Genomic DNA, 69,045 nt, shown 5'->3' with positions numbered 1-69,045 from the left:
TGGCTCTGGTGTAGGCCGGCGGCTACAGCTCCGATTAGACCCCTGGCCTGGGAACCTCCATATGCCCCGGGAGCAGCCCAAGAAATGGCAAAAAGACAAAAAAAAAAAAAAAAAAAAAAAAAAAAAAAAAACTGCCTTCTGAGCGGGACCTTTAAGAACTTAGACGTGGTCTTGAGGGGCATTATCGACAACATGAAAAAAAAATGGTTTCTGTCATCATTCTTTTCAAAACTCCTGGTAGGAGCCTTTTCTTTCCATAGCTAGACTATCTCAGGGTGATAAAATGGGCTTTTGGACTTGCTGTCTTATCTTTGCCTAGAATGCTGAAAAGTATGCTTAGTGAAAGAGATTAGAGATCAATTTTCAGTATTTCCCTCAACTCCATTTTGGGTGGGACAGAGATCCCGACTACTAACGGCTTAAACAAGACAGCAATTGGAGTTCCCGTCGTGGCTCAGGGGTTAAGGAATCCGACTAGGAACCATGAGGTTGCGGGTTCCGTCCCTGCCCTTGCTCAGTGGGTTAAGGATCCAGTGTTGCCGTGAGCTGTGGTGTAGGTTGCAGTCTCGGCTCGGATCCCACGTTGCTGGGGCTCTGGTGTAGGCTGGTGGCTACAGCTCTGATTCTACCCCTAGCCTGGGAACCTCCATATGCTATGGGAGCGGTCCTAGAAATGGCAAAAAGACAAAAAACAAAACAAAACAAAACAAGACAGCAATTGATTTCTCTTCCATCTCATAGTCCAGAGACAAGTAATCCAGTGCTAGAAAGGTGGTGCCTGCATTAGCTTGTCCAGAAACGCAGGCTCCTTCTGTCTTATTTTCCTACCACCTTTAGCTCTTGCCCTCATTGTTGTGCTCCAGGGTAGCTCACCATGACGAGGTTCTAGGCAACAGACGGAGGAAAGTGGATGGAAAGGCATGTTCTACAAGGATCTGAAGGTCATACTTCAGCTCACATCCCATTGGCCAGAACATTGTCACATGACCACATCCAGCTGAAAAGAAGGATGGGAAATGTAGTTTTTATTCTGGGTGGTCATGAATCTAGCTAAAAACTGGGAATACATTGTATTGTTGGGGAGCCATAGCTGGCATTGCCAAATGCTGGGGAGCGATCAGGAAACAGATAGGAATTGGCTTTCAGGCACAACTTCTTTGTTGTGGAAGATGGAGGAGTGCCTTTCCTGGTGCTCCCTTAGCAGTGATTGCCAAACCATCTTTTCAGTGCATATTGTGACTCACAAAATGATCGCTTCAGCAAAGAATCTTTTTTTCCTGAAGAGTGGGTTGTAAGTGATGAACCTAAAAGCTATGGAACACTTTTCTCTAATATATGAATCGCTTTGCACATATGCTAATTGTGTTTGGACTCAGCACATCACTGATTTTAACTTCACACACATGGGTCCACATCTCTCTCTCTTTCTTTCTCTCTTTCTCCCTTTCTTCCTTTCTTCCTTTCTCTTTCTCTCTTTCTCTCTCTCTCTCTCTCTCTCTGTCTTTCTTTCTTTCTTATCACCTCGTAGCATATAGAGTTCCCCAGCCAGGGATCAGATCTGAGCCACGGTTGTGACCTACATGGCAGCCATGGCAACGCTAGATCCTTTAACCCACTGTGTTGGGCCAGGGATCGAACCTGCGTCCTAGTGCTCTGGATGCCGCCAATCCTATTGCGCCATAGCGAGAACTCGCCACATCTCTTTTGAAAAGAGAGATGAGATGAAGTTATTTCTTCAAGTCATTGATTATGCTGCTTGAGATTGATTCTAAGATCTCAAACAGCTGGTTCAAGTGTCAATATGATCACTGCGACAGTACAAACTTAATCTTAGAAGAGAAAAAATATGCAATTTTAATGAGGAGTATAAGATAGCAGGATTTATTAAAACCAAACGAATTTCTCATAATGCATATGCCATTGATACTGGGTGACCCCCGACACTGTCGTTTGAGAAAGGAAATTTGCCAAAAGCTGGTTCTGCCTGCTCTCCGAGAAAAATGTGTGTCATTCGTTACATAGCTGTTTTACAAGCTTCTTCTCAGATAGTGTTACTTGTATCTGTGTTTTACTAAGAGGAATGCGATTTTAAATGCTGCCAACGTCATTTTGTTTTTCTTCCTGCCTTTAGTGGGGGGGGGGACGTCCATTAATTTTGTCCTGGAAAGCTTTTTTGACTCTCGTTCTGGAAGAAAAAAGAAGACGAAGAAGGCCCTAATGGTTTACCAGAAAGGTCACTATGGTGCTTTGTTTGAAAATGATGTGAAAGCCTTAATGGCCTGATGTCATTATTTGACAAAGTTTCATAAGCCAGCACAGTGGGGATTAGAATGGGACCAAGAGCCCGGTGTCAGAATTCAACATCATACTCACGATCCCACACTTTCCTTTCTCGGCTCCTCGTGTGAAATCATCATACACGTCCGAGTTCTTAGATTTTTACGTATTTACGTCTTTCGGGAACTAGATTCTGGTTCACTCTTCACTTGTCCCACGCTGTTCTCAGTGGTCGTGTTTGGGTTACTCGTTTCATCACTCTTCCTCAGCTTTCATAAGCCCCTTTTGAACCCTTGACTTCCTGAGCGGAGGACTTTATGGATCACACATGAATAACGAAATCCCTACAAAATGATAATAAAAATATATCACCGAAGACAAGCTGCCAAGCAACCAAATCTAGACCTTCCTTGGATTAGGCGCCACGTGGAAGAATGTGACAATATGACAGACATGATGGGATGGCCGTGGAAAGCCTCATCAATTTCGCACGTCGACTTTAAGAGAAAAATGATTCCACTCTTTCTTCCCTGGAAACCTCCACCACCCGTGGACCCCTGATGGGGAACACCTAGGTTATATCTTCAAGGAACCTCAGTTTTGTGGGAGAGACACGGTCCTTGTCCTTGGGGAGCCCTAGGTCTGAACCAAGAGACATACTCTGAGGGAGACACAGTTTCCTTCCCCAGTGTGAAGGGGGAGCCAGGTCACATTTCAGACATGGAGACTGGTGATATCAAGGCTGGATTTCAGTGGACAGGGAGATCCCGGGAGGAAGGCATGAGGAGACACGAACTGTGGCGTTTTGTAGAGAGGAGGTCAGTGGGAAGGGTCCTGGGACAGAGCTGATGGGTCCCCTGGAAGTGGGCCCAGCTCAGACATGGATGTCCAGTCTGATAGTGGGTGCCCCAGTCCCTGCACCATTGTCCTTACAGTGGCTGGTAGCAGGGAAAGGACAGGGAAAGACGAAGGACAAAGGGATACACGCAGAGAGACAGGTATGGAGAGAATCAGCCAGAGATGCCAGAAGATCTGAGATAGACACAGACTAAGTGGGAGCAGGAGCTCCCGTTGTGGCTCAGTGGTTAAGGAACCCGACTCGTATCCAAGAGGACACAGGTTCAATCCCTGGCTTCCCCAGTGGGTTAAAGACCTAGCATTGCCCTGAGCTGTGGTGTACGTTGCAGAGGCGGCTCAGATTCAGCATTGCTGTGACTGTGGTGTAGGCTGGCAGCTGCAGCTCTGATTCGACTCCTAGCCTGGGATCCTCCGTGTGCTGCGAGTGTGGCCCTAAGGGAAAAAAAAAAAAAAAAAAAAGAATAGATGGGAGCAGAAGGTTAAAATGGAGTCAGAAGCAGAGAAATGTCCCTAAATGTCCCGGCCCTCACCGCCACTCTCCCCCAGCCCTGCCCCTCCATTCCCCCCCTCCCCTGCAGGCTTACCGCATTTGCATCTCCTTGCCTCCAAGCTCCCATCCAGGCTTTGGCATCACTTCACTATTTCCCCTCACTAAGTGACAAATGCAAACCGGAGCCAAGATCCACACATCTAGCTCCCTGGGAAGGAGGGAGCGCGAGAGCAGGCACAGCCCCCATCTACCATGTGGGTAGGGGCAGGGGCAGGTGGGGGAGCCAGGGAGCGCCTGAGCCTTGTCCACCTCTGTGTGTCTAGGCCCTGACACAGTGCAGGGCCCAACAGGGCAGTCAGGAGTGGCTGCTCACTGACTGAATGCGTAGTAGCCAGGATCCGAGGCTGGGCTGTAGCACAGTGCGGAGAGCCTGGATTCGAACCTCTTCTGCAACTGCCTCGCTGTGTGACCCTGCGCAAGTTCCTTGACCTCTCTGAGCCTCAGTTTCCTCAAATGTACAATGAGGAGAGGGATGTTAACAGAACCTACATCATAGGATTGTTGCAGCCCTTCAGTGAGCTACTGATTATCTGGCACAGAAAACGCCACATAACTCTTAGCCTGAATCACGGGGGTGCATCAGGGGTGGGATTTTCCTGTGTCTACTGCCTGCATTTGTGCTCGGTGGGGATGTGGCGTGTTCAAGGGGTGCTTCTGGGCTGGGTGACAGTGAGGAAGGCAGGTAGCATAGCGCATTGGGAAGGGGGCTGGCTCAGTGGCTAGGCCAGGCAGGTGTGGGATCTATTCACAGCTTCCCCAGGTCCCGACTGGGGTCCCCAGCAGGGGGCTGCCTCTTACCTACAGAATGGGGAAAAGACCTTCCTGGAGTAGGCGGGTTGTCAGTGAGGAAGAGTAAAGGGCCACTTGAAACACAACTGAGGGCTGTAATTCTTCCCAGTGTTTTCCATGGTCTGTTGTATATGACTACATGTATATTTCGTGGCCGTGTGGATTTGCAAGCAGGGGACACTTGAGGCAATGAACAGAAGCCTGATCTGGCTGTTGGAGGACGTGGGTTCCCCCTCAGTTCCAGGAAGGGAGTTGGGAGCAATGCCTTGACCCTTGGGTGAAGGATCCGGCTTTGCCGTCAGCTGCGGTGGAGTTTGCAGACGTGGCTCGGATCTGGCGTTGCTGTGGCTGTGGGGCTCAGGGGGTTAAGGATCTGAAGTTGCCATGAGGTCTGGTGTAGGTCACAGATGTGGCTTGGATCGGTTGGTGTTGATGTGGCTGTGGGGTAGGCCGGCAGCTGCAGCTGTGATTCAACCCCTAGCCTGGAAACTTCCATGTGCGTTGAGTGTGGCCCTAAAAAAGCAAGCAAGCAAGCAAGCAAACAAACAAACAAACAAACAGACAAACAAAAGCCTGTGCGCTCTGGAGCCAAACTGCTTGGGTTTGAAGCCCAGCTCAACCTCTTCTTAGCTTTGTGACTGCAGGCAATTGACTTGACTCTCTGCCTCTCTTTCCTTTCTTGAAAGTGGAGATAATAATAGCACTCACTTCAGAGGATTTGGGGAAGAGAACTTTAATTCAAACGTGTTGAGTGCTTATGGCCTAGCCTGGTACGGACACTTATTCCTGAGTCCGGCTGGGTCTGAGGGATGTGCTCTGCCGCCCAGTTCCCAGGCCCTTCCTGGCCAACAGATAGCTCATCCCCTGGAACTGACCTTTCTGAGCTCTGACCAGTCTCCCTCAGGCTGGTGTTCCTAGAAGGGTGCAGCCTGGGGCAACGCTCCAGTGCAAGCTGCTAAAATAATCACCCAGGAGTTCCCTTTGTGGCTCAGCGGTAACAGATCCATGAGGACACGGGTCCAATCCTTGGCCCCTCTCCATGAATTAAGGATCCGGCAATGCTGTGAGCTGTGGTGTAGGTTGTAGATGCGGTTCGGATCCTGCGTTGCTGTGGCTCTCGTGTAGGCCGGTAGCTATAGCGACCCCTAGCCTGGGCACTTCCATATGCCGCAGGTTCTGCCCTTAAAAAGCAAAAAACTGAAATGAAAATAATCACCCATCAAGGGAGGCCCCAGATGGACATTTTTGGTTTTTTGCTTTTTAGGGTCTGCACCCCTGGCATATGGAGGTTCCCAGGCTAGGGGTCAAATCAGAGCTACAGCCACCAAGCTACACCACAACCACAGCAACGACCTACACAGTCACAGCAACACAGGATCCCAGCCGCATCTGCAACCCTCACCACAGCTCACGGCAACACCAAATCCTTAACCCAGGGAGCAAGGCCAAGGATCGAACCCTACAACCTCATGGTTCCTAGTCGGATTCGTTGCCACTGCACCACGATGGAAACTCCAAAGTGAATGTTCCTGGGGTTCAGCTGCGGGGGGAAAAGAGGGAGCCTCTCTGATCTCCCCTCTCCTCCCCCCCCCCCCCCCCCCCCCCGCCATGGAAACTCAGGACAGTGACCTGACCTGAGGGGGAGGTGGGAGTGGCCCTTGGCAGGGTCAGAGATCTGAAATGCTGAGGGTCAACTCTCACCTCCCACGGTTCCTTCTTGCCCTGCCAATGACCTCAGGAGGAGAGAATGTTTGGGAGGCGAAGGCGGGGGCGGGGGGGGGGGGGATGGCAGCGAGAAAAGAAAGCGGCCGTCAGAGGCGATGCGGGGGGTCTGCCGCACCCACAGTAAGCAGAGGGGCCGTGTGCACGTGCAAATGCGGGTGTGAGCGTGCGAATGGGCGTGGGTGTGTGTGTGTGTGTGTGTGTGTGTGTGAGAGAGAGACAGAGAGAACACGTGAGGTGGTGGAGAGGGATGGGTGCCCAAGTGTCTAACTGGGAAGAGACAGAATCCTGGACCAGGCTCCCCGGTAGGGACTTTCTCTATCTGGACTCCGCTGAGGAGTCCAGCGGTCACTAAGCAAGGCGGGTCCTAGACCCTTGGTCTCCAGACATGCAATCCAGGGCTGAGGGGAAGCTGGGGGGAAAAGGGGGCAGCAGACACGTTTGGAGAGGAGAGGGGTGGGAGTTTTTCTAATTCCAGCCCTGCCCCTCCATCATCCAGCTGCTTCTTCAGGCTGCAAGAGGAGGAGGAAGGACAGGGCTGCCCCCCCCACCCGGAGAAGAAGGAGAGGAGGAGGGGCCAGAGGCAGGCTCGCAGGGTGCAGGGTTCTGTGGGAAGGGTCCAGGGATCAGCCCCCCTCTTTCCTGCAGATGTGGGTTCCCCCTTCCCCTCCCCCACCCCACCCTGTCATCCTCTCTCCAGCCTTGAACGTGGGGAGGGTCCTTCAGAAAGAGGCTGGGGCAGGTTCCCAGCTTTAGCAAAGCTGAGCCCCGAGACGGACGAGGGGAGCAGCCTAAGCCCACCGAAGTCCTGGCCTGCCCCTCCTCAGTTTCCCCACCTGGGAAGTGGGAGAATGGAAAGAAATGCTATTCGTGATGGGTGAGGTGGCATCCGGGGGGAGTACCTGAAGCCCCCCCTTCACTATGTTGGGGAGCAGTGCCTCCTTGCAGTCTTGCACAAGGCCTCCCACCCCCTCCTCCGGAGCCCCCTGCCTGGGAGGGGTGGCCTCGGCGGTGGTGGCCCTGAGTTTGGGTCCACAGCCTGGAGAGGAAGCTGCAGCCAGAGCAGACATTCCCGATGACTCACGGGCCCGGAACGCCTTGAGGCGAGGCGGCAGCAGCTGTGGGGACAGCCCCCAGTTCTGCAGGGGCAGCCGGAGAGATCTGGGGGGGCTGGGAGGCGCGGGGAAGGCGAAGGCAGAAGGTCAAGTGATGGCGCGCAGGGAGGCTCCGGCCTGGAGTGAGGGATGAAGGGACGGCCACTGAGGGGGGCCTGAGGGAGGGGAGACAATGTCCCTGCTGCCTTCCTGGCCGTGAATCCAACTCCCAACGCAGCGGGAGCCACGAAGGCTCCACGCAGCAGAAGATGCCTGCGCCCCCCCATTCCTCCCCGCTCCCCCTCCCCAGCCTTCAGAAAACCCCCCTTTCTTGAGACCCATTTGTGAAGAGGAAGATGTCCAGCCCTATCCCTTCCTGAGCCTGAGCATGACACCTCTGTCCTGAGGAAGCAGGGGATGGCTTCAATGACCTCCCTTGGTTCTTGCCCGCGCCAACCTGCTTCACTGCCAGGCTCCCCTCCATTTATGGGTGGCATGTGGGGGAGAGGACACTGAGGCCCAGAGGGGCCCCGGGGGCTCAGGGAACACAATGGCTCCCCCAAGTCTGCCTGACCTGGCAGAGTTCTGGCCACAGGGCGCCTGTGTCCTTCTGGTCTTTCTCTTCCCAGCAAAAGATGCAGCTAAAGCCTTCAGTCTACGTGGCAGGCAGAGGGGGGCCTCCAAGGCGGGGGGGTGGGGGGGGAAGCTGGGAATGAGGTCAGCGGGTTGGATGGGCCAGGCCGTGGCTGTGAAGGCAGCTGGGCTCCAGCAGTCAGGAAGGTAGGGGCCTCCGAGCCGGGCCACTCCCAGCCCCAGCCCGCCGTCCACCCGCCCACCACGGCCTCTCTCCCGTCTCCTCCCCTCCCTGCAGCCCACACTCCGCCCAGGCCAGATGGTTCGCATCAAGCCTCTTCCATGTGGCAGTTCCACCCTGCCCACCAGGCTCCCTTCCCCCCTCTGGCCACATGGCTCAGGGGAGACTTGGGGAGCAACTCTCTGGCCCTGTCCCCCCAGGTCTGGGTAGGATCCCTGTGTCATGTTGAGCCCTCATCCCCTGCTGCCTCCCTGGCCTCCCCAGCTCCCCAGTCCCCCCACCCCCACCCCCAACTCAGGATCTTGAAATACAACAGAGATCTTACCTCCAATTCCTGAATCTCAGCTGAGTGACTTTTTTTTTTTTTTTGGCCAGGGATCTGAACCCAAGCCAAATCCTTAACCACTAGGCCACCAGGGAACTCTAGCTGTGTGACTTTACGAGGGTCACTTCCCCTCTCTGAGCCTTGATTTTCTCCTCTGTGCCAAGAGGGGAGGACAGCGCAGACTGAGCTCAAAGTTTCCTCCCAACTGAACATATATTATTCTATGATATTCTCACCTTGAGACTATAAGCTTCTGGAATCTAGGAGAAGTTGAACCCCGACTTGGTGTGGGTCATCTGGTCTACCTCTTTGCCTGCTCCCAAACCACATTTTCTTATTGATCCGAAACCATAAATCCCCCCTACTTACCTTGCATCTCCCCCTCCCCCCAAGGGCCCCAGTCTTCTACCTTAGGTTTTTTGCTATTGAGGTATAAATTCTCCGGACAAGCCCTTAGCAAAACATCACTACCATACCTTACTCAAAGGCAGTCACTGGCTCTCTGTGGCTACCAAATTGATTACAAATTTCTCTCCTTGAATTCCAGGCCTCTAGAAGTTGGCCCCAGCCAATTTTTCCAGCTTTCTCTTCCACATTCCCTCTTTCCAAGGCACTCCTCAACCTCTCTGCATGTGTGTGTGTATGTATGTGTGTGTATGAGGCTTCCCGGGTTTGGCGAAGCCTTTCCTCCCATTCCAACCCTGCATTTCAAACACTCCCAGGACCAGCTCAAAAGCCACCTCCTCCAGGAGTTCCTGTTGTGGCTCAGTGGTGACAAACCCGACTAGTATCCATGAGGACGCAGGTTTGTCCCCTGGCCCTGCTTAGCGGGTTAAGGATCTGGTGTTGCCATAAGCTGCAGTATAGGCTGAAGATGTGTGGCTTGGATCTGGCATTGCTGTGGCTGTGGTGTAGGCTGGCAGCTGCAGCTCCGATTCAGCCCCTAGCCTAACTTTCATATGCCACAGATGCAGCCCTAAACACACACAGACACACAGACATACACACACACACACGCACCCACACAAGTAGCCTCCTCCACAAGACCTTTTTTTTTTTTCTTGTCTTTTTGCCTTTTCTAGGGCCGTACCCGAGGCATATGGAGGTTCCTAGGCTAGGGGTCTAATCAGAGCTGTAGCTGCCAAGCCTCCGCCACAGCCAGAGCAATGTGGGATCCGAGCCACGTCTGCAACCTATACCACAGCTCACAGCAACGCCGGATCCTTAACCCACTGAGCAAGGCCAGGAATCAAACCTGAAACCTCACGGTTCCTAGTCGGATTTGTTAACCACTGAGCCACGACGGGAACTCCCAAAGACCTCTCTTATCACCCACTGGCCTCCTCATTCTTGCATCTCTCTGGAGGCTCCCATTTACCTTGCTGGATGTGCCAGCAAGGTGGTCCATTTATAGACTGGGGAAATCAAGTTTAGCAAGATGAAGCGACTTACTGAAAATCACGCAGCCAGTGCTGCCTTGGGAGAGAGATAATTTTGTGTTTATTTTATTCCCTTCCTGACTCTGCACTTTCTTCAGGCAGGAGCTGTCGTTCCCAGAGCTCTCCCCAAAGCAGGGCTGGCCCCAGGAGGTCTGCAGTAACCATCCACGGAACAGAACTGATTAGGATGTCTGCAACAGGGCCCAGTCTCAGGATCTTAACCCATGGCCTATGGAATTGAAAGCCAGGGATCAAGGAGGTGCTGTCGTGGCTCAGCGGACATGAATCCAACTAGGAACCATGAGGTTATGGGTTCGATCCCTACCCTCGCTCAGTGGGTTAAGGATCCGGTGTTGCCCTGAGCTGTCGTGTACATCACAGACACAGCTCGGATCTGGCGTGGCTGTGGCTGTGGCGTAAGCCGGCAGCAACAGCTCTGATTAGACCCCTAGCCTGGGAACCTCCTCCATATGCCGCAGGTGCAGCCCTCAAAAGACAAAATACAAAAAATAAAATAAAATAAAATAAATGGCCAGGGATCAAGTCCAAGCCTCAGTTTTGGACTATACCACAGCTGTGGCAATGCCGAATCCTTAACCCACTGAGCCTGGCCGGGGAATCAAACCTATTCCCCCTGCAGAAACAACGCCAGAACAATGCCTTAACCTCTGTACCACAGTGGGAACTCCACCAACCCCAGGCTCTTCTTCCCTAAACAGCCTCCTCTCTTCCAGGGTACCACATCATCCAGTCTCTCTTGTCAGAAGACCAGGAGTCACCCCTGCTCTTCCTCACACTCCCTCATCCAATCCAATCCAACCCCAATGCCGGTAAATTCCGCCTCCCATGGAGTTCCCATCGTGGCTCAGTGGTTAACGAATCCGACTAGGAACCATGAGGTTGAGGGTTTGATCCCTGGCTTTGCTCAGTGGGTTAAGGATCCGGCGTTGCCATGAGCTGTGGTGTAGGTTGCAGACGCAGCTCGGATCCTGCGTTGCTGTGGCTCTGGCATAGGCCGGGGGTTACAGCTCTGATTAGACCCCTAGCCTGGGAACCTCCATATGCCGCGGGAGCAGCCCAAGAAATGGCAAAAAGACAAAAAAATAAAAAATAAAAAATTCCTCCTCCTAAAGTCTTCTTGAGTCCTCGTCCTCTTCTCTGTTCCCATCCCCTTCAACCTGGTCCAAGCTCTCATCAGCTCTCACCTTGGGCCACTTCCCATCACAGCCACCTTTCAGTACCTGCTCCATTGAGTGATCACGCTGCTCTTTGACAAACACAGGTCTGACCCTGACCCTCCCTGCTTCAGAATCTCTACTGGGGCCCCAAGTTGTAGGGAAAAGACCAAAACTCCTGATGTGGCTTCTTGAGCCTGCCTAGCCGTTGCGTCCTCTGTTCCGGCCACGTTATCCTTCTCCGAAATGTGTTGGCATCTAGCACTTGCCTGCTCCCTCCTGCCTGGAATGCCTGCCACTCAGAGCTCTGTGTTCCTTTCGTTCCTAACCTTTACCGATGCGATTACGTGTTTATTTACATGATATCATTCATGTGTGTCTCTGCCAGAGGTAAGCTCCATGAGGGCAGGCACTGAATGCCCAGTACCCCTTAAAGTGCTTGGCATATGAGGATAAAGGATTCTGGATCCTTCCTGTGTCCAAGCCAGACTCTGTCCCAAAGAGTGCTCTTCCCAGGGCTGGTACAATTGAGCAGAGGGGGAGTCTCCCCTGCTCACCGCCTTCCCACCCAGGAAACTCCAGAATCCCAGGTTTACTGCGAGGAAGAGCTGGTGGTTGACCTAGATGAGAAAGACATCAGGCATCTGTAACTGATGCTGATCTGTGCGGCGGGGCGGGGTGGGTGAGGGCAGAAGATGAGGCTCTGGACAGGTGTCTCTGGCTCACACAGGCAGCCTCCTCATGCTTTTATTTCTTTATTTATTTATTTTTGTCTTTTTGCCTTTTCTAGGGCTGCTTCCCGCGGCATGTGGAGGTTCCCAGGCTAGGGGTCTAACTGGAGCTGTAGCCGCCGGCCTAAGCCAGAATCACAGCAATTCGGGATCCAAGCCATGTCTGTGACCTACACCACAGCTCAGGGCAACGGTGGATCCTTAACCCACTGAGCGAGGCCAGGGATCGAACTCGCAACCTCATGGTTCCTAGTCGGATTCGTTAACCACTGGGCCACGTCGGGAACTCCCTCATGCTTTTTTTTTAAACCTAGCTTCAAAGAAACTTTTGCATCTAGCCCTTGAACGCTTCAACCAGACATCCAGTTGTGATTCAAGCTCTACCCACCCCCCACCCCTGCCTCCTAGGATGCTAAAGCTGTCTCCTTTGATAGAGTACATGCTTTGTAGGAGACGGCCACTGCCCCCCCACCCCCAAGGAAGGAATGGAACAGAGATGCCCAAAGAGAATCTGTCAGAAATAGAGGGAAGGGAGTTCCCATCATGGTGCAGTGGAAACAAATCCGACTAGGGACCATAAGATTTCGGGTTCAATCCCCGGCTTCACTCAGTGGGTAAAGGATCCAGCTTTGCTGTGAGCTGTGGTGTAGGTCGCAGATGAGGCTCGGATCTAGTGTTGCTGTGGCTGTGGTGTAGGCTGGTGGCTACAACTCCGATTAGACCCCTAGCCTGGGAACCTCCATATGCCATGGGTGTTGCCCTAAAAAGACAAAAAAGAAAAAGAAGGAAGGACGAGAGTTCTCTTGTGGTGCAGTGGGTTAAGGAGCCAGTGTTGTCACTACAGCAGATCAGGTCGCTGCTGTGGCACGGGTTTGGTCCCTGGCCTGGGAACTTCCACATGTCACAGACGTGGCCAAAAAAATTAAATAAATCTTGTGCAAAAAAAAAAAAAAAAAAAGGGAGAAGGAGTGTGTGGGTGGAGGGATGGGACAATGGACAGAGGCTGAGGAGAGAAAGAAAAAGAAAGAAAAGAACTCAGAAAAGGAAGACAAATACATGAGGAGGAAAAAGGTTCGGGGTGGTGGGAGAAAAAAGAGCAAAGAACAGTAGGGGGTGGGATAAAACAAGGGCAGAATTGAACCAAACCAGAAAGAAGGAAATCACTATTCAATTGATTCACTCGTTCAGCCCTTAACAAGAACCTACTCGGCCTTCGGACACTGCGAAGGCGACCGGTGCTCTGATAATGACCTTGATGGGCCCCTGGACAGCCTGGGGAGCTCATGCTTCAGCAGGAAAGATGGGGTTTGACTTGGGATCACCAGAGAGGAAGTGAGGACAGTAGCCCCCAAGCCTGACAGCACCCCATCTAGCAAGATTATTCTCCCTTGGGACCTGGCTCTGACCTGGGGGGTTTGCAGTGGCCCAGGACGTCCTCCTGTCACCTAAGGACCACGCCCCAGCCCTTCTCTCGCAGCCTGTCCCAGCCCCTCCCCTGGCTCCTTTGCCTCAATTTCCCCTTCTTGGACCGGAGGGGACCCAGAGAATGAGACAGAATGTGCACGACTAGAAATCAAGCCTTCTCTTTAAGCGTGAGGACTGATCTAGAAGAAAATGAAGGGAAGGCCAGAGGCTGGATGTGGATATTTGAGATCGGGAAAATGGAAAACGGCAAATGGGACCCAGAAAAGGAGCTGCAGAGAAGGAAGCCTGGAGAAAGAAGCGGAGTCCCCCGGGAGCGAAAGACGAGGGAGGGGAAGACGATGAGACCTCGCCACACTCTCCTCCCTTTCGGAGCTAAACTCCTCCTCCGAGTTGTCTGCACTCTGACCCCTTTTCCCGGCCTCCCGCGCCCTCCCCAGCCCACTCTGGCCTGGCTTCCTCAGCCATCCCTCCACCAAAACAGCCCACACGCAGGGCGCCCATCGCTGCCACGTTACTTAATCCAGGGACCTTTCTACTCTGTCTCATAGTAATTCTCTCTGCAACAGAGAACTCTCCCTCCTTCCCCCCCTGCAAACACGACATCCTCCATTCCTTCCTTCTTTTTCTATTTTTATTTTTTTTATTACTCAGATGAATTTATCCCATCTGTAGTTGTATAATGATCATCACAATCCAATCTCACAGGATTTCCATCCCATCACCCAAGCACATCCCCCCACCCCCCCCAAATCCATTGCTTCCTTCTTGCCCTCCTACTTCTCCCACTCTGGTCCCCTGTCTCCTGTACAGGCTCCTCCCTCCCTGCCTTCCCCAACCCTTAAACCCCGAAGGTCTTCAAGACTCAGTCCTTGGAGTTCCCGTCGTGGCTCAGTGGTTAATGAATTCGACCAGAAACCATGAGGTTGCGGGTTCGATCCCTGACCTTTCTCAGTGGGTTAAGGATCTGGCGTTGCCGTGAGCTGTGGTGTAGGTTGCAGACGCAGCTTGGATCCCACGTTGCTGTGGCTCTGGCATAGGCTGGCAGCTACAGCTCCGATTAGACCCCTAGCCTGGGAATCCCCATGTGTCGAGGGTGCGGCCCTAGAAAAGACAAAAAGAAAAAAAAAAAAAAAAAAGGGCTCAGTCCTAACCCTTCATCTCTCCTCCTTCCATGCTTTCTCCATCCACACCATCATGGGGGCAGGGGGCACATGCGTCTCTCCTCTAGATTCCAGACCCAGGTCCCTAAGGATGCCCACCGTGTTTCTGATCGGATGTCTCTTAGGCACCTACCATTCCCCATGGACAAACTTAACTCATCGTCTTCCCTCTAAACCTGGGAAGGATGAAGAGATGGAGGGAAGTTTCAGGCCAAAGAACTTGGGTTGTGGCTGAGGCATAGAAAGAGCAGAGCTGTGCCTGGAAGCTAAGGAACTTAGCTAAGGATGTGCGATGCTGAGGAAAGGGAAGAAGAGAGAACCGCCCCGCCCCCCAACTGCTGGGGTCTGTCCCCAGACTCTGCCCCCAGGGATCCTCAACAGGAAACCTGCAGGGCTCCAAGATGGGGACACATGAAGATCAAAGTCTTTACTGCCACCTCATTTTTAGACCCCCCCCTTCTCTCTCCTCAACCCCTCCCCTGGGACCCTCTCTCCATCACCGGTTTGGGGCCGCCCGGGTGGGGGCAGAAGAACATTCTGGAGGGTCAGATCAGAGAAGGAGGGCAACAGAACCTCAGCAGGGGACCAGAGAGCTGGAAAGGGCTGACCCACCTGCCCACCAGGTGCACCAACACCTGGGCTGCCTCCTCTTCCTCACCCCGCACCATGGAGTCCAGACAGAGGTGTGAGGGGCTGGGGGAGGAGGGGGTGCACAAGCGCGTTGAGGGAGGGCACTTGGGGAAATTTGGAGAAGGAGCAAACTCAGAGCTCAGCACTTTCTTCCTTCTGTTTTTCTTCTTGAGGAATTTTTTTTCCCTAAGTGCTGATGACTTTACCATTTCTTGGGGGTGGTGGTGGTGGGGGGGGGGAACAGGAGATTTGGGCTTTCGCCCCCCCCACTCCAAATGCCAGACAAAGTCTTACATTCCACCAGAAGCCAGAGTTTCAGACTTTCCTAAAGATGAGGTGGCGTCTCCTCCCCTCTCCAGCCTCAGCTCCCTCCCTCCTTTCTCCATTTCCCCCCCCCCACCGCCCCCCACCGCCCCGGTCTCAAGCCTTCAGTTCTGGCCAAGGAGGCCCAACCAGGCTGGGAGGAGACCCCAAGTACATTCTTCCTCTCACTGTCATGCTGCAGAAATTAAAGACACATCTCTGGGCTGGGCGCCCGCCAAGCGTTTCAAGTCAAAAAGTGGCAGAGGAAGCCCTGAACCTCAGCTTTCTGCCACGTGTAAAGGATGCTTGGAAACCTTCTGCCCAGAGCCCCTTGGGATGGAGCTGGACACTGGGAGCGGGGCGGGCGGGGGGGCGGTGGCTGTCACCCCCTCACTACCCACAAAGCCCACTTTCCAATCCCAGGGTTCCCTAAATACTCTTCAGAACCCCAGTGATGGAGCAAGTCCTGATTCTCACCTCTGAGTCCTAATCACGCCTTTAAGGTGACGGAAGGACAGCCTGCAAAGGGAGCATGTGGGAAGGGGGCTGTAGGCAGGAGTCCTGGCTGCAATAACTCAGCAAGCGGGGAGGTGGGCAGGTCACACCACCCCTCACCCAAGCAGGTGACTCTCCGCCCCAGACTGCCACTCTAAAGGGGTGCCCACCACCCTGAGGGTCAGGTCCCTGGTCTCCTGTGGGGGGGGGAGAGGGGGTGCTCCTTGCCCCTGACCCTCGCTGGAGGGTGCAGGAACTGCCATCTCAGCACCTCAGCCCCCAGTACTGTCCTGCAGTAGCTGGCACTAGGCGGGGGCAGATCTTGAGCCACAAGTTGCTGCCACATGGTGGGGATAATTGACGAAGGCCCGTCCCTCCATTGCTGTCTCCAGCCCTGCCTCTCTGGAAACTCTATATTTTCTCTTTAATTATAGCCCCTGCAGTCTCCCTCTGCGGCCCCACCCGCCCCGCTCATCCCGGCTGCCCACGGCCAGCCGGCCAGCCGACGTGGCTCCCTCCCCTTCTGTTCTCTTGGTCTTTTTTTCCCTTTGCCTTCGTTGCACAAAACCAGCTGGGGGAGGGCGTGGAGAGGGGCGGGGGGAGGCAATGGAATCTTGGATGGTTTGGGGGAGGCGGGACTCCCCGCTTCCACGTTGCAGCTCTGGAGTGATGGGGGTGGGGAGCTGCGCAAGAAGGATTGGAGTTGACATTGCAAAGGGACCCTCTTTGCCTTTTCTTGGGCCCTCAGCTTTCGGCAGGACCAGGGGCCTGGATAGACGGAGGCTAGGGTAGAGCCCTCTTGGGAGGCTGGGACCTGGAGAAGGGCTGACACCAGCTTCTAGGGGCCTCTCCTCCAAATATAGCCTGGTGGGGTCTCCACCACCTTTCGGGGTGCACATGATTCTCTCCTGGCTCCAGGGCCAAAGAGCAAGGCCTGGGGTTTCCAGAAAAGAAGGGAAGCAGTGGGAAACATCCTTTAAAAGAAGGACACTCACCTGCAATTCCATTTTGAACTCCCCAAGGCAAGTCTCCCCCAGAAACACCCAAAATTCCCCAATCCTGAGTCGGGGTACAGACAGAGACAGAGCTTTATGCAGCCCCCAGGACCCCCCTCTCTCTGGTCCAGGGCTCTCCAGCAGACTCCTCCCCACTTAACCATGGCCATAGCCATGACAGACCCCAACACAAGACTCTTTTCTAAGTGGCCAGTGACCTCAAGCCCTTGCCACCTGGGGTGGGAGAACCCTCGCAATGCCCCGCCCCCACCCCGCAGTGCCTTCACTCAACACCAAAGCTTTCATCTGGAGAGCCCACGTAGTCAAATGTCTCACCCAGGGCCTCAGCCTCCCCACCCCATCTCTCTCAATCAGGCTGGGGCTTCGGGGGGGAGAGCATCTGAGTCCACCTTGGAGACGTGGCAGAAGAACTGACAGCCTCAAAATAAAAATCCTCTCATCCGCACCCACCCCCAAATATCTGATTCTTAATGTCTATCAATGAGTCTCTAACTCGTTCCTCAAATAACCCTAAGTTCTCTACCCCCGCCACACCAGAAGACACCCCCCAGAACGCACATCTTTTAAATTCTCTGGTTCTCCTGCTTTAGAGGGGTCCATAGCTGGCCTCCTCGGGCCGATCGCCTGGCTGTTGCCAAGGATATCGGGCGGGTAAAGGAGGACCCTCTCCCAATCACCCCCAATTCTTCCATCTTTGGAAGGCTCCCTACCCAGCTCCCCAACTCCAGTTCCCCCCAGATTGCGCATCCCCGGAAGAAAGCTGAAGAGGCGCCCCTTCCCACTCTTTAGCCCACAGTATATTGAGGACCGAGCCGCACCCCAGCGGCAGCATCTCTGGCCCAGGCTGCGCTGGGGGGCTGGGGAGGCAGAGCTGTGGAAGGGGGGTGGCGTGCGGTGGACTCCTTTCCCTTCCCTTCCCTCCTCCTCCCCCTCTCCCTTCCGACTCCCAAATTGGGGGCCGGGCCAGGCAACTCTGATTGGCTGGGGGACGGGCAGCCGGCTCCCCCTCTCCCAGGGGCAGGGTTCCTCCCCGCTCGCCCTCGGGATGGTATAAAAGGGGCCCGGGCCAGTGGTCGGAGCAGACGGGAGTTTCTCCTCGGGGTCGGAGCAGGAGGCACGCGGAGTGTGAGGCCACGCATGAGCGGACGCTAACCCCCACCCCAGCCGCAAAGAGTCTACATGTCTAGGGTCTAGACATGTTCAGCTTTGTGGACCTCCGGCTCCTGCTCCTCTTAGCGGCCACCGCCCTCCTGACGCACGGCCAAGAGGAGGGCCAAGAAGAAGGCCAACAAGGCCAAGAAGAAGACAGTAAGTCTCAAACTTTTGGGGGTCCAAGGCTACTTGGTATCTTGTCCCGCGTTGGGTTCTGGGGGGGTCCACGACGTAAGCTGAGACTCGGGATGCTCCAGAGGCTCAAGGATGAAAGGGAGATGGTGAGGGCTCTTCCTCGGCGCCCTGGGGGGTAGAAAGGAGCGCACTCTGGGCGGGGGTGTAGATGACCTCCCCCCCAGCAGTGGGAGGAGGAGATGCAGCACGGCGCGAGTTGGCTCAGGAGGAGTCCCGAGCGCACACTGTGAAGTACAGCGGGGAAAATTGGTTCTGGGCGCCGGGTACGCGTAAAGTACGTCGAGGATGGGGTGGGGGCGCCGAGTCGGGAATTTGGAGCCCAAGATGTAAAAGTGGTCGGGAAGGCTAGGGGATGATTCATAAGAAAAGATTGTTTGCCCTCTCTGCAGGCTAGACAGTGTTCCTGGGGCCACAGAAGTGCTGGGCTGAGGGGGGAGGGGGCGCTGAGAGTGGGCGGGTTGCAGGCTGAGAAACTTTGGCGCCGGCTTTGAGGGGCAGGGTCCTTGCGCCCTCTGCTGAGCTATACTGGCACTGAGCCTCCCTGGCCAGCGCTTCTCCGCGCAGGAGTCGAAGCGGGAAAATGGGGTTGTTGCCTGGTGTGGACCCCACCTCTAGACTTTGAAAATAAAGTTGGGGACGGGGTAGCTCCAGTCTCTAAAAGAAGTGGCCGGTCGGGGGAAATTGCTTAGGGTGGCCCGCCACCTAGTGGCCGCCTGGGTGGACGCTCCGCGGTGGGCGTGATTAACATCATTTACGGACTTTTTGGATCTTTGGTTAACTAACTTCTTTGGCGGACTTTTGGGTTCTTTGGCTAAGGAGTGACCCCGGGCACTGGCTGGCTTTGGGAAACGGGATTTGTCCTTGGGAGAGGCTGTTAGAGATATCTGGGAAGTGGAGGTTAGGGCGTATCCTGCTCTTTTTTAAGTCTCTGGTACATTTTAAGTTTCTGGGCGGGATCCCACGCCCGTTAGCTCCTCCCCATCCTCCTAGCCCCGCCCACACCATCCCACCTGCCCCGGGAATGAGACGGAATCCTGCCTGGACCTCCCATCTCTCCTCCCAGCCCCTCCTCCGGTCTCCACCCAAACCACTCCCCACAAGCCTGCCCTCCGGACCAGGCGCCTCCGGTTCTCTCTCTTTCCCACTCCCCCACTCCCCGCTCCCCCACCCGATGGCTTTTTATTTCACTTGGCTTCCGCGCCAATGCGCTGAGGTTGGAGTTGGAAGCAACTCCAGCCTAAAGCTTTGTTTAAATTCCTGAGAACTGGAAAGAGTTATAGCCGACCTGGCCCGGCGCCTCAGCCCTGTCACTGGTGCTGATGAGAAGCAGATGAGCTTTTAAGGATTTGGGGAAAGGAAAAACAAAAGGACCGGGGGGGGGGGGGGAGGAAGAAAAAAAGAAAAAATAAATAAAGGGAAGAGAGAGAGGCCAGAAATAGAAAATCTAAATGTGCCTCTCGGACCGAGGGGAAGCGATGGTGGGATTGAGGGACCTGGAGCCCCAAGGTGGGGGACTCGCAGCGCCGCTGACGGCCCCCATCTTCCCCCAGTCCCACCAGTCACCTGCGTACAGAACGGCCTCAGGTACCATGACCGAGACGTGTGGAAACCCGTGCCCTGCCAGATCTGTGTCTGCGACAACGGCAATGTGTTGTGCGATGACGTGATCTGCGACGAAATCAAGAACTGTCCCAGCGCCAGAGTCCCTGCGGGCGAGTGCTGCCCCGTCTGCCCCGAAGGCGAGGGTATAGCTCGGGACCTGGGGCTGGGATTAGGGGGGGGGGGCGCTCCCTTGCCCCGTGCAGAGGAGAGCTCTATTGCCGGGAGCACCTGGCGCAAGCCCTGCTTCTAAGCCGCGTCTCTTCCCTCCCTAGTGTCACCCACCGACCAGGAAACCACGGGAGTCGAGGTAATCCTCTGCCCTCGACTTGTGCGCCCCCGCCCCGGGACTCTTCACAGTTGGCTTTCTCTAACCCGACGTCTTTTGTTTCTTCTCCCCCAACCCGATAGGGACCCAAGGGAGACACTGGCCCCCGAGGCCCCAGGGTAAGCAATGCTCTGTCTCGCCTGTTGGGGGCTGGGGGTGGGCGTGGCTTCTGGCCTGCGCTCACCTGGCCCGCCCCTCCCACTGCAGGGACCCTCTGGCCCCCCTGGCCGAGACGGCATCCCTGGACAACCTGGACTTCCTGGACCCCCCGGACCTCCTGGACCCCCCGGACCCCCTGGCCTCGGAGGAGTAAGTGGGAGAGTCCAGGCGTTCCTGGAAGGCCTTGGGGGCTGCGCCCCACTCCCCACCCCCATCAGTGTTTTTGTTTGTTGTTTTGGGGGAGGCAGGGGGCATACATTTGGATAATTTCAGGCTTCTAGGAAAAAAGAGAGAGAAAAGTTGCAAGAACACTGCAAAGAACTCACATATCCTTCAGTTTGTCACATGTGTGCTTTGTCAGTCCCTGTCAATTTATACATATAATTATATGTACAATGTATGTATACATGTAATGTACATACACATTATCCGGGTTTTTGTTTTCTGAACCATTGGAAAGTTGCTGGTATCATGTCTCTTTGCTCCTCAACACCTTAGCATGTAGTTCCTGAGAACAAGAACATTCTCTTACATGGCTCTTGCACAAGGATTGCATTTTGGAAATTTAACATTGGGACCATACCATTATCTAAAATGCAGTCTGTATTCAAACTTTAACCAATGTTCCCAAAAATATTTTTCATAGCATTTTTTCACCCTTGATCCAGGTTCCAATCCAAGGTCAGGAATTGCATTGAATTGTCAGGTCTCTTTTGTTTCCTTTCATCTAGAACATTCCTCCGACTTTCTTTGTCTTTCCTGTCCCTGAGATTTTTTGAGGAGGCCAACCTGTTTTGTAGACTGTCCCCCCCGTTTGGGTTTGTTGGGTGTGCCTTCGTGATTAGATGTGAGTGATGGATTTGGGGCAGGAGTCATGCTGTCTTGCGAAGTACGCGTCCCATCAGGGGGCATGAGGTGTCAGTTTGTCCCAGTACTGGTGATAGCTTCCGCCTTCGACGCACTGTCCTGACCCTGCTTTCTCATGCGCTCTCTCTTCTAGAACTTTGCTCCCCAGTTGTCTTATGGCTATGATGAGAAGTCAGCAGGAATTTCCGTGCCCGGCCCCATGGTGAGTCACCAGCTGGGGACGTTGATGATAGAAGAAGAGCAGGTGGGGGATCCGGACAGGATGAGCCAGTGAAGGCATTTGGGGTGACGTGGTTAACTTAGGAGGTCTTTGGGACCTCAGAATCCAGAAAGGATGCAGGGCAAATGGGTAGTCTCAACAAGAACCATGGGAGATAACCTTTCCTACAGAGGTGTCATTATGGCCTCCCTTTCTTTCCCTTCTGTAGGGTCCTTCTGGTCCTCGTGGTCTCCCTGGCCCCCCTGGCGCACCTGTGAGTATCCAGGATGTCCACACCACCTTGGGCTTTGGTCTTTTGGAGGGAGGATTGGCATAAGGGCAGGGAAGGTGCTCAGAGATTTCTTGGTGAGATGGGGCACAGATTGGTAGGGACCTACCCTTCTAACCCTACCCCTTTCTCCTTGTCCTTCAGGGTCCCCAAGGTTTCCAAGGCCCCCCTGGTGAGCCTGGCGAGCCTGGCGCCTCCGTAAGTGCCCCTTGACTTGTACCCTCTGTGGAAATCCACACTCCCTCCACACGTATGTGGATTCTCCTATTGAGGGGCCACCATCTGTGGTCTTTCTTACCCCCTCCTTCCAATCCCAGCCTTCTCCTTTTTTCTTTATCCTGGTCATTCTAACGTCCTTTCTTCCTGTCTCCTCTAGGGTCCCATGGGTCCCCGTGGTCCTCCTGGCCCCCCTGGCAAGAACGGAGATGATGTAAGTAGCCCTGGCGAGGGGATACCACGTGACCCCCCCCTCCCACCTCCCTGGGTTAGGTCCCTGTAATCTCCACCGCTGTGCCCTCATCACCTTTAGGGGTGATACCCAGAGAAAGGAGAGCGTGTTCTCCCTGACACATGGGAACGTCCTTGAACAAAGAGCCTCCTGGGATGTTTCCCCACCTTCCTCACCAGCGTGGCTGTCCCTCCCCTCACCCCAGCCACCTAAAAGCAGTCTCCGACCCCATCCCTTTGGGGTGAGCAATTTCCCTAGGCTTGACCACCCTGGGCACCTCAGATTTTCACCCCGTGTGGTGAGATTAAGATGCTGGTGACAAAAAGAAACAGAAATTCCTTTGGAGAGATGCAGAGTTCACCAAAGAGGGTGCTTCGTGGTAGATTTAAACTGAGATGAGATTCCGGGCCCCAAGGCCTGACCCTCAACCTGACCCCAAGAAGACCTGGGTCTTCCACACTTTTCCAACTCAGGGAGCATGAGCGTGATGGCTTTTTTTTTTCTCTCTCTCTCTCTCTCAGGGTGAAGCTGGAAAGCCTGGTCGCCCTGGTGAGCGTGGGCCTCCTGGACCTCAGGTGAGCAGGATGGTGTGGCTGGCCGCCAAGCTTTGCTGCACTTGGCCTTCATTTGGGAGCTATGTCCACAGGGGTGTCCTCTAATGGCCTTGCCTTTGTCTTTCTTTCCTGTTCTCTGCAGGGTGCTCGGGGATTGCCCGGAACAGCTGGCCTCCCTGGAATGAAGGGACACAGAGTGAGTGACCTTTGCATCATCCAAGTTCCCAAAGTCTCTGCATCCCACCATTCCAGCCCTTTCCCCAGAGCATCCTGGTGTGTGTCTTGGGGCGGGGGGGGGGGGGTGTGCGGTGGCAGCTACCCAAGTTCCAAGACCCAGCGAGCAGACCCCCCAAAGAATGTCCCTCCGTTGGGAGAAAAATCCCAATAAAGGGGTGGCGTGAGATCTTGGGCCAGGGGAGCTTTGGTCTCGCTCAGACACAGGGGGATAGCTGTGAAGACCTCCCCAGGTCTGGGTGGGTGTCAAGGTGGTCCACTGTCTCCACAAGGTCTCACCTTGGCCCTCTTTCCTGTCCTAGGGTTTCAGTGGTTTGGATGGTGCCAAGGGAGATGCTGGTCCTGCTGGTCCCAAGGTAAGAGGCGGTGGGAATGTTGTATCCTCTGCCTCCGCCGCAGTCCCTCTGCGAATGAATTGCTAACCCTCTTCTTGGCTCTTTAGGGTGAGCCTGGTAGCCCTGGTGAAAATGGAGCTCCTGGTCAGATGGTGAGTGGGTCCAGTTCTCGAAGGAAGAGCGGGAGCCGGGGGAAGGGACAAGATGGGGGCTTGGGGGATAGGGATGTGTCTCCCATCTAACTTGGCCTCTCTTGGTTTCGTGGTCAGGGCCCCCGTGGTCTGCCTGGTGAGCGAGGTCGCCCTGGACCCCCTGGCCCTGCTGTAAGTACTCCTGGCCCCTTGGGGGATCTCGGCGTTCTGGAAGGGGTTCCCTGCCAGCTAAAGGGACTGGCCAGCCCTCAGTGAATGTACCTGAGACTTCTCCCCTCTCTCCTGCAGGGTGCTCGTGGAAATGATGGTGCTACTGGTGCTGCTGGACCCCCTGTGAGTACAGCTCCTGGACTTCGGTGCCTGGGAATGGGGAGGTGCCTGGGAATGGGGAGGGGTCTCAGTGTCAGCTCTTGGGTCTGGGACACAGGGCAGGTCTGAACCCCAGGACCTCTTCTGTCCCAGGATGTGACCTGTAGCTGCCATCTTCCTTCTTGTTAACACCTCTCTTTCATTCACAGGGTCCCACTGGCCCCGCTGGTCCTCCTGGCTTCCCTGGTGCTGTTGGTGCTAAGGTGAGACCCCCTTCTCTGAGCACAGCTCCCATAGGCTAAGGGGTGGGTGTTCTCCCTGCTCCCCAAACCAGAGGGACCCAGAGTGGCAAAAGAGAAGCCCATCCCCAACACTTTTGTCCCGGGGTCCCCTTCTCTGATCTTGGAGTCCCGAGTCTTGGCCTCCTGTCCTGGCTCTCCACCCCCTGCCATCTGGAGGTGAGATTGGGTTCCCAGGGTGGCTCCTGACATGTCCTTTCTTCCAATCCAGGGTGAAGCTGGTCCCCAAGGAGCCCGAGGCTCTGAAGGTCCCCAGGGTGTGCGTGGTGAGCCTGGCCCCCCTGGCCCTGCTGGTGCTGCTGGCCCTGCTGTAAGTGTTACCTCCTCCGTGTCTCTGTGCCCCTCCCCAACTCGGAGTCCTGGACGGTCACTCACCCACCTCCCTCTGTACCACAGGGAAACCCTGGTGCTGATGGACAGCCTGGTGGCAAAGGTGCCAACGTAAGTATCCTGAAGGTTTCCGAGCTGCCCCCAGTACCCCCGCTTCCACCCACCCTGTGCCCGCCACTCCTGGGCTCAACGTGTGCTGCCTCCCACAGGGCGCTCCTGGTATTGCTGGTGCTCCTGGCTTCCCTGGTGCCCGAGGCCCCTCTGGACCCCAGGGTCCCAGCGGCCCCCCTGGTCCCAAGGGTAACAGCGTAAGTACCACTCTCGCCCTCTGTGCTGGCTCGTCTGGGGAGTGTGAAGATCCAGCCCAGCTGAACATCCCCGACCCTCCACTCATCCTCTTCTCTCCCCACGCAGGGTGAACCTGGTGCTCCCGGCAGCAAAGGAGACACTGGCGCCAAGGGAGAGCCCGTAAGTCCCCCAGCTCCATCTCTCTGCCCCAGGAGCCCCTGGCAGGGAGGTCCAGGGAGGCATAGGAGCCCCTGATGCTGTGTGTGGGGGGGTGCCCAGCCTCCAGCCAACTCTGGAGCAGGTACCAGGATGGCGCCTCACCACAGGCTGCCCCCTCTCCTCTGCCCTCTCCAGGGTCCCACTGGTGTTCAAGGCCCCCCTGGCCCTGCTGGAGAAGAAGGAAAGCGAGGAGCCCGAGGTGAACCTGGACCTGCTGGCCTGCCTGGACCCCCTGGCGAGCGTGTAAGTGCCCCCTTCTCTGCCCCGGTGCCAGCCCGGTGCCTGGGTGTGTGAGCTCACTGGCCTTCTCTCCTCCCACAGGGTGGACCTGGTAGCCGTGGTTTCCCTGGCGCCGATGGTGTTGCTGGTCCCAAGGTAATGTCTCTTCATGGCTGGGAGACTGACCTTGAACGTGCTCTTCCAGATGTAGTCAGCCCCTCCCCCTCCCAGCGCCCGATTGCACGTGCCCATCCGGGGCCTACAGACCTCTCTCCTCACTCTCAGCCTCACCTTGACCTTCCCACCATCACCAATGCCCCCGAAAGCACCCCCACCACCCAGGAGGAAGACGATGCTGCCCCATGCCGGACTTGAGAGCCTCAGTGTTGCTTTGACTCCCCCCATCAGGGTCCCGCTGGTGAACGTGGTTCTCCTGGCCCTGCTGGTCCCAAAGGTTCTCCTGGTGAAGCTGGTCGCCCCGGTGAAGCTGGTCTGCCTGGTGCCAAGGTGAGACAGCAGACCTTTGCCTGGCTTGGCCCAGGATCCTGCCCATCCTCTGTGGGCTCTGGGATGACATGCCGCTGGAGCAGGACCTCAGATCTGCCGTCTAGAGCATCCCTGCTCCCCCTCACCTCCATTCTCCCCCTCCCCCTCTCCCACCTGCCTTCTCCCTCCCTCACTCACGCCTCTCTGCTTCCCTCTTAGGGTCTGACTGGAAGCCCTGGCAGCCCTGGTCCTGATGGCAAAACTGGCCCCCCTGTAAGTATCACCACCAGCGTCCCCTCCACCCCCCCCCCCCCCGAGTGGGCTCTCTGCCACTCTCCTGACCTCTCACCCTCTGTCCTCACCTCTGCTTTTGTGCCTTCCATCCTCAGGGTCCCGCCGGTCAAGATGGTCGCCCTGGACCCCCAGGCCCTCCTGGTGCCCGTGGTCAGGCTGGTGTGATGGGTTTCCCTGGACCTAAAGGTGCTGCTGTGAGTATTCAGTGAGATGTGTCATGGGGCAGACACACGTGGGATGGGGGTGGGGGTGGGGGGAAGAGTCCTGGTTCTGGACCCAGCTCTGCCCCTGACCTGCTGTGTGGCCTCGGGCCACTCACTGCCCCTCTCTGGGCCTCAGTCTCCCTATCCATCAGATGAAAGACCTCTGCTAGCTCTATTCCTGAAAATGAGTACTGTTGCCCCCCCAGCCGCCCCCCCCACACATGGCTATAGGATGGGCCTTTTCCATGATAGTCACCCCCAAATCTTGTGGGTTCTTTGAGGTTCAAAAGGAGATATCAGAGCAGACGAAAGCCCTCTGCAGCTCAGCTCCCCAAAGGGGTACCATGGAGAGAAGAAACGGGACAGGGTTGGGAGAGGAGCCCAAGAGGCAGGTGCCCAGGGAGGCGAGGGTTCAGGGAGAGGCCAAAAGATGGAGCAGCAGGAAGCCAGCAAAGGCCTTCCTCAGGGGCCAGAACTGAGAGATAAAAAAGCTCCATAAAGATTCCACTCAAGAGTTCCCCTTGTGGCACAGCGGAAACAAATCCGACTAGGAACCATGAGGTTGCGGGTTCAATCCCTGGCCTCGCTCAGTGGGTTAAGGATCCCGCGCTGCTGTGGCCATCGTGTAGGCTGGCAGCAACAGCTCCGATTAGCCCCCTAGCCTGGGAACCTCCATATGCCGTGGGTGTGGCCCTAAAAAGATAAAAGACAAAATAAGTATAAAAATAAGTACATAAATAAAAGATTCCACTCAAAGTAAAACAGGAGGGACCCAGGACGCCCTGGCTTTCCAGCCCCTCTCAACCCTAACTCTCTTTCCCCACAGGGAGAGCCTGGCAAAGCTGGAGAGCGAGGTGTTCCCGGACCCCCTGGCGCAGTTGTAAGTACCTCCTTCTGGTTCCTGTTCCCTTTCTGCTTGTGCCCACATCCCATCCCTGCATCCTGCAGGAGGGATGCAGGATGCTGCAGCCCATCCCCAGGGCGTCAGGACCCCGGCCCCAGGCTGCTCACCTTGCCACCCTGACCCCTTTATCCACTCTCTCCCCACAGGGTCCTGCTGGCAAAGATGGAGAAGCTGGAGCTCAGGGACCCCCCGGACCTGCTGTGAGTGTCCCTCACAGGGAGGCCTGGGGAGGGGGCACTATGGACCAGGAAAGGGGGAGTGGTCCCCTGCCCCCCTTCTCCTGGGCCTTCCCATGACCACCACGTCCCCTCTGTCCCCTCCGTGCAGGGCCCCGCTGGTGAGAGAGGAGAACAAGGCCCCGCTGGCTCCCCTGGATTCCAGGTGAGGCCTCACGGGCTGTCAGGTGTCGGGAGAGGGGCGTGAACGACAACTCTTCCAGATTCTAATTCCTCTCCTCCCTCCTCCATTTCCCACCTACAGGGTCTCCCTGGCCCTGCTGGTCCTCCTGGTGAAGCAGGCAAACCCGGTGAACAGGTAAGAGGTAGCTGAAGAGATGGGGAGCGCAGGGAATACACAGGGAGAGTCTAGCCTTTCTAGCTGAGCAGATCACCAACAGCTAGAGGGATCAAAGTTAGACACGAGGAAGGACTTCCCGTCATGAAGGGAGCTGTGCCTCTGCGTGACAGGTGCATGATAGATGCACGAAAGAGCTGCGTGGCTGCTGCTCTGGAGGACTTCTTTGTAGAGCTACTGGAATACTCAGATGCCCTCAACCCCAAGTTTGGGGAGAGGGATAATCCCAGTTCAGGGCTGAGAAGGGCTTGGCCTCTGACCAGAGACCCCGAGGGCTAGCCCCCCGGGAGGACAGGAGTGCTTTCTAGTGGGGAGGACCAAGGTCCTCACTCTTTGCCCCCCTCTCCCCCTCAGGGTGTTCCTGGAGATCTCGGTGCCCCCGGCCCCTCTGGAGCAAGAGTAAGTAGAGCCTCTTCTGCTTCCACCACGACGCCCCGCCCCTGGCTCTGGCTCTGGCTCTGGAGCTGCCATCACGTGCCCTGTCCTTCCCTTCCCAGGGCGAGAGAGGTTTCCCCGGCGAGCGTGGTGTGCAAGGTCCCCCCGGTCCTGCAGGTCCCCGTGGAGCCAACGGTGCCCCTGGCAATGATGGTGCTAAGGTGAGCGCAGCATGGGGACCAGATCTCCCCCTTCCCGGGGTGGGGGATGCCTGGCTGTGACCAAAGCCAGCCTGATGCTGGGGCGGGCTGTTGGGGGGGATCAGACTGGGGTGGGGTCCATGTGCTGCCTGAACTTCTGGGCTGCGCACCTTTCTTTTTAGCTGCTGCCTGTCTTTGGCCTCAGAACAAAGGCTGGGAGAAATTAAGAGGGGATGCAACACTGTGACCCACTTCTGGAACTCACTCTAGTCTCTTCGATTGTCCTCTAGGGTGATGCTGGTGCCCCTGGAGCCCCTGGTAGCCAGGGCGCCCCTGGCCTTCAGGGAATGCCTGGCGAACGAGGTGCAGCTGGTCTCCCAGGTCCTAAGGGTGACAGAGTAAGTCGAACTCCCCCTCCCCTGGGCCCTGGGTGCTTCCCATCTCTGCTTCAGATCCTTTGGCATCTCTCTCTCTCCCGTCCCTGGGGTCCCGGTCCTTAATCCTCCCTTCCTCTCTGGCCTCTTGGCTGATGAACCCTCTACCTGCAGTCCCTTCTTCCCTTCTCACAGGCTACCATGGCAACCAGAGATGGGGTGGGGGGGTGCCCTGTTCATTCCTTGACACAGGCAGGGGCTTCTTACCCTAGCCGCCCCCCACCGCCCCGGAATCCCTACACAGACATCTTTCCCCTGAAAGATCTTGAGTCTTTGGCACAGGTCGGGGCAGAGCAGACACAAACACTTGGGGAGAATGCTCTTGATCGCCTCCCTGCCCCGCGCTGCCAGGCTCAGGCCTTCTTCCGCCTTTAGGGAGATGCTGGTCCCAAAGGTGCTGATGGTGCTCCTGGCAAAGATGGCGTCCGTGGTCTGACTGGCCCCATTGGTCCTCCCGGCCCCGCTGGTGCCCCTGGTGACAAGGTGAGGGGGCCACCTTTCCACCTTCTTCCCTAACACACAGCTTCCCCAGCAAGCCTGAGCACGGCTCTGCAGGGGAGCAGCTCCTGCGATTCCAAGCTGGTGACTCAGAGATGGGGAGCTGGACGGGGTGGGGGGCTCTCCTGGGAGTCATCTGCCAGGAAGATTCAGCATGGTCCCCTGACTCGGGGCCTCTTGTCCCTCCCTCTCAGGGTGAAACTGGTCCTAGCGGTCCTGCTGGTCCCACTGGAGCTCGTGGTGCCCCCGTAAGTACAGAAGACCCCATTAAGGCCCCATACTCGGCCCTTCTCTCCCTTCGTACCAACCCCTGGCCCTCTTTCTGTCCCTCCTCCACCTTGGTTCCCACGGGCTCTTGTCCCCACGGGGGGTGCTCCTCAGGCCCTCCTCCCCCCACCCTCCAGTCCACCCTCTCCCCGCTTCCCCCAAGTCACAGCATCTCTCCCTTTGCCTCCTCCTAGGGTGACCGTGGTGAGCCTGGTCCCCCCGGCCCTGCTGGCTTCGCTGGCCCCCCTGTAAGTACCAAGATCCCCTTCCTCTTCCATCTCCAGCCAGGCCACGGGGCCCTGGGTGACTGGATGAGGCCCGTTGGCCTAATTCGGAGGGGGAGGGTGGAGGAGGGGTTGTCCTCCGTTGAGGCATCTTCCTGCCTGGAGTTCTGGTCCTTCCGCAGCCACCTCTCTGGGCTGGCACCGCCCTCCCCTCCACTCACACCACTCCCTCCTCCCCCAGGGTGCTGATGGCCAACCTGGTGCTAAAGGCGAACCTGGTGATGCTGGTGCTAAAGGCGATGCTGGTCCCCCCGGCCCTGCTGGACCCACTGGCCCCCCTGGCCCCATTGTGAGTATCTCCCCCTCTGGGCCCCACGCTGCTGGCAGACTGGATCCAGGACTGGCCTTGACGCCTCTGTGCTCTCCTGCAGGGTAGCGTTGGTGCTCCCGGACCCAAAGGTGCTCGTGGCAGCGCTGGTCCTCCTGTGAGTAGCTGGCTCTGACTCTCTGCTGAGGTTCTCCCCGACCAGTGATTGGAGGTAGGGGCAGCCGGGGCCCGGTGAAGGGGCCTTTCTCCCTCTGATTGCATCTCTGTTCTCTTCTCCAGGGTGCTACTGGTTTCCCTGGTGCTGCTGGCCGAGTCGGTCCCCCCGGCCCCTCTGTAAGTATCTATGGCGGAGACCCCGCTGGTCTGGGGTGGCCTGAGACACAGGCTGTCAGGGGTGCGTGCGCCCAATGAGGCCTTGGTGATGCTCCAGAATCTGCCAGACTCTGACAGCCCCTCTCCTCCCCATCCAGGGAAATGCTGGACCCCCTGGCCCTCCTGGTCCTGCTGGCAAAGAAGGCAGCAAAGGTCCCCGTGGTGAGACTGGCCCCGCTGGGCGTCCCGGTGAAGCCGGTCCCCCTGGCCCCCCTGGCCCCGCTGGTGAGAAAGGATCCCCTGGTGCTGACGGACCTGCTGTAAGTGCACGTCTCAGAGGGGTCTAGACTGGGGACATGGTCTCTGGCCGCTGGAAGTCACCTCACCCCCATCTGCTCCCCACAGGGTGCTCCCGGTACTCCTGGACCTCAGGGTATTGCTGGACAGCGTGGTGTGGTCGGCCTGCCCGGTCAACGAGGAGAAAGAGGCTTCCCTGGTCTTCCCGGCCCATCTGTGAGTGTCCCCTCACCTTGGGAACCCTGGGAAGAACCGTTATAGGACTCGGAGGGGGGCAGGATGTAGGAGGTGGGGTCAGCGAGGACAGATGTGGCCGATGATCTGGGGGGACCCAGGGCCCTGTCCCAGCGCATCTCTGGCCTGACTCCTTTTCCTCCCTTAGGGTGAACCCGGCAAACAAGGTCCTTCTGGACCAAGCGGCGAACGTGGCCCCCCTGGTCCCATGGGCCCCCCTGGATTGGCTGGACCCCCTGGCGAGTCTGGACGTGAGGTGAGCGGCTGCCAGCCCCATGCCAGTGGCCTCAGCGTGCCCACTTTGGTCTTTGCCTGAGCCTCCCTCCCCGTGGCTGTCACTCACCTCCCTCCTCCTTCTGCAGGGAGCCCCTGGCGCTGAAGGATCCCCTGGACGAGACGGTGCTCCTGGCCCCAAGGTAAGACGGCCACACCCCTGGGGCCACACCCCCCACCTGTGGCTCCACCTGGCTCCTTCAGCTACGGCTGACTCAACTCGGGCTTCCCTTCTCTCCCCACTCAGGGTGACCGTGGTGAGAGCGGCCCTGCTGGACCCCCTGGTGCTCCTGGTGCTCCTGGTGCCCCCGGCCCCGTTGGCCCTGCTGGCAAGAGCGGCGATCGTGGTGAGACTGTAAGTAGCTAGGTCTGGCTGGCTGCTTCTGGCCAGGCTGGGCACTCTCCAGGCCTGCCAAGGGGTCTACAGCTGGACACCCGACTTCACCTGGGCAGGGGAGGGGCGGAGGTCCTGCAAGATGCCTGGGCCCTTGGCCTCCTTGGAAAAAAAATTGAGCCCCAGGCGAGTTCTGTGGAGCAGCGGGTTCAGGATCCAGCATGGTCACGGCACTGGCACGGGTCGCTGCTGTGGAGTGGGTTCGACCCCTGGCCCAGGCACTGCCACCCACGGCAGGCATGGTTGCAAAAAGAATTGAGCCCCTTTTCAGCCTCGAGGCCCCTCCCCCAGACAGCACCCTGTCTCCCCTGAAGGATGGGGTTTGTCCCCAGCTGCTTGCCTCGGCTTACATGAAGCCGGACTTTACTGGAAAATTCATCTAGGACTTGGGAGAGATAGATACGGTGGGAAAAGATGTGAAGAAAGAGGCATCTGGCCACCGAGGGGTGGTCTCACCTGCAGTTCAGGCTGTACCAGCCCTTCGCAGGGCTCTCTCTGACCAGGATCTAACATTCTCTCTGTTCTCTCCAGGGTCCTGCTGGTCCTGCTGGTCCCGTTGGCCCCGTTGGTGCCCGTGGCCCTGCTGTAAGTGCCGTAGTCCGGCCCTCGTGTCCTCAGAACCCGTGTCCAGATGTGGACTGCACCCCATTCAGTGCTGTTGGACCTCCCACCTGACAGCCTGTCCCTCTCTCTCTTCCAGGGACCCCAAGGCCCCCGTGGTGACAAGGGTGAGACAGGCGAACAGGGCGACAGAGGCATTAAGGGTCACCGTGGCTTCTCTGGTCTCCAGGGTCCCCCTGGCCCTCCCGTAAGTATGCTCAGCCCTCCCCAGCCCCCGGCTGCCACTGCATCTTCTTTCCTCATCCCTCCAAGCCCTGCTGTGTGATGGGGGGAGGCCGCGTCGCCTCCGTTTCCCTCTCTGGGCAGTCCTTCCCTTCCCTGGGCAGGGACCGGGGTCTGAAGAATAATGGGCCCTTCCAAGTAACTTCTGCGAGGATGAGGGGTGCACAGAGAGAGGGTGTGGGAAGGATCTCAGCCTATGGACCAACCTGGGGCTAGAATAACGAGGTGGCTGCGTGGGGAGGTGGTTGGCCTCCCGTGACCCACACTCCGCCTGAACTGCCTTTGCCTCTTTCCTTCAGGGCTCTCCTGGTGAGCAAGGTCCCTCCGGAGCTTCTGGTCCCGCTGGTCCCCGAGTGAGTCATGCCTTCTCTGTATCTGCTCTTCCTGGATGCTGAGCCTAGGCTCACCACAGGGCCCTTGGCCTGGGACACGGGTGTCCCCCGCCTCTCTGGAGAAGGGTCTCGGGCAGGGGATGAAAGAAGGGAAGAGGGGTCCTGGAAGACCTTACGAAGCCCTCGACCTCCCCCTCCTTGCTCCTTCCCGATCTAGAGTTTCCTGGCCTGGCTGTGGCAATGAGCCACGATGCGGCTGAGGAGCCAGGAGCAGGCAGAGCGGGTGGTGGGCTTCTCTGCCAGAGCCAGGGTGGGCCTGTGCTTTCTGGCAGGCTTTCTCCAACCAGCTTCCTTCCTCCAGGGTCCCCCTGGCTCTGCTGGTGCTCCTGGCAAAGATGGACTCAACGGTCTCCCCGGCCCCATCGGTCCCCCTGGGCCTCGTGGTCGCACTGGTGATGCTGGCCCTGTTGTACGTAGCCACACCTTTACCCGGTCTGCCTGTGGCCCTCCCGCCCTGGAAGCACCGAACCCCAGTAATCCGCCCTCTCCTCCCTCTCTGCACAGGGTCCTCCCGGCCCTCCTGGACCCCCCGGTCCCCCTGGTCCTCCCAGCGGCGGTTTCGACTTCAGCTTCTTGCCCCAGCCACCTCAAGAGAAGGCTCACGATGGTGGCCGCTACTACCGGGCCGATGATGCCAATGTGGTCCGCGACCGTGACCTCGAGGTGGACACCACCCTCAAGAGCCTGAGCCAGCAGATCGAGAACATCCGGAGCCCCGAAGGCAGCCGCAAGAACCCCGCCCGCACCTGCCGCGACCTCAAGATGTGCCACTCCGACTGGAAGAGCGGTGAGGGCCGGCCCGGCTGTCCCTCCTCCTCCTCAGCCACATAGAGGGCTGAGCCCAGAGGGGCCCATGTCCCGTACCTCCCCTGACGCCATCTCGCCCTGCCCCGCCGCAGGAGAATACTGGATTGACCCCAACCAAGGCTGCAACCTGGACGCCATCAAAGTCTTCTGCAACATGGAGACAGGCGAGACCTGCGTGTACCCCACTCAGCCCAGCGTGCCCCAGAAGAACTGGTACATCAGCAAGAACCCCAAGGACAAGAGGCACGTCTGGTACGGCGAGAGCATGACCGACGGATTCCAGGTGCGTGAGCTGGAGCCACTCTTCCAAGATGGGCTGGCCCAGGGCTCCACAGGGGGGTTGATCCTGGGTAACCCAGACCTCTGCTACGTGTGACGGGCTGGGAGGCAGGACCCCGGAGTCCTCGAGACTGGCTGGGACACAGGGTACCTGTAGGCAAGGGGTGCCCCTCTGGACGGGGGGTTCCCTGGGGTATCTTCAGTGGGACGTCAGGGAGGGAGGCCAGGGACCAGAGGCTCCGGCACGGTCGGTCCCTCACTCCTCGCTCTCCCACCCCCCCCAGTTCGAGTACGGCGGCGAGGGCTCCGATCCTGCTGACGTGGCCATCCAGCTGACCTTCCTGCGCCTGATGTCCACTGAGGCTTCCCAGAACATCACCTACCACTGCAAGAACAGCGTGGCCTACATGGACCAGCAGACTGGCAACCTCAAGAAGGCCCTGCTCCTCCAGGGCTCCAACGAGATCGAGATCCGGGCCGAGGGCAACAGCCGCTTCACCTACAGCGTGATCTACGACGGCTGCACGGTGAGTCCAGCAGGGCCCCCATTCATCGGGCTCTGGCTTCCCAGGCAAGCCCAGTGCCCCCCACCCGCTCACTCCCGCTGGGTGACACCCCTCTCCCATTGTCTCCCCTTCACCCCAGAGTCACACCGGAGCCTGGGGCAAGACAGTGATCGAATACAAAACCACCAAGACCTCCCGCCTGCCCATCATCGATGTGGCCCCCTTGGACGTTGGCGCCCCCGACCAAGAATTCGGCATCGACCTTAGCCCTGTCTGCTTCCTGTAAACTCCCTCCGCCCCAATCTGGCTCCCTCCCACCCAACCCAATTGCCCCTGACCCTGGAAACAAACAAACACCCCAAACGGAAACCCCCCCAAAAGCCAAAAAATGGGAGACAATTTCACATGGACTTTGGAAAATATTTTTTTCCTTTGCATTCATCTCTCAAACTTAGTTTTTAAATCTTTGACCAACTGAACATGACCAAAAACCAAAAGTGCATTTCAAACCTTACCAAAAAAAAAAAAAAAAAAAAGAATAAATAAATAACTTTTTAAAAAAGGAAGCTTGGTCCACTTGCTTGAAGACCCATGTGGGGGTAAGTCCTTTTCTGCCCGTTGGGCTTATGACACCCCAACTCTGCCCTTTCTGCTCCTTTCTCCATGCCTTCCTGGGGCCTCCCCTCCACTGCTCCCCAAATCTGAGTCTCCCCCAAAGACACAGAAAACAATGCATTGTCTGCCCAGCAACCAAAGGCAATGCTGAAACACCCAGTGGCCCCCCCACCCCCAGCCCACCCCTCTCACCCAGCACCCCCAAACCCTGGGGGCACCTGGAGTTCACGGACTGCCAAGGAAGCCTTTACCATCTGGCGTCCCCGTCGCCCTGGCAACATACCCCTCTTTGTTTTGGAGGGGAGCATGCCAGGGAGACCACTGGCCCTTCACCACCGGGTTCGGAGGAAAGTCAGGAGGGGCCAAGACAGAGCAGAAACCTCGGATTTGGGACCCAAACGGGCCAGAGCCCCGTGCAACCTGGCTGGGTGGGAGAGACTGACCGCTCTGTTCCTTGCCTAATTGTGTTGCTGAAAGACTACCTCGTTCTTGTCTTTGTGTGTCACCGGGGCAACTGCGTGGGGGCGGGGGTGGGGGCGGGGTGGCAGGGGCTCCTCATTTTATACCAAAGGTGCTACCAATGTGATGGAGGCGGGGTGGGGGGGGAATCATTGGTGCTACATGGAAGTGGAGACGCACCCCGCCCCCTCAGGCCAGCAAATGTTCCTTTTTTGTTTCAAAGTCTTTTTTTTATTCTTTGTTTTTTTTTTTTTTTTTTTCCTTGTGGATGGGGACTCATGTGAATTTTCTAAAGGTGCTATTTAAACGGGGGGCACGAGTGCCGGCTTTGGACAGGGCCGCTCGCTCTCCACCCTTTCTTCTTCCCCCTCGGCCGCCTCTCACCCCCTGAGGCCTCTCTCCCCCCACGACCTCCTCTCTCTCCTCTGAAACCCTCTCCTCCTCAGCTGCATCCCACCCTCGTGGCCTCTCTCTCTCTCTGTCTGTCCTGTGTCCTCTCTCACTGGGTTTCAGAGCACAGATGCCCAAAGCACAAAAGCAGTTTTCCCCTGGGGTGGGAGGAAGCAAGAGACTTTGTACCTATTTTGTATGTGTATAATAATTTGAGATGTTTTTAATTATTTTGATTGCTGGAATAAAGCATGTGGAAATGACCCAAACCAATCTTGCACTGGCCTCCTGATTTCCTTCCTTGGAGACGGAGGGAGGGGGAGACCTGGGGGAGGGCGCTTGGGGGGGGGGTGGGCTCTCTTCTTTCTGCGCTCCCCCCCCCCACCTCCAACACCTTGACGACCCCTCCTGCTTCCGCTTGCCTTTCTCAGGCTTTAACACTTTCTCCTCGCCCTCTCAGCATGCGCATGCGCGTGCCTCTACCTCCCCCGCACATCCTGGCCTGCCCACCCTGAATGTCCTGGCCCAGCGATGCCACCAACTCTCTCGCTCCGTCCACGGCTGGGGAGGGGGGCACTCTGCAGGGTTGGGGGGCACTGGGAGGCTGGGTTGGGTGAGGGAGGGGTGCCTGGGCCCCCACCCCCCAGCAAGTTCTCTCCCTAGGCGAACTGGAGGGTCGTCTGGCCTCTTGAGCCTTGTTGCTGGCTCTGAGCTCTACCAAGAGAGTGACCAGCAGGACCGCACCATCAGTGGTTGCTGAGACTGCGTGGGGGCCCAAAGAGACCTGGAGAAAGGAATGCTTCCTGCTCCTTCTTCTGGGCCCCCAGGAGAGCCTTCCCAGGGCCTTGGAGAGGTGCTGTCCAGGGACTAACCCAGTGCTCTAGGAAGGCTGCAGGCCCTGACCAGCTGGGCAGGTCCTGGGTCCCTCCTGGCCTTCTAAGTTCCCCAAACATGAGACCTCTGGGTGTGGGGTGGCCTGGGGAGGTCATTTTGCCCAGGCCCTACCTCCTGCCCATTCCTAACCCTTTTTAAAAATCTGTGCGTCCTCTTCTTCCTTCTTCTCCCTCCCTTCCCTTTTCGCTCACCCTCTGCTGCTGGCCTGAGAGCCAGAGGCCCCCAGGGGGAAGGCGACTGGTCTTCTCCCCAGTCTCAGGGAAGGGAGACAGAGAATCCAGGAAGCCAGAACTCAGCAGACGAAGCACCCAGGGACCTAGAGATGGGTTGAAAAGTTGACAGCTGTCCCACCTGCCTCCCAAGGTCTCAGGGCCTAAACCTCCAAGGCAGGAAAGGCCCCTGTCCCTCCCTGGGGTCCATAGAAAGAGGGACAAGTCTGCACGGACCATTTGCTGTAATATTAACACCTTGGCTGTCATTAGGTAGTCTTGGCTGTTAATTATGTCCTGTGATAATGTATTATTAGCACGCCGACCACATAGGGTAGGGAACTGCAGCTAGTAAACAAAAGTTTGTTCCTATGCAAATTACCCAAAGTTAGCAGGTGATCCTTGGATCAGTGCATTGATGGGTGATGTCTGCCTGACACCGTCTTTGGTGACTCTCATCCGCCCAGGACCTCCTGCTCCCCGGGCCCTTGGCTGGCTTGGCCCCATCCCCCTCCGCCCCCATGGGGGATCCAGAAGCATCCTGAGCCTGGCATCCAAGGCTTTACCTGGCCGCTACTCATTTGTTCCTTCTATCGCCTCCCCTGCCCACACCAGTCACACTGGCAAATTCAACACGCTCCTCACCTTCCAGGCCTTTCTTATATTTCAAAGGTCTCATTGTTTTCTCATGCTCCTGCCCAAGGCAGGGCTGAGTTTGCCTTTGAGTTTGCAAAGCTCTCCGTGCCTTCGGGATTCACCTCAGCCTTAAGACCAGATATTGTTGCCATTTATATGCTGTCCTGTTTTCACCCTGTTCTTCTGTCCAGACCAAGCGGGGCTGGCTCAGGCCAGAGGCTAAGTGCTGTGCAATGCAGGGCTGGGCGCAGGGTTCAGGTGGAGAAATGGAGGAGACCAAAGAGAAAGAACATGAGGTCGAGGGGCAGCTCTTCTGGGTGAGAGTGTGGAGGTGTGAGCTCCACTGTGAACAAGAGCCGGCACAGATCAGCCTCCTGGTGGGAGCAGCCAGCGATGGAAGGCTCTAGGCCTGTGCTTGCTGCAATAATAAAAGCGTCTCTATCTGTGCTGAGGAGGATTTGACAGCAGATAGTGCAACCGAAGAACTCCTTTTTTTTTTTTGCTTTTTAGGGCCACACCCATAGCATTATGGAAGTTCCCAGGCTACGGGTCGAATCGGAGCTGTAGCTGCCAGCCTATGCCACAGCCACAGCAATGCCAGATCTGAGCCACATCTTTACCCTACAGCACAGCTCATGGCAACACCAGGTCCTTAACCCACCAAGTGGGCCTGGGGATTGAACTTGTGTCCTCATGGATACTAGTCAGCTTTGTTACCACTGAGCCACAACAGGAACTCCTGAAGCGTTTTTTGTTGTGTTGTTTTGTTTTGGGTTTTTCTTTTTGCTTTTTTAGGGGTGCACCTGTAGCATATGGAAGTTCCCAGGCGAGGGGTCACATCAGAGCTGTAGCTGCTGGCCTATACAATAGCCGCTCCTGCTACCTCCACTTCAGCTCACAGGCTCACGGTAATCCGAACCCACATCCTCATGGAAACTAGTCAGGTTCATTACTGCTGAGCCACAGCAGGAACTCCCGAGAACTCCATTTTTAATTTCACTGTGATGAGTTTTAATAGCTGCACGTGGCTAGTGGCTACAGTACTGGGTAGCACGGCCCTAGGCAAAGGACGGACTAAGCCCCTTGCTCCACGTGTACAAATCTACCCATGGGTACGTGGGTGCTCGTGCCGTGAGGGCACACCTGGTGACGCCTCGGCTCAGGGCTGTGGTGGTGGCAGAGTCTGGCTGTGCCGCCCTGCCTGGGTCATGTGATTTGGGGCCAGATTGTGGTTCCACCGTGTGTGTAGGACAGGAGGGGAGGGGGACAAAGGGACCATTGTATCACCTTCCCAACCCCAGCCCTCCTCCTCGCTGACATCACAGCTGCCCTAAATACAGCCGCCCAGACCCTCTGCCCACACGGAGGCACAGCACCACCCTGCTGCTCTGCGGGCTCGCCTTGGCTTCTCTGGGACGGAATGATGGATCAAGCTCCTGCAGTTGATTTTTCAGCCAAATCCAGACCGAAAATTCTAGAAAGAGACGAGGCTTCTTTTGCATCTTTTACTTTTGCTGCGCGCTCTCTCTCAGAATCCTGGGTCCGTGTTGTGGCTCAAGACCTTCTCCTGTCAAGATTTTCTGTAACTGCAATCTGGCGGATTCTCTCTCGCGCTGTCTCTCTTTCAGCTCCTGAACCCTCGCCTCCCAGGTGCCTCCAAGACTATCCTAGACAGAGCTGGGTGCAGTGGAGAGGCTGAGTGGGGGAGCCTCAGGCCAGGGCGCATGACGCAGGGCTGGGTGGAGCTGAGTGTAGGGCGGCTGCAGCAAGCACAGGGCTCTCAAAGCCAAGACCCACAGGGGAAGGCGGAGGGAGGTGGATCCCCCACCCACCCCCAGCCGGCCCCGTGTGAATGAGAACTACCCATCCACCCGGGAGCAAAGGGATCCATGCTCCAAGGGACCTTGCATCCCCTGTGGGTGTGTGGGGATGGGCAAGGGTCTGTGGATGCAGGAAGAGCTTTCACACACATCTGGTGACCCAAAAGATGCTGTGTGCCCTGTGACAAGTTCTGTGGGTCCAGGGGATTGGGACATGTGTGCGGAGGTGTGAGAGAGGGCACAAGAGCGTCTGTCTGTGTGATGGAGCATGATTGGGAACGGTAGAGCAAGGAGCAAAGGAGAATGGGGAGAGGCTGGGCCTGCGGGGAGGGCTCCATCCTTAAGTCTAGCGCTGGCTGTGTCTCTGCATTCCCTTCCTGGTGCGTGCTCCAGAGGGTACCACATGGGACCAAGAGATATCCATGGACCAGAAGGCCCAGACCCTGGAAGAAGGCTGGCCCTAGTCTCGGAGGGTAATCAGGCCCTCAGGGGCTCGGAGAGTCCAACTCTTTGCAGAGGATGTGCACGGCCAGGCCTGGAGGGAGGTGAGTTTGGTGCACGTGGGCACTGGAGAGAGTGGGATTTTCTCGACCCAAGACGGTGGAGGAGGCGTTCCCGTTGTGGCGCAGTGGTTAACGAATCCGACTGGGAACCTTGAGGTGGCAGGTTTGATCCCTGGCCTTGCTCCATGGGTTAAGGATCCAGAGTTGCCGTGAGCTGTGGTGTAGGTTGCAGACGCGGCTCGGATCTGGCGTTGCTGTGGCTCTGGCATAGGCCGGTGGCTTCGGCTCCCATTAGACTCCTAGCCTGGGAACCTCCATATGCCGCAGGAGCGGCCCTAGAAAAAGCAAAAAGACAAAAAAAAAAAAAAAAAAAAAAAAAAAGACTGTGGAGGAAAAGGAAGATGGTGAGGGGTGGGGACATTTTAGAACAAGGAGGGCACCTATTCCAGAATGAGGTGACCTCACATCTTCTGAGGCATGAGGCAAAACCCTCGGGCTCCTCAAGGCTTCTGAAAACTCTGATGCATGCAGGTGTTCTGGAAAGGGGCTGAATTCTGGGTTTGGGTAGATTTGAAGTGGAGATAGAGGAAGGACCACGAAACCAGTGCTGCGCAGTAAAAACATGAAATGAGCCGTATGTGTAATTTTTCATTTTCTAGCAGCTATAGTAAAAAAATGAAAAGAGGAGTTCCCGTCATGGCTCAGCAGTTAATGAGCCTGACTGGCAACCATGAGGATGCAGGTTCGATCCCTGGCCTTGCTCAGTGGGTTGAGGATCCGGCATTGCCGTGAACTGTGGTGTAGCTCACAGATGAGGCTCGGATCCAGCATTTCTGTGGCCCTGGCATAGGCTGGTAGCTACAGCTCCGATTGGACCCCTAGCCTGGGAACCTCCATATGCCGCTGGTGCGGCTCTAAAAAAAAAAAAAAAAAAAAGAGGGAGTTCCCATCGTGGCTCAGTGGTAATGAACCTGCCTAGCATCTGTGAGGATGCAGGTTTGATCCCTGGCCTTGCTCAGTGGGCTAAGCCTCCAGCATTGCTGTCAGCTGTGGTGTAGGTTGCAGAGGGAGCTAGGATCTGGCATTGCTGTGGCTGTGGTGTAGGTCAGCAGCTGCAGCTCCTATGTGACCCCTAGCGTGGGAATTTCCACGTGCCTCTGGTACGGCCCTAAAATGACAAAAAAAAAAAAAAAAAAAAAAAGAAAGAAAGAAACGGGGGGTGTTAACTTTAATAAGATATTTTATTTAACCCAGTGCATCCCCCAGTATTACTATTTCATCCGTACCTTTGCAGCACCTCAGTTTTTATTTTTTTCTGTTTTGTGAATTAGTTTATTTTTTAATTTCTTAAAGCATTATTGAAGTATGGTTGATTTACGGTGTTGTGGTCCTTTCTACTGCACAACGAAGTGATTCTGTTTCATCTAGACCTACATCCATTCTTTCTCAGAATCTTTCCCCACATAGATGATTACAGGATATTGGGTAGAGTTCCCTGCGCTATAAGCAGGTTCTCTTTCTTTGGCCAATCATTCCACATACCTCAGTGTGCACATGCCGGTCCCAAACCCTGAGTCCATCCCTCCCCCTCAGCTGTCCCCTTGGGTAACCACAAGTTTGTTTTCAAAGTCTGAGCACACTTCACATGCTCAGTGGCCGCAGGTGGCCAGCAGCTGCCTTACCGGGCCGAGCAGGATTGAAGAGCAGATGCGGGCCAAGGGGCAGGCAAGCATCCACGTCCACCCCAGTCCACAGGGAGAACTTGCGCTCTTCACAGAATGGAAATTGTGCCCATTTAATCGAGAGCTTAGAGGACCAGGACATGCCATGGACCTTGCGTTTTGGGGTGACCATGAGAGTGCTTGTGTGTAATAAATTCTCCATTCTTTTTTTTTTTTTTTTTGCTTGTTTGGGCCACACCCATGGCATATGGAAGTCCCAAGGCTAAGGGTCGAATCGGAGCTACAGCTGCCGGCCCACAGCACAGCCACAGCCATGTGGGATCCGAGCCGAGTCTGCAACCTATACCACAGCTCACGGTAACTTTGGATCCTTGACCCACTGAGCGAGGCCAGGGATCGAACCCTCCACCTCACGGCTACCAGTCGGATTCATTTCCGCTATGCCACAATGGGAACTCCCTAAATTCCTTGTTCTTGGCAGCTGCCACGCACTTGCTTGTTGCTTCCAAATTCTCCCCCGAACCCCCAAACAGTTATAATTAGTGTCTATGAGTAACCAGCAGGGCCGTGATTGGAGACCTGCTCGCTACCTCCAAATCCCAAATCCCAGCAGATACACAAGGGAGCTTTCTATAACATAGATGTAGGTGTGTGTGCATGTGTGTGTGTGTCTCATGAATACAGGAGAAGCGTGCATGGGGTGGGGGTGGGGGTGGGGTCAGAGGCCAGCCAGAGCGGGGCTCTGTGTCCCCAAGTCCATTTGAGAGGTGGTGAGGAAACATCCAGTCAGGCTGTGCACGAGGGCTGCATTTGGCATGCAGGTGGAGACACCAGGTCGGGTGGGCTGTGGCTCTGGAGGGGACCGGTGAGTGAGGTCAAGTCTCAGGGTGGAGGGGGTGGCAGAGGCTATTTGTCCTTGGCAGTGGGGTGGGGGTGGGGTGTGTGCCAGGTGGAATCTTGCTCCCGTCAGTGAGGGTGCCTGTGCCCTCCCTACGTGCTGCCAGGCGGCTAGGCACGTGTCTGTGCCCAGGCACAGCCTGTCATCCCCCAAAGTCACGCCATGCCCCCCCCCACCCTCCGCCCCGCCCCTTGTCTGGGCCACTTCCTCCCGGGCCGGCAGCCAGGCTCCCGTGTGCTCCCAGCAGCTGAGCTGCCAGGCTCCCAAGGCCAAGGGCAGCAGCAGAGGGAAATGTGGGACTGGCCTCCCACTCTCTCACCCCAGGAGGAGCACAGAGGGCTCAGGCGGAAGCAGGAGACAGGGAGAGGGTGGCCCCCTCCTCTCGGGGGCGCAGGGCTGGAGGAGAGCCACCCTAGACGGCAGGCTGACCCGCGGAGCCTCTGGTCTGAGCAGATTCAAGGCAACGCCAGGTTTCAGCCAGATGAGGCCTCACTCCCCCAGAAGGGAGGACATTTCGAGTGAGAAGTCAGAGGCACCCTCTTGTCAGGGAGCCCCTGCACTTGGGTGGTGTTACAGAAAGAGCACCTCAGGGAGTTCCCTTCGTGGCTCAGCAGGAATGAACTCTACTAGTATCCATGAGGATTCATTCGGGTTCGATCCCTAGCCTTGCTCCGTGGGTTAAGGATCCAGCATTGCCATGAGCTGTGGTGTAGGTCACAGATGCGGCTTGAATCCCAAGTTGCTGTGACTGTGGGGTAGGCCGGCAGCTATAGTTCTGATTCGACCCCTAGCCTGGGCACCTCCATAGGCCACAAGTGCAGCCCTAAAAAGTGGGGTGGGGGGAAACACTTCAGGAATTCCTGTTGTGGCTCATTGGTAACAAACACAACTAGTATCCATGAGGACACGGATTCCATCCCCAGGCCCACTTGCTGGGTTAAGGACCATTGCTGTGAGCTTTGGTATAGGTTGCAGATGTGGCTTGGATCTGGTGTTGCTGTGGCTGTGGTGTAGGCTGGCAGCTGCAGCTCTGATTGGACCCCTAGCCTGGGAACTTCCATATGCTACCGGTAAGGTCCTAAAACAAAAAACAACAACAACAAAAGAGCACTTCAGTCAACAAACATTTATTAAGCTCATACACTATGTCAGCCTGGAGCTTCTTCCTGCTTCCATAGATACTTCTGGAATTAGGTAACTAAACGGTGTGGGATGGCCAGCAGGCAGTAGTGGAAGAAACAGAAAATAATTTGTGGAAGCTTTAGCAACAGTCTTGCTCACCTTACCCCCTTTGCCCAAGGAAGAGAAGCAACCTCCTTAAGAGCTCTGAGCAACCCAGACCTGAAGGCCACCTTTCTCGCATTCCCTTAGAATATCTCCACTGAGCACCTACTGTGTGCAGTCAGTGTGCCCCATGGGGGCACACAGAATCCTGTCCTCCTGGACATTACATTCTAGGGCCGAAGTGGATCCCAATTCAGACAGGACATATCCCGTAGGAGAGCTCAGAGGCTGTAAGAGGTGCCTCGGAGGGCTGGCGGAGGGGGCTCTCAGAGGAGTCATTTGGACAGAGGCCAAAATATCTGCACCGAGGGGGGAGTTGTCTGGACTCGGGGGGCTGGGGGTTCCTGGCAGAAGGATCGGCAGGGGCAAAAGCTCTGAAATGAGGGTGTGTGAGGAGGCAGTGTGGCTGGAGCAGCAAGCAGCCGGGCAGGGTGATGAGGTCAGAGGGATGGGCAGGGTCTGGACACCTGGCCAAGAGTGGATTTGCTCTTAGAGTCACGGGAAGACAGCGGAGAGCTGAGAACAGAGGGGCGTGACTCCCTGATTTTTCCTTGTAAAGGATGGACCTGAGACTGCAGAGGCGGGAGGAGGCAGGGAGGCTACAGGGAGGCTGTTGTGAAGAAACGTGAGTGAGATTCTGGGGCCGGGTCGGGGAGGGTGATCGGGGAGGCTGTGAAAAGTAGGTGGATTCAGGATGGTTTCTGAAACTGGGGATTCTGGGAAGTGAGAGAAGGAAGAGAGGGTTCCAGGGGCAACTTGGGGCCCTTGTGACCTGGTGGCCTATACGTTTCTGAACAGCGGGATGCCGAGTTCAGAAACTCAGCCCTGGAGTTGGGGCTCAGTGGGTTAAGATCCCGAAGAGTATCCACGAGGATGCGGGTTCAATCCCTGGCCTTGCTCAGTGGGTTAAGGACTGGGTGTTGCCGTGAGCTGTGGTCTACGTTGCAGATTGGGCTCAGATCTGGTGTTGCTGTGGCTGTGGTGTAGGCTGGCAGCTGCAGCTTCGATCTGACCCCTAACCTGGGAACTTCCATAGGCCTCTGGTGCAGCCCTAAAAAGACAGACAGAAAGGAAGGAAGGAAGGGAGAGGGAGAGAGAAAGAGGGAGGGAGGAAGGAAGGAAGAAAGGAGAAAAAGAGAGGAGTTTTCCGTTGTGGCACAGTGGAAATGAATCTGACTAGGAACCATGAGGTTTCGGGTTCGATCCCCGGCCTCGCTCAATGGGTTAAGGATCCGGCGTTGCTGTGAACTGTGGCGTAGGTCGAAGACGAGGCTTGGATCCTGTGTTGCTGTGGCTGTGGTGTAGGCTGGCGGCTGCAGCTCTGATTAGACCCATAGCCTGGAAACCTCCATATGCCGCAGGTGTGGCCCTAAAAAGACAAAAAAATATAAAAAAAAAAGAAAAGAAAAAGAAAAAAAAGAAAGAAAGAAAGAAAAGAAGGAAGAAAGGAAGAAAGAAACTCAGCCCTCTCCAGGGGTCCTTGGCCCCGCAGGCACCACTATCAGGCTGGGGGGGGGGCGGTGCTCAGACTCTTCAGCCCCACCTCAGCCCCAATGCTGGGCCCTTGCCCCCAGGTGAGGGGAAACTCATGTTCTTCCCCCCTACATCACCCCTCACCCTGCAGCCCCTACCGCACGCATGGAGAGAAGGCATGATTGTCACCTCCAGGACCTTGGGGGGGGGCGGGTCCAGGCCTGGTGTGAGGAGCTCAGAAAGGGATGGAAAAGCCCAGCGTGGCAGACAGGATACCTGGCCCTTGTCTGGATTCCCTTGGAGCTGCCCCTGGGTCAGGGGCCTGGGCTACAAGTCCCTGCTCCTCTCTCCCCCTCCTTTTTTTTTTTTTTTTTTTTTTTTTTTTTTGTCTTTTTCTTTTTAGGGCCGCTCCCGCGGCATATGGAGGTTCCCAGGCTAGGGGTCGAATCAGAGCTGTAGCCACCTGCCTACACCACAGCCACAGCCATGCTAGATCTGAGCCGCGTCTGCGACCTACACCACAGCTCACGGCAACACCAGATCCTTAACCCACTGAGTGAGGCCAGGGATCGAACCCACAACCTCATGGTTCCTAGTCAGATTCGTTAACTACTGGGCCATGACGGGAACACCCCTCTCTCCCCCTCCTTAACTTGGTCCCCTCTGGGGCTTAATCTCTGGCCTGTCCTCCCAAAGGAGCATCAGATGTGAGACTTGGTGTGGCTCGGGGGTGGGGGGCAGGGGGCGGGGGGAGCCAGGCTGCCTTGTTTGTAGCCACCTGGGGAAAATAAACAAGCTGTGGCTGCTTCGTGGCCTGCTAAGCTCTCTAGGACTTGTGCAGGGACTAAGCTAAGCCAGTGACACTAAGCTCAGCAAGGGTTTCAGGCTGCACAAGTGTCCTGTGGGGACCTCAACCCTGTCTCTAAGAATCTCACCCGGAAGGCTCAAGGAGCTGGGCATTCAGAGTCCTGCATCCCACCCCTTCTCCTTATCGAGGCTGGTCTCCCTCCCTACACAATTTACAAAGGGGCTCTGGGGACCTGGATGGGTAAGAACCGGGATGTCCTGCTTCCAGAAGCCCTCAGCCTTCCAGAAGGCATTATGGAGGGGGACACACCAGGTCTGAATCCAAGCTCTGCCATGTGCTTGCTGTGTGACCTTGGGTAAGTCACTCATTCTCTCCGGGCCTCAGTGACCTTGTCTGTAAAATGGGAATAATGATTCCATTTCCTCTTGCTGTGCAGGGCATGTGAGGGCACATACAGGCCCTTCTCTCTTACGTCCGGAGAATTTGAGAAATGGCAAAATGCCGAGTGCAAAGGGGAGGTTGGTGGCCCCTGGCTGCCGCTGAGGGTCCCACAAGGCGGAGGGGGAGACAGGGAGGCGATGACAGCTGGGAGAGGGGCTGCCGAGAGGAAGGCGCAGGTGTAGCCGATGAGCAGAGCAGCAGGGATTTATTCTAGCAGTCTGGATCCCAGACACCCCCGCCCCATCCTCATTTCTCTGCTTATTCCAGGCCTGGGGCCCATCAGTCCAGGAGTCAGAATCGGGAGAAAGGATGTGGCCATGGGTTAAGCTGCTCTGTGATTGGGGAGAAAAGGGAGGATGAGGTCAGAGTTGGAACCAGAACAGCAAAGAGAAGAGAGAGGGGCGTCCCCACCCTGACCCTCTGACTCCCAGTGCCTCCCAGGAAGGCACATCCCTGGCACTGCTGAGCAGCGCCCCCAGCCAGCGCTGCCTCGAAAGGGCAGACAGGTCTGTGTGCCCCTTCCTATCCCCCCCTACCCGCCCCAGCCCAGAGATGGAGGTCACCTTATTATTCCCAGAAAAGAGGCTGCCCAGGAGTTCCCTTTGTGGCGCAGCAGAAATGAATCTAACAAGGAACCAACCATGAGATTGGAGGTTCGATCCCTGGCCTCGCTCAGTGGGTTAAGGATTCATCGTTGCCATGAGCTGTGGTGTAGGTCGCAGACAAGGCTTGGATCCCGTGTTGCTGTGGCTGTGGTGTAGGCCACTAGCTACAGCTCCAATTCGACCCCTAGCCTGGGAACTTCCATATGCCGCGAGTGAGGCCCTAAAAAGCAAAAAAAAGAAAAAAGAGGCTGCCCAGCCTGACTCACCTGCGCGGGTCCTCAGTGCTGGTCCAGGATGAGGGGCACCTGGGCGTTGTCCACCTGGGGGGGCAGCCGCTCACCCGTGCGCACGTTGAACATGGGTAGGGTGGAGAGCGGCCGGGGCACCTCTCTGCTGGCTGCCATCTGTCGCAGCTCCTCGGTGTTCCCACGGATGGTGCAATGGTGAACCATCTGGATGCTGGGGGCACAGGGCCAGCAGAGTCATCAGCTCTGGGAGTCAGCACCCACTTTGGGGCCCAGCCTGGCACTCTAGCGCTGAGCTACCCTGCAGTCTTCCCCACCTGTGATGGGCTGGGAGCCTTGCAAACATGATGGGTGGGGGAGGACAAACAGGAAGTTCTGTGGTGCCAGCTCTTTGTTCAGTGACTCTGCCACAGGCTCTGGGTGCAGACAGCTCGGGTTCAAAGCTGTGTGACCTTTATAAGGTACTTAACCACTCTGTGCCTCAGTTTCTTCAACTGTAAAATGAGGATAATCATAGAACCTACTTCCTAGGATTGTTGTGGAGAGTAAATGAGAAAATGCAGACTTGGTGTTTATTTCTCGTTTTGCTTTATAGGGATGCACCCACGGCATATGGAGGTTCCCAGGCCTAGGGGTCAAATCAGAGCTGCCAGCCTACACCACAGCCACAGCAACATGGGATCCAAGGCACATCAGCAAACTACGCATAGCTCATGGCAATGCCAGATCCTTAACCCACTGAGCAAGGCCAGGGATCGAACCCCCAATCTCATGTCAGGTTTGTAACCGCTGAGTCACAGTGGACACTCCCAGGCTGGGTATATATGTATATATGTATGTATTTGTCTTTTTAGGGCCGTACCTGCAGCATGTGGAAGTTCCCAGGCTAGGGGTGGAATCGGAGCTACCAGCCTACACCACAGCTACAGCAATGCGGATCCGAGCTGCATCTTTTTTTTTAGGGCCGCACCTGCGGCATATGGAGGTTCCCAGGCTAGGGGTCGAATCGGAGCTGTAGCCGCCAGCCACAGCCACAGCCACAGCAACGTGGGATCCAAGCCGCATCTGTGACCTACACAACACAGCTCACCGCCACACCGGATCCTTGACCCACTGAGTGAGGTCAGGGATCGAACCCGCAACCTCATGGATACTAGTCAGGTTTGTTTCTGCTGCGCCACGACAGGAACTCCTCAGCTCCTTCTTCTAAATACTCTCTCCCTGCCCTGAATGTCTCTCCCCTACCCAGAAGCCCCATCTTAGCCTGGCAAACCTGCCTCATCCACCTTTTCCTAGCTTTTGCCCAAGCTCTTTCCTGCCAGGCTTTAACAGCTTATATACTGGATCTTCAGATGGGGGCTCCCCGCTCCCTTTGTGCCTTGACCCCACCCCAGGCTGCCCCCAGCATTGCTTCGCTCCAGACACTAAGTCTTTCTTCCTGTCTATGTTTCAGACCGGGGCTCCCTGAGGCTGGAACCAGGTCCCACTCTGAATGCCTGGAAACCTCAAATGGACTGACCACGACACCCGCTGGGAATTCCTTCCTGAGCTAGAGCTGGAGTTTCCCCTAAGAAGGCTGAGCTTCGTTCTCATCTGACATTCTCATGGACTTGCTTTCTGCTTGCTGTCCAGGGGCAAGTTTAGTTCATTCTAGGAAGGAGGGTAGCACAATGACTAAGCATGAGGACTCGCTTAGGATTTGAATGTGAGTTCCACTGCTTATTGGCTGTGTGACCTTGTGTAAGTTACTTAATCTCTCTGTGCCACCATTGCCTCAACTGTAAAGTGGTTGTTGTATGAATTGAATGAGTTAAGACAGAAAAACATTTACATGTCTACTGGTCAGCATGCAGGAAAGGGTAACTTTTTTCTTTTTTTTCCTTTTAGGGCTGCCCTATGCTTTTTAGGGCATATGGAAGTTCCCACCCTAGGGGTCGAATTGGAGCTGCCAGCCTATGCCACAGGCACAGCAACATGGGATCCGAGTCGCATCTGTGACCTACACCGCAGCTTGTGGCCATGCCGGATCCTTAACCCACTGAGTAAGGCGGGGGATCAAATCCGTGTCCTCATGGATACTAGTTGGGTTCTTAACCCACTAAGCCACAGCGGGAACTCCCACTTCTTATAGGGAGCCTTCGGTTGTTATTATCATTGGTGTGATTTTATTAGCCATCAGGCCCCCTGCTGAACTTGGCCTCCTGTGGGGGGATGATGTTTCCAACCCCTTTTCCATGCACCCACTCACAGTTGTGGGCTCAGCCTGGAGATCTTTTCCCAGACTACCTGGTTGCTGGGTCAAACAGAGAGCATGGACTTTTCAGTACAAACAGTAAGGACTGGTTTTCTTAAAGGGGTGAGGGCCCTGGGCAGGGTAGAAGCAACCTACTTACTGCTGGACGACTGATCAAATCAGGAAGGGGAAGTGACCCCCATCCACCCCCAAGTCTCAAGCAGTGGACACAGACTCCAGCTAGAGCCTGGATGCCAGGAAAGACCTTCTAGATTAAAAAAAAAAAAAAAAAAAAAAGGAAAAATAAATGGAATTCCCATCCTTGCGCAGAGGTTAACGAATCCGACTAGGAACCATGAGGTTGCGGGTTCGATCCCTGGCCTCGCTCAGTGGGTTGAGGAGCCGGCATTGCCGTGAGCTGTGGTGTAGGTTGCTTGGATCCCGAGTTGCTGTGACTCTGGCGTAGGCCGGTGGTTACAGCTCTGATTCGACCCCTAGCCTGGGAACCTCCATATGCCGTGGGAGCGGCCCTAGAAAAGGCAAAAAGACAAAAAAAGAAAAAGAAAAAGAAAGAAAGAAAAAAGAAAGACTTTCTAGCTTCAGGCTGAGTGGGCCACATGCCTTCCTGGTGGGGGTAGGGCTGGGGGGTAGGAGCAAGAACTTTCTGGCCAGCAGGGGGAGGTGGAGTCGCCCTCTTAAGGCTCAGGGAGAGTCAAGATGAGCTATTGAGTCTGGAATTTGGCAAGCAGCGTTGTCCAAAACACAATTTTCCATTCCCAGGCAAGGGGAGGCTGAGAGGGGAAGGGAGCCAGAAGAGTGAGCCTGGGAAGGCAGCCTGGCAGGTGGCGCTCCCTAAGGTGGGGGAGGCCTAAGCCGGAGGGCTCCCTCCCTGCCCCCAGACTCATGTCTGGGTCTCATTACCCTAGCAACACACACAGGTGGAAAAAATGCTCTGGGGACATTTTTTTCCAGAACAGGAGCAGAAGCCAGACCCAGGGCGCTCTCTCCTCCATCCTTCCACATAAACACTTGGGTGGACAAACCAACGAGCAGGTGTGTTCACACACACACACACACATACACACACACACACACACACACACACACACACACACACACACACACACAGCCCCTTGAGCCCTGCCCTTGGCACACAGATCACAGAAGAGGGTCACTGGGCTGGAGGATGTTCTGACCCATAAAGTCTGATGTAGGTGGAAAACAGGCAGCAGAATCCCAATTTTGGATGATTCAAAAAGTAGGAGACCTTGGAGTTCCCGTCGTGGCGCAGTGGTTAACGAAAACGACTAGGAACCGTGAGGTTGCGGGTTCGACCCCTGGCCTTGCTCAGTGGGTTAGGGATCCGGTGTTGCCATGAGCTGTGATGTAGATCGCAGATGAGGCTTGGATCCTGTGTTGCTGTGGTATAGGCTGGCGGCTACAGCTCTGATTAGACCCCCTAACCTGGGAACTTCCATATGCCGCCTCGAGTGTGTCCCTAGAAAAGACCAAAAAAAAAAAAAAAAAAAAAAAAAGAGAGAGAGAGAGAGAGAGACAGACCTTGAACAAGCAAAAAAAAAAAAAAAGGATTTTGTAGAAATAAATCAACACAAAATCCAAACCAAATAAAAATGAAGAAAGAGGAGTTCCCGTGGTGGTGCAGTGGTTAACGAATCCAACTAGGAAACATGAGGTTGCGGGTTCGATCCCTGGCCTTGCTCAGTGGGTTAAGGATCTGTGAGCTGTGGTGTGGGTCGCAGACATGGCTCGGATCCCGCGTTGCTGAGGCTCTGGTGTAGGCTGGCGGCTACAGCTCCGAATGGACCCCTAGCCTGGACTCCATAAGCCGAGGGAGTGGGCCTAGAAAAGGCAAAAAAAAAAAAAAGAGAAAGAAAATCCCCCCCCCTTTTTTGTCTTTTTAGGGCTGCATTCTTGGCATATGGAGGTTCCCGGGCTAGGGGTCAAATCAGAGTTGTAGCCCCTGGCCTACACCACAGCTCATGGTAATGCCAGATCCTTAACCCAAGGAGCAAGGCCAGGGATTGAACATGCATCCTCGTGAATACTAGTCAGATTCGCTTCTGCTGCACCACAGTGGAAACTCCCAAATCTTTTTTTTTTTTTTTGGCAGATACGCTGCACATCCCATTGTGCCCCAGCAGGGAACTCCAAAAAAAGCAAATCCTTTTTATTGTTTGTATAAAAAGTTGATGAAAGGATCAACTTCAGTACATCCCGGAATTACACTTCTGTTCCCTCTGGACAATTGATTCCCCATTCTAGTTCATTAAGGTTCTTATAAATCTGATTCTAGAAATGTATTCTTAAGCCCAGTGGGCTGAGATGGTGGGGTCAACATGATGCGTTTGAAACTGGGCTCGCGGGTCCCCCAGCATGAGCTGGCAAGCACACGCACAGCAGGGGCCCCAGCCGCCTGGCTCGCTCAGCCACAGCTCTTTTCCCCTGGCCTGGCAGATGCCTACACACCCTGGCATCTCCCGCCTGCCCCTCCCAAGAGCGAACAATGGGGCCACTGTGACCCCCACAGGATTCTGGTGGCCTCACAATGTCCCCCTGAGGTCACCACAGAGGTAACCCTACCACCCAGGGACCCTGGGGCACAAGTCTGCTGAGGCCAGTGTGGGTGATCATCCTTGGTCCTCCTCTGGCCACCCAGGGCCAGGCTTGGGCCAGATCCCTACCAGGAAGTCTCTGAGGGAACCAGGAACAGGGTCATACCTCCCCACCACCACCGAGGAGAAACTCAGGGGAGACTTTCCAGCCGCCATCCTGGAGGTCCTTACGCCCAGTTCCCTGCAGCCGCCCCAGGAAGAGATGCAGAAAGACACCTCCCTGCCGCCTCCATCTGTGCCCTTGACCTCAAACGCTGCCCTGGGTGCAGGCCGGCAACCCAGCACATCCGGATTGCCTAGCAAGAGCGAGCCTGGGCGCCGTGCCAGCCCCAAAGCCCCCCGGAAGCCCAGCATATCCAAAGTGATCCTGGGGGTTGTGGCGAACAAGGGGGCCCGTAACCGCGTGTCCCTGGCCACCCTGAAGAAGGCTGTGGCCACCAGGGGCTACGACATGGCCCGCAACGCCTGGCGCTTCAAGCGAGTGCTCAAGAGCCTGGTAGACAAAGGGATGCTGAAGCAGGTGACAGGCAAGGGGGCCTCAGGCTCCTTCCTCATGGGCAAGAAGCAAGACTCCAAGTTCAAGCTCAAGGCCAAAAGCCAGCAGCGGCGGCGGCGACAGCAACGGAGGCAGCAGCCTGCGCAGCGCCGTCCTGGGCCACGCCGGTTGCTCCTGGGCTCCAAACAGGGATCCAAGAGGCCCGTCAAGGGGGTTCGAAGGGCAGCCAGATGCCGCCGTAGTTAACCAGGCTGGCTGGGCAAGCAGGCAGGGGCACCGGGCCCGCCAGAGGCTCAGTGCAATGGAAATAAAAGGAGCCTAGCTTATTTCACCTCTGCCTCCTGGAATCTCTGGGGTTCAAGGGAGTGGGAGAGGACAAGGTTTGGGGGCGCAGAGGTGTAAGGCCATGGATGGGGGCGGGGAACCAGGGCAAAATAAGGGTGAGAGATTTGGGAAGGGCTGGAGGAACTGAAAGCATTGCAGGCATCGGCTGGTTCAACCGCATCCTCTTTTGGTTGTTTGTTTGTTTGTTTGTTTTCTGTCTTTTCTAGGGCCACACCCACAGCACATGGAGGTTCCGGGGCTAGGGGTCGAATCAGTGCTGTAGCCGCCGGCCTACACCAGAGCCACAGCCATGTGGGATCCCAGCCGCATCTGCGACCTACACCACAGCTCATGGCAACACCAGATCCTTAACCTACTGAGCAAGGCCAGGGATGGAACCCGCAACCCCATGATTCCTAGTTGGATTCGTTAACCACTGAGCCACAATGGGAACTCCAGCCACATCCTCTTGCAGGTGAAGAAACTGAGGCCAGAGAGGATCACAGGAATTATGTGGCAGAATGCAGCCTGGAACCCAAGGGTCAGACTCAACAGCAAAGTGTGGTTGTGTGTGTGTGTGTTAAGTTGCTTCTCAAACCCTTTCCACCAGGGTGGCAGAAGATCCCTGAAGTCTGGCTAGGTCCCCACTCCTGTCCCGCATTAAACGCTTTCATGGAGATCAGAAAATGAGAAAGCGAAGCCAGGACAGGACAGGACCAGCACCCAGCCAGCCCAGGACTGGAGCTCACAGGCCAAGGGTAGCCCATGCTTCCAGAGGAATCTAGTTGGGTCTATGCTACCCTTGGAGGTTGGGGGGGGTCAAGCTTTATAGTCCAAGGGAGCATCCTTCTGGCCCCCAGATTTCCCCTACTCACTCAGAGGTAGCCAAGTCTCTCTTCAGCCTGTGGAAAAGCAAAGGAGGTGATTAACTATTATCCATAACCCCCTCCTGGGGCCAGGCCAGGCCAGGCCAGGCCCCCCTCCCCCCCAACTCCTTCCCTGGCCAAGGACTCCGCTCCCTGAAGGGTGGGGGTCCCCACAAAGCACAAGTGCCACAGGGGGTCCCATGGATGTGAGCACCAGCCCCAGTGCCCTCCCTGCCCTCCGCGCCCCACACTCACCGTCCCTCCCGCCGGCAGCACATGACGTAGGCCAGCAGCAGGGTGAGCAGCAGGGCCACCAGCAGGGGCACCAGGAGGGTGACCAAGGCATCCGTCAAGAAGTCTCGGGCTGTGGCCTCGGTGGGTGGGCAGAAAAATGGGTCGTGTTCCAGGATCCCATCGCCCGGAGTAGGCACCTCATCTGCGGGCTCTGGCACTGACTTGTCCACCTGCTCAGAGAGCCCAGGCTGACTCAGGAGCAGATGGCTAGACATAGACCCCCCCCCCCAGGGCACCCGGGCAGGAACTCTGAGGCCACTGTCCTCTGTGCAACCACGGGGATGCCTCCTGCCTGCTCATGGGATGGACCAGGACGTGCACTGGACTAGGAGTCAGGAAAGAAATTCTGAGAGAGGCAGGACTGTCCAATGGTTAGAGCTTGGCTCTCTGGTCTGACTTCCTGAGTTTGAATCCTGTTTGGGACAAATGCTGTGCTGCAATGACTTACCTCAAGGTGCCTCTGTTTCCTCACTGTAAAGTTGAGATGTTACTAGCAGTACCTGTCTCCTGGGTGATTTTGAGGCTAAACATGTTGATTGTATAGAACCTGGCCCATAGCAAGTGCTCAAGAATGTTGATTACCAGTTCCTGGCTGTGCTGTCGGTCAAGTCACAGGAAGGGGTCCCAGCCCTGGGAAGAGGATCTCGAGGAACCCTAGACACCTCTGCTCAATATCCCACAGAGCAGTAGGGAGCGTCTTTGGTTTATAATACAGGAGTGAGAGCTATCTGTTCCTCACTGCAGGCCGATTTGCTAAGTGACACCTTAGTGGAAAACAGAGCTGTCACATGGAGGCCCTCGGTGAAGAAGGGGGTTTGGAACCCCCTTGCCAGAGTGATTGTTGTAGCTGTTGGGTTGGGCAGAGCAGGGACTCGGAGTGGAGATTCCTTGTCTGGATTATGGACTCTGTTGCCCTCTTGTGGCAGAAGGTAGAACTTCAGTGCGTGCATGTGGGTGGGGGCGGTGTGGGTGTGGGTGTGGGTGGGTGGGTGTTTGTGTGTACAGATAACTGGAGAAACAGGGAGAGATGGGATGGGAAGATGGGGGATGAAGGAGACCATGACGGGGGCTTTGCCCCTCCCCCACCCTGCCCCCGGCCCCTCCTCACCAAGGACACATTGCACCAGTCAACTCGGAAGTGAGGTGCCAAGGTGTCATAGCAGGACAGCAGTGGAGGCTGGCCCTGAGCACAGCGAGCCTGGCTGTCGGGGGATGCCACCATCTTCAGGCAGGTGGAGAAGGGTGAGGCAGAACCCACCTTGATGTATACGCTGGGCACAGACAGAAGCCACCATCAGCAAACTATCAGTAAGTACTAGGATTTGGGGTCATGGCCACCCTGAGATCTGGGGTTATGGTGAGAGTACACAAGGCACCCCAGGTTTCTGGGGGTGACCATTGATGGGTGGATCTTTCATGTCCTTATGGGCACCAGGAAGTACAGAATTCAGGGTGACTAGGATTTGGGTCCAGGAAGGGCAAGAAGGAGCAGAGCCGGCAACCAGAAGGCGGTGGACAGTGATGTGACACTGTCACTGTCACATCAGGTAAAGATGGGCACGGTGAGGGTGCAAAGAGATGGGTAAAGCCCCACCCAGAAATTAGAGAGACCCACATTTCGCCTATCACCCAGGCAGAAGGCCACCTGCCCCCTCCTCCTCCAGGAAGCCCTCCCTGGTCGCATGCCTACCCTTCCTTTCGACCTTCAATAGGCAGGGGGACTCGGCCCCCTCGGTCCAAGGCAGAAGTGATATTGATCAGCTGGAGATCCCCCGGCTCCCAGAGCCCCCCGAGGGCTGTGAGGAAAAGGCTGGCAGGTGTCGAGGGCAGCACCTCCTCCACGTCATGGCTGCGCACCAGGAACTCAGCCTGGTATGGGAGCAGGGGGCCTGGGAGGGCCAGGTGGGCACCTCAGGCTGTGCCCAGCCCCCAGCCCTGCCTGGATCATTCCCAAGCATCCCCCCACCCAAGCTCCCCCCACCCAAGCTCCACCATCCATGCTCCCCGCACCCAAGTTCCCCCCACCCAAGCTCCTCCCACCCAAGCATCTCCCCAGATCTCAGCTCCCTTCCTTCTTCTTAATACCCCACATAGCAGACCCTTCCTCCACCCTTGCCCCACACCCACGCCCCAACGACTTGCCCAAAGCCTCCTCTTAGTGTATCAGCAGAGCAGCGAAGACTACAGCTGCAGTCTCAGCAGGATGCCCAGCTCCCTACTACTCCCAGGTATCCCCTCTTCCAAGGGAGAGTCCCCAAGACTGGCATTGGTAGGGTAGGGGTGAGGCTGGTGGTACCTTCTGGGTCTGCAATCAACAGCACCAGCCTCTGCCGGGTGGTGTCAAAACTGTCCCGGTTGTAGGCTGTGACCTGGAGGATGGGGAGAGAGAGGGCTGAGCACCCAGTTACAGGCATGGGATTTATGTAAATGAGGGTACGCAGCTTCCTGCTGCTGGCCACTCCCTGGGGCCCCTGCTGATACCTCAATGACCTGGTGTCCGCGATCCTCTGGGGTGGCAGTGCCATAGAGGAAGCCAGGGTGGTGGGGGCTGCGCTGGGTGTAGCGGAGCCACCGGGGCAGGTCTGGGTGTCCCTGGAGGTGGGCGTGGTAGGTGACAGGGACAGCTGGTGGAAGGGAGGAGAGGGGCTTGGAGACACGACAGGAAGCTTTCGGAAGCCTTCACCTGCACCCCCCACCAGCCCACCCAGTGCTCCCCAGGCCCCTCTTACCAACGTGCTCAGGAAGCTGCAGGAAAGCATCATGGTCCAGGGTGTGTACAAACACGCGGCCCACGAGTGGGTGCAGGGTGGTCTGCTGGATCTCGGTGCCCCCCAGCCCTGCCAGGAGACCTGTGGGGACCCACACCCCCAAACACACAGACCAGCCTCAGTCCTGGCCAGGGAATAAGCATCCCCTTTTCACCCAGTCCCTGGTGGTCCTAAGGGACCAGAGAGACGTGTGCGAGGAGGGGGACAGCTTTGCTGGCTCCCAGGAAGGATGGGGTGGGGCCCTGGCCGAGCCACACACTTTAACCAGCGAAGAGACCCAGGCTTTAGTTTGGTTTGGATTCATGGAAGCCCCCTCACTCTTCATGTTAGGCTCCCATTGGGAGTCACAGTGGCTGGCTGGGAGGGGTGTGTGTGTGCGTGTGCATGTGTGTGTGTGTGTCTACACATGCGTGCATGTTAAGAGCACTTGGAGGAGTTCCTGGCTCAGTGGAAACCAATTTGACTAGTATCCATGAAGATGCCGCTTTGATCCCCGGCCTCGCTCAGTGGGTTAAGGATCCGGCGTTGCCATGAGCTGTGGTGTAAGCGGCAGCTGTAGCTCCGATTCGACCCCTATCCTGGGAACCTCCATATGCTGTGGGTGCAGCCCTAAAAAAAATAATTAAAAAAAAAAATTAGGAAAAAAAAGCACTTGGAAAAGAATGCCAAGCTGACTGTCTGGGCGCCTGGAGGGGTGGGAGGAAGAGAGGGAAGAACCCCTTGGAGGAGGTAGGTGGCCATTCTGGGGTTCCCACCCCCCCTCCTTTAATAGCCAGGGGGAACAGGGCCTCCACTGGAGGCCACTAAGAGCTGAGCGAAGAGGATCCCGAGCCCCAGGGAGAGGACCTGCCCCAGCGGCCCCCGCACCCTCCCGGAGCCAGATTTAGCCTGGACTCAGAAAGAAGCCAGCCCAGCCAGTGCATTAAAGGGCCCACGACACTCTGGGCCTGTGTGGTTAGGCCCGGCCTGGCCCAGGACACCCCACCCCTCCCAGGTCCCAGCTCCCCGTTCCCTGGAGCCCCCACCAGCTGTGGCATTCACACCCCAGAGTCCTTCTGCTCCTGCCTTGCCCTGACCCCCAAGCCCTCCCCTGAGGAACCTCTCACCCCCTCAACCTGGGCCTCTCCCCTGAAGAAGCCCCCAACTTGCCCACGAGGAGAGAAATCCAGATCAGCGTTGCTGCCATGGCCGCCCCAGGCTGGCCCTGCGCTGTGAGTGACAGAGACAGGAGCAGGGAGGAGGGCGGAGGGAGGAACGGGAAAGTGGCCCAGAGCAGCTGGGCCCGGCTTCAGCCCGTGGGGCCCTCCCCACCCCTTCCCAGAGTAGGCACTAAATCTAAGGCAGACACCTCCTCACATGACAAGGAGCTCCCGTCGTGGCTCAGTGGTTAACGAATCCGACTAGGAACCATGAGGTTGTGGGTTCGATCCCTGGCCTCGCTCAGTGGGTTGAGGACCCGCCATTGCCGTGAGCTGTGGTGTGGGTCACAGACGCGGCTTGGATTTGGAGTTGCTGTGGCTGTGGTGTAGGCCGGCAGCTACAGCTCCAATTCGACCTCTAGCCTGGAACCTCCATATGCCGAGGGAGCGGCCCTAGAAGAGGCAAAAAGACAAAACAAAAAACAAAAAAAAACAAAAAAGACAAGGTCCCTCCAATCCTCCCCTCCTCGGGGCCAGAGTATATTTTCTAAACCTCCAACCTGATGGCCTTGATCCCCCCCTTAGAACCCTAAGGGCTCCCACTGCTCTGAGTTTCCCAGCTGCTGGTGGCTTTCAGGCCCTGTCTGTTCTTGGCCATCCTATTTAGAATCCCCTTCCCTTCTTTCTTTCTTTCTTTCTTTTTTTTTTTTTTTTTTTTTTTTTGTCTTTTTGCCTTTTCTAGGGCCACTTCCCGCAGCATATGGAGGTTCCCAGGCTAGGGGTCGAATTGGAGCTGTAGCCACTGGCCTACACCACAGCTCACAGCAACACCGGATCCTTCACCCACTGAGCAAGGCCAGGGGTCAAACCCGCAACCTCATGGTTCCTAGTCGGATTCATTAACCACTGAGCCATGACGGGAACTCCCCCTTCCCTTCTTTCTAACCCCGCCCCCAACACACACACACACACACACACACACACACACACACACACACACACTACCCCAGGCTTCTGCCCAGCTCAGTCTGGCACCCCACAACCTGATAAGCTCCCCTGAGTCCACATGCCTTTGCATATGCTATTCCCTCTGCCCCAAATTCCCTTCCTGCCCTCATCCAACCAGCAAACTTCTGCTCACCTCTCAAGACTCAGCAGGGGCGTCCTCTCTTTTTCTGTGCTCCCTCCTTCCCTAGGCCAAGCTGGGGCTCCCTTAGCCCCATGCACAGCCCAACCACACAGAGTTGCAGACAGATTGGGATCTTATAATCTTTGCATCCCTGGGGCTGGCCCAGGGCCCAGCAACTGGTAGGTGTAGAGGGTGAAGTGACAGCTTCATGAATAGTACATGAGGGTGCCTGTTCACCCAGCCCTGTCCTCAGACAAGGTCCACCCCCCTCCCCAGCATACGCCCCAGGTCTAGGAAGAGAGAAAGCCCTGGAGGGGACAAGCCAGATAGAGAGACGGGGTATAAAGAAGGTGGCATGGGCTTGGAGGTCTTTCGGGCCCAGACCTGAATCCCACCTTGACCACTCGCTGGAGAATGTGGCCTTGAAAAAGTTTTGGGTTTTTTTTTTTTGTCTTTTTTTAGGGCTGCACCCTTAGCATATGGAGGTTCCCAGGCTAGGGGCTGAATCAGAGCTGTAGCCACCAGCCTACACCACAGCCACAGCAACGTGGGATCCGAGTCTCATTGGTGACCTATATCACAGCTCACGGCAACACCAGATCCTTAATCCACTGAGCGAGGCCAGGGATCGAACCCATAACCTTATGGTTCCAAGTCGGATTCGTTTCCACTGCGCCATGACGGGAACTCTCAGGCTCTATTCTCAAAACTGCAAAGTGACAAGACCAGCGCTCGCCTCCTGCCATCCTTGTGAGGAAGCTGCACAGTCCAGAATTCAGCACGTATTTACAGAGCACCTACTGTGCACCGGGCAGTGAGAGGGGAGAGATGAGCAGCCCCTGCTCCAGTGGAGCTCACGTGCCTGGAGGTAATGACAGCGACCCCCTGCCTGATACTGTGCTAAAGGTCTTACATATATTTACATCTGGGAGTTTCTGTTGCAGAACAGCGGAAACGAATCCAACTAGGAACCATTAGGTTGCGGGTTCGATCCCTGACCTTGCTCAGTGGGTTGAGGATCCGGCATTGCCATGAGCTATGGTGTAGGTTACAAACGCAGCTCGGATCTGGTGTTGCTGTGGCTGTGGCATAGGCCTGCAGCTGTAGCTCCGATTCAACCCCTAGCCTGGGAACCTCCATAAGCTGTGGGTGCGGCCCTAAAAATACAAAAAAAAAAAAAAAAAAAAAGCATGTATTTATATCCAGTAATTCATCCCATCCTCATAGCCGTTCCTCAAAGCAGGTATTATCTTTGTCCCCATTATACAGATGAGGAAAGTGAGGCACAAAGGGTGTATAACTTCCCCGAGCCCTTACTGCAGACAGCTGAATGTGTGTAAAGCACCAATCCAGGATGCCTCAAATGTCCCCACAAGTGGGGTACCACTTCCTCTCCCTTCCCGCATCTGATCTCAGCCCAGGCGTGAAGGAAGCGGGGAGTCCCTCTTTCCCTGGGCTTCCCGTTCAGAGCAGGCAGAGGGGCACTCTCCCCAGATGCTCTGAGAAGGAGGCAGGGGGCCAAGAGTTCCAGGGTTCCAAAGTCCTCAGTGCCCATGTGGGCATTCTTCCCGGGCCTTGAGACAAAGGGGGTTGGCACCCCACCACCATAACCAAATGCCCGAGGCAAGGACAGCTAGGACCACAGAGTTCCCACTGTGGCTCAGCGATAACAATCCCGACTAGTATCCATGAGGACATATGTGGGTTTGATCTCTGGGCCTCTTTCAGTGGGTTAAGGATCCAGATTTGCCATGAGCTGTGGTGTAGGTCACAGACATGGCTCAGATCTGGTGTTGCCGTGGCTGTGGTATAGGCTGGCAATTGCAGCTCTGATTCGATCCTTAGCCTGAGAACCTCCATATGCTGCAGGTTTGGCTCTTAAGAACAAACTAAAGGACATCTGAGACCGGTCCTGGGTCAGCCTGAGAGGGAGGGTGCTGGCCTGCAGACTGCCTACCCAGTAGGCAGGGGACTCTGTCCTTGTCCCTTCCCCTGTCTCCCCACTGGACCATCCCACCTGTCCCTGGATCCAGAGTCAGTGTCCACTCAGGCTCTCAGACAGGGCAGTGTATGTCCCAGAGACATCTTGGCTCCTCTCTGCCTTCTCAGAGATGGAAGGCAGGAGGAAGAGAGGTTCTGGAAGCCGAGGAAAGTCAGAGGGCTCTGGGGGAGCAGGCAGAGGTGCCAGGGCCTGGCTAGCTGCCCAGGCCTCAGCCCCTTGGTGGCTCCATGTGACTTCCTCCCTCCCCTGCTGCTGCCTCTCCTGCTATTTTTAGAGCCACCCCTTCATACCCTTAGCCACTGGAACCCGGTGCCACCAGCCTGCTGAGGCCAGCCTTTCTTACTGATCCTTCTCCCTCCCCCCAAAACCAGAGGAGCCAGGGCCTGGGCCAGGAGTCTGCTGGAAGGCCCAGAAAGTCTCCTCTGGCCCCAGAGAACCTCCCCACTTCAGGGCTGTCTGGATTATAACCCACTGCTATAACGCTCAGCACCTTCTGTTCCTTGAGGCCTCAGGGTAGGGAGGTGGGAGTCACAGGGTCTTTAAAGCTAATTTGGAAATTTTATTTTTTTTATTTATTTATGAGGTTTGTTTTTGTTTTTGTTTTTTTGCCTTTTCTAGGGCCGCTCCCACGGCATATGGAGGTTCCCAGGCTAGGGGTCTCATTGGAGCTGGAGCCACCGGCCTACACCACAGCCACAGCCACTCGGGATCCAAGCCGCGTCTGCAACCTACAGCCCAACTCACAACCTCATGGTTCCTAGTCAGATTCATTAACCACTGAGCCACAATGGGAACTCCCTGGAAATTTTAAAATAAAACTAAAGTATACAGACCAACACAGCCCCCCTGTATCTATCACCCAGCTTCGACAATGATCAACTCATAGCCAATCTCATTTCATCTAGTCCCCTCTCAATTTTCCCCTTCTGTTTAACTTCCTCTGTTAATATTTCAGTGCAAGGAATTCCTGTTGTGGCTCAGCAAGTTAAGAACCCGACTAGTACCTATGGGGATGCGGATTCAATCCTTAGCTTCGCTGTGGCTGTTTAGGTTAGGCCAGCAGCTGCGGCTCTGATTCCACCAGTAGCCCAGGAACTTCCATATGCTGTGGTTAATGGGCCTAAAAAGACCAAAAAAAAAAAAAAAAAAATTTTAGTGTGAATCTTTGAAAGATAATGACTTTCTATTTATTTATTTATTTATTTATTCACTTATTTATTTAGTCTTTTGTCTTTTGGGGGCCGCACCCGAGACATATGGAAGTTCCCAGGCTAGGGGTCGAATTGGAGCTGTAGCCGCTGGCCTACACCACAGCCACAGCAATGCAGAATCTGAGATGTGTCTTCGACCTACACCAGAGCTCATGGCAACGCCGGATCCTCAACTCACTGAGCAAGGCCAGGGATCAAACTCACATCCTTGCGTATACTTGTCGGGTTCGTTAACCACTGAGCCATGACCAGAACTCCCCAAGATAATGACTTTTTAAAACATAATCGCAATTAATATACCCAATCACAAAATTTTATCTTAAAGTTAATAATGAATAATTCCTTTATATGAGATCTATAGTGTTCAAATTTCTCATTTCTCAGAAACGTCTTCTTATTCGTTTTTATTTTTTAACAATGTATTTGTTTGAATCAGGATCCAAATACGATGTACACATTGCAACTGATAGATCTCTTTGAAATCTCTCCTTTTTTTGGCCACGCCTACACCATGCTGAAGGTCCTGGGCCAGGGATCGAACCCATACCTCAGGAGTGACCTGAGCCACAGCAGTAACAACCCTGGATCTTTTAAGCACTAGGCCAAGAGGAAACTTTCTTTAAATCTATAGGTTTCCCCCTCCAACTAACTCTCTCTCTTTTCCCTTGGGGTAACCATGTCATTTGTTGACTGGTTTCTCAGTATGGATTTGTTTTCTTTTTAGGGCTGCACCCATGGCATATGGAGGTTCCCAGGCTAGGGGTCAAATCAGAGCTACAGCTGCCCGCCTACACCACAGCCACAGCAACACAGGATCCGAGCCTCATCTAAGACCTACACCACAGCTCACGGCAACGCCGGATCCCCAACCCACTGAGCGAGGCCAGGGATCGAGCCTGCATCCTCATGGATTCTAGTCGGATTCGTTTCTGCTGCGCCATGAAGGGAACTCTTCCCAGTCTGGATTTTGCTGATAGCATCTCTACTATGTTCATTAGCATATTCCTCTGACCTCTGTGCTTCTAGTAAATTGCATTTCCTGTACATCCTTATGGCTGGCAAATTCCAGGTGGATGGAGAGTCCCGATCAGGGGTAGGTTCACTTCATAGGTGATCATAGGAACCCATCTTGAGCTCCTTATTTGGTCCTACCCAGTTGAAGCATCCATCAGGGAGAACTGGAAGGTTGGTTCTGCATCTCAGTCTCTCTCATCCTTGTCTCCAAAAGCTCAGCTCAGGTTCCCATGCCTTTGCTTTCCTCTTGCTACCCCAGCCCTGACCTCACTGTTGCTTTGCCATGTCACACCTGTCTCTCGGCTTTCCGCTCCATCTTGGTCGATCAGTAGCTCAGCTTAATCCCTTTGGTCCTTTGTCCCTGTCTCTCCGCATCTCCACGAATGTTTGCTGAATAAATGAATGATTGAATAATGTATCATTTCCCCAACTCTGTCTCTTGAACCTGTCTCTTGATCTCTGAGGGCCACAGTTTCTTCATTTGCATTTAAACGGAGGATTAGATGCTGTCATGAGGGACAAAAGAAAGGGATTCTCGTCACTGTGATCTGGCTGTCGCATCTGCCTCCCAGACTCCACCTACAGCTTTCTCCTGCATCCTCTTCACCGCCCCCAGCACAACAAAGGGTGTGATGTGTCAGTCTGCCACGAGAGGGCGCCTACGCCGCCTCGAGCCCAGACCTGCGCCTGCGCACTACTGGCCCCGAGGCGGGTGGCCAGTCGGAATTGCCGCTCAGCGCCCCGCCCCAGACCGGGGATACGCGTCAGAGATGCTCCGGGAGGGCCGCCGCGGCTAGAGGGGGCGACGGAAGAGCGGACCCAAATTCTCTAGTCCTACCTCGTCCTCCCCTTCCGGGTCCAAAGGATGTTCTTCCAAACAGGAAGCAGAACCCGCGTGGAGGCAGAGGGCTGCATACAGTGCCCTCTTTCCCACATTCTCCATCATCTATATATCATTCCTATGACTTTCAAGGACATGTCCATCTTTCCCCTCCCCCACAACGCTTGGGGGCACCCGCCTGAGGACCTAAGTGTACCCAAAATCCTCCCCCCGTTTTATCGGTGACCTTTAATCCTCAAAGGGGTTCCTTGAGCCTCGTGACCACCTAAAGCTATCAGTTATGAGTCTGCGAATGCCAGAGACCATCCCTGGCCAAACTTTTTAGCATTGAGGAGACACGGAAGGAGAGAGACCGACTGAAGTCTCACAGCCCAGTATACTGCCCAGCCAGATCGCTGGACTTGAAGCTCAGAGCTCTTGCTACCCAGACACTCCCTGTCTGTAACGCGGGGGCAGTCTTAAGAATCGATGAGATAATGGAAGTGAAAGTGCTTTGTAAACTGTAAAGCTCTGGAGAAAGTAAGGGGGCTTTTATTTATTTATAAATGATAGTGCAAGGCAATAGCTGCCCAGGGCCAGCCCACGGGCGCAGCCTGAGAACTGAAAGAAGTCAGATTTAGAAGCCACCATTCAGTGCTAGACGATTGGGAAATTCAAAACAAAACAAAAAAACCTTTTTTTTTTGTTTGTTTGTTTTTTTTTGGCAGACGGTATGATTATCTATACAGAAAACCCAAGAGATTCCACAGGTATGTTGTCAGATACCTGCAAAGGTTAGCATCCAAATACAAATAAAATACAAAATTCAATGGTGTTTTTATATATAAGCAATAATTTATAAGAAACTATAATATCTTTTTTAATTTTTTCTGGCTGCATCTGTGGCATGTGGATGTTCCTAGGCCAGGGCTTGAACATAAGCTACAGTTACCACCTGCACCACAGCTGCAGCAACCCCAGGTGCTTACCACGCTGCGCCACAAGGGAACTTCCTGTTACATCTTTTTAAAAATAAATCATCACAGTAAAATTAATATTGTACAGAACCCCCCCCCCAAAGGCTTAGAAAATATATTTAAAGATATCTGTGAAGAAAAATTAGGCGTTCCTGCTTTAGCTCAAGGGGATCTTCGGTATCTCTGAAGCTCCAGGACACAGGTTTGATCCCTGGCCCAGCACGGTGGGTTAAAGTGTTCAGCGTTGCTGCAGCTGTGGTGTAGATCAAAGCTACGGCTCAGACCTGATCTCTAGCCCAGGAACTCCATGTGTAGCAGGGCAGCCAAAAAAGAAAAAGAAGATGAAGGAGAAAAAGAAGAAAAACTGTAGCCTATAAAACTATAAAAATTATAAGCTATAAAAGGAATAAATTTCGAGATGGAGAGGTGTATTAAGTTTAGGGATGAGACGCCTCAATATCACAAAGTCAAGTCTGTCCATAAAAATCTATTGATTCAATGCAAGTCCACTAAATATTCCAACAGAATTTTTCAGAGTAAGACAAAACTGGTTAAGAATCCAGCGTTGCCATGAGCTGTGATGTAGGTTGTAGACTCGGTTCGGATCCCGCATTGCTGTGGCTGTGGTGTAGGCCAGCAGCTGTGGCTCCGATTCAACCCCCTAACCTGGGAATTTCCATATGCCTCAGGTATGGCCCTAAAAAGCAAAAATAAAAAAAATCATATGGGGGGTTTCTTCTTGTGGCTCAGCAGATTAAGAACCCAACTAGTATCCATGAAGATGTGGGTTTGATCCCTGGCCTCACTCCAAGGCTTAAGGATCTGGCTTTGCCATGAGCTTCAGGGTAGGTCACAGATATGGCTCAGATCTGGGGTGGCTGCAGCTGTGGCTGTGGTGTAAGGCCAGCAGCTGCAGCTCCAACTTGACCCCTAGCCTGGGAACTTCCACATGCTGCAGATTTGGCCCTAAAAAGAAAAAAAAAAAAATTAAAGTTCAGGAAATCTTATAACAAATAGAATTTATATTTATATATTTATAAATATAAATTATATTTATATCATTTATCATTTTTGTTTCTGGTTCTTTCATGTAAAAGAAACAGAACATGAGAGGTTTTTTGGTTTGTTTGTGTCTTTTTAAGGCTGCACCTGTGGAACCTAGGCTAGGGGTCAAATCGGAGCTGTAGCTGCTGGCCTACACCACAGTTCACAGCAACTCTAGATCCTTAACCCACTGAGTAAGGCCAGGGATAGAACCTGCTTCCTCCTGGATACTAGTTGGGTTTGTTAACCATTGAGCCACGATGCGAACTCCAGAATAGGAGAGTTTGAGCTGAGGCCCCTTTCTCTTTCTCCCTAGTTCCATTACCCACCCCACTCCTTCTTATAACTTTGCAATGCGTCCTTGACAGCCAGTATTTTTTTTGGGGGGGAGGGGTTCGCACCCACAGCATATGAAAGTTTTCGGGCTAGGGGTCGATTCAGAGCTACCGGTGCTGGCTTACGCCACAGCCACACAGGATCCAAGCCGTGTCTATGACCTACACCACAGCTCACAGCAACTCTAGATCCTTAGCCCACTGAGCAAGGCCAGGTTTCGAACCTGCAACCTCATGGATACTAGTCAGATTCGGTTCCACCGCACCACAGCAGGAACTCTCAATAGCCCATAATCTTTAAATTACCACTTCAATTTTTATTTATTTTTATTTTTTGGTCATGCCTAAGGCATGTGGAAGCTCCAGGGCCCAGGATCGAATCCTCACCACAGTAGCCATCTAAGCTACAGCAGTGAAAACACTAGATCCTTAACCTGCTGAGCTACCAGGGAACTTCTAAAAAACCATTTCTTTTTCATTTTTTCAAGTTTTATTGAAGTACAGGTGATTTACAATGTTGTGATAACTCCTGCTGTACAACAAAGTATAAATGACCACTTTTAATTGTCAAAGATACATAATATAAAATTCACTATTTTAGGAGTTCCCGTCGTGGCACAGTGGTTAACGAATCTGACTAGGAACCATGAGGTTGCGGGTTCGATCCCTGGCCTTGCTCTGTGGGTTGAGGACCCGCGGTTGCCGTGAGCTGTGGTAAAGGTTGCAAGACGAAGCTTGGATCTGGCATGGCTGTGGCTGTGGCGTAGGCCGGCGGCTACGGCTCCAATTCAACCCCTAGCCTGGGAACCTCCCTGTGCCATGGGTGTGGCCCTAGAAAAGACAAAAAATTTTTCATCTTCCCAAACTGAAATTCTCTACCCACTAAACGGTTCTCCACGCCCCGTTCCCCAGCCCCTGGCAAGCACCATTCTACTTCCTGTCTCCCTGAATTTGACTGCTCTAGGTATATCATATAAATAGAATCATACCGCATTTGTCATTTTGTGACTAGCTTTTGCAAACAGCACAATGTCCTCAAGATTCATCTTGGTTGTAACATAGACTTTCCTTCCCTTTTAAGTGTAGCCCATAATTTCATATTTCCCCACACATTTAGGCATTCATAATGCAGCATATAGTAATGCTTTCTGTGCTATTAAAACCTGTAGTGGGAGTTCCCATTGTGGCTCGGCAGAAACAAATCTGACTAGTAACCATGAAGATGCAGGTTCGAGCCCTGGCCTTGTTCAGTGGGTTAAAGATCTGGCATTGCCGTGAGCTGTGGTGTAGGTCACAGACATGGCTCAGATCTGGCGTGGCTGTGGCGGAGGCCAGCAGCTACATTTCCGATTGAACCCCTAGCCTGGGAACCTCCATGTGCCGAGGGTGTGGCCCTAAACACACACACACACACACACACACACACACACACACACACACACACACACACACACACACACACACACACAGTATAATGACCATCATACTGTGTGTATCATTTTGTGTCTTTTTTTGCTCGATCGTGTTTTTCACAATGGAGACACATTGATCCGTGTGGCTTTGGTTCACTTATTTTTAACTTCTAGGTACTATTTCATTACGTGAATAAGCCACAACTTATTTATCAGTTCCTCTAGTGACAGGCCTTTGAGTTGTTTCTGCTTTTTGCTGTTGTAAGCAGGACCGTGATGAATACCCCGTGCTTGTCTGAACCCGCTGCTGGAGTGTGCACCTCGGAGCCGGAAGCCAGGGTTGCAGGCATACTGTCACCTAGACTAGTGATGCTGAGCTGCGCTCTACAGCCACTGAACTATTTCATGCTCTTGCCACCAGCGTTTGTACAAGATGTCCTGTCTGACCACATCCTTGCCAACATCTGCTCTTGTTAGACTTTTTATTTTTTGCCAATCTGATGGGCGTGAAGCGGTATCTCATTTGAATCTGCATTCCCTGCCTCTGAGGTCGAGTGTCTTATCATGCTCCCTGGCCATCTGGGTTTCTTCAAGACAAATTACTTATGTCCACGCCCTTCGCTATCCAGTACAGCTGTTGATACAAGTTACAGAAAGCCCAACTAGAAGTGTTAGTTTAAGCAAAAAGGAATTGTATTATCGTGGAGTTCCCGTCGTGGCTCAGTGGTTAACGATTCCAACGAGGAACCAGAAGGTGGCGGATTCGATCCCTGGCCTCGCTCAGTGGGTTAAGGATACAGCGTTGCCGTGGCTGTGGTGTAAGCTGGCAGCTGCAGCTCTGATTCGACCTGTGGCCTGGGAACCTCCATGTGCCATGGGAGTGGCTCTAGAAAAGACCAAAAAAAAAAAAAAAAAAAGGAATTGTATTATCTCATATAACAAGGAGTCCTAGGGTGGGTGCATCTTAGTTATGATACCAAGAAGAGGTTCTTTCCATCTTTCTCCTCCTCATCATGTTGGTTTGCCACCTAGACTGGCCACCTCATGGTCCTAGATGGCTGCCTCGGCTCCAGGTATCTCATGCCGACAACAATGTCTGGAGGCAGAAGGAAGCAGATGCTTAAAAGGAACGAAACACCGGCATTTTTAGCGACATGGATGGACCTAGAAATGATCACGCAAAGTCAGTCAGACAATGAGACACCAACATCAAATGCAATTGCGGACATGTGCAATCTGAAAAAAGGACAGGATGAATTTCTTTGCAGAACAGATACTCACTCAC

At 55.1% G+C, this 69,045-nt stretch overlaps 3 protein-coding genes across 3 annotated transcripts; 2 read left to right on the top strand and 1 right to left on the bottom strand.

Moving 5' to 3' along the window:
• Positions 1-17,881: 17,881 nt before the first annotated feature.
• COL1A1 (collagen type I alpha 1 chain) lies at positions 17,882-35,834 on the top strand. Its single transcript, NM_001444319.1, is given in 51 exon segments — positions 17,882-18,111; positions 19,701-19,895; positions 20,025-20,059; positions 20,161-20,196; positions 20,285-20,386; positions 21,237-21,305; positions 21,532-21,576; positions 21,736-21,789; positions 21,968-22,021; positions 22,561-22,614; positions 22,736-22,789; positions 23,130-23,183; positions 23,270-23,314; positions 23,432-23,485; positions 23,603-23,647; positions 23,833-23,886; positions 24,134-24,232; positions 24,319-24,363; positions 24,462-24,560; positions 24,667-24,720; positions 24,895-25,002; positions 25,081-25,134; positions 25,387-25,485; positions 25,684-25,737; positions 25,854-25,952; positions 26,788-26,841; positions 27,012-27,065; positions 27,193-27,246; positions 27,346-27,399; positions 27,793-27,837; positions 27,936-28,034; positions 28,304-28,411; positions 28,823-28,930; positions 29,140-29,193; positions 29,407-29,460; positions 29,678-29,785; positions 29,868-29,921; positions 30,044-30,097; positions 30,235-30,396; positions 30,482-30,589; positions 30,756-30,863; positions 30,970-31,023; positions 31,128-31,235; positions 31,806-31,859; positions 31,975-32,082; positions 32,417-32,470; positions 32,811-32,918; positions 33,014-33,296; positions 33,409-33,599; positions 33,880-34,122; positions 34,241-35,834. Coding segments are annotated over 51 exon segments (4,401 nt in total). The 5' UTR covers positions 17,882-17,999; the 3' UTR covers positions 34,388-35,834.
• A 10,696-nt stretch (positions 35,835-46,530) lies between these two features.
• On the bottom strand, positions 46,531-57,878 carry SGCA (sarcoglycan alpha). The gene is given in 10 exon segments (NM_001144122.1): positions 46,531-46,545; positions 47,085-47,277; positions 53,625-53,651; positions 53,871-54,079; positions 55,018-55,180; positions 55,600-55,798; positions 56,206-56,278; positions 56,391-56,533; positions 56,639-56,758; positions 57,827-57,878. Coding segments are annotated over 9 exon segments (1,152 nt in total). The 5' UTR covers positions 57,864-57,878; the 3' UTR covers positions 46,531-46,545; positions 47,085-47,096.
• Positions 52,132-52,756, top strand: LOC146398157 (histone H1.9-like). The gene has a single exon (XM_084984830.1). The coding sequence runs from the start codon at positions 52,132-52,134 to the stop codon at positions 52,669-52,671; it is 540 nt and encodes a 179-aa protein (XP_084840956.1). The 3' UTR covers positions 52,672-52,756.
• Positions 57,879-69,045: the final 11,167 nt, after the last annotated feature.

Source organism: Sus scrofa, chromosome 12 (assembly GCF_054392235.1).
Source record: "Sus scrofa isolate SSC_HxYL_T2T_F1_AM1 chromosome 12, Sscrofa_HxYL_maternal_Yorkshire_Landrace_v2.0, whole genome shotgun sequence".
In the NCBI taxonomy this organism is placed as follows: Eukaryota; Metazoa; Chordata; class Mammalia; order Artiodactyla; family Suidae; genus Sus; species Sus scrofa.
This window is presented reverse-complemented; position numbering and strand designations above follow the sequence as displayed.

What these genes read in the sequence shown, in the direction of transcription:
- LOC146398157 (XM_084984830.1), top strand. Translation starts at nt 52,132, where the DNA reads ATGCAGAAAGACACCTCCCTGCCGCCTCCATCTGTGCCCTTGACCTCA.